The 68377-nt window shown below is 41.9% G+C and overlaps 1 protein-coding gene across 1 annotated transcript; it reads right to left on the bottom strand.

Moving 5' to 3' along the window:
- Window positions 1–12942: 12942 nt before the first annotated feature.
- LOC309973313 (cytochrome P450 3A28-like) lies at window positions 12943–54704 on the bottom strand. Its single transcript, XM_082857490.1, has 13 exons — window positions 54491–54704; window positions 51972–52065; window positions 49855–49907; window positions 47408–47507; window positions 41232–41345; window positions 40882–40970; window positions 39404–39552; window positions 33428–33555; window positions 29403–29469; window positions 26421–26581; window positions 23719–23945; window positions 16051–16213; window positions 12943–13485 (listed from the first exon to the last, which is right to left on the bottom strand). Exons 1-13 carry the CDS (start codon window positions 54559–54561, stop codon window positions 13390–13392), a joined length of 1512 nt encoding a protein of 503 aa, XP_082713616.1. The 5' UTR covers window positions 54562–54704; the 3' UTR covers window positions 12943–13389.
- Between the last annotated feature and the right edge of the window lie 13673 nt (window positions 54705–68377).

Here is a 68377-nt window from a genome sequence, read left to right as displayed (position 1 = left end):
TGACAATTCAATATCAACTCAATCAGTGTTATCAGTAAGCCCAACTATTACAGAAACTCACATAAAGCCACTGACCATATCTCCTCTAAACTATCCTTGTCCCCATAACTGCCCACACTTTAAAATACCTGAAATTCTTCCAACAAGCTAGGTCTACAGATCTTTACCCATGCAGTTTCCTCTGCCTAGAAATGTCCTTGTTTCCTCTCTAAGTCTCCTGTTCATCCTTCAAATCCCAGCTCAGACAGAACCCACTGTTTTAGAGACTTTCCTAACCAACTTCCTTGAACAGATATAACCTCTTCTTCATCTGGCGAACTTCTGTCCTCTGCACACAGTTCTAATATGTCCATCACCATTGTTGGATTCCTTACCTAGTTCCCCCACCAGATTGAGAGCTTGTGCACAGTCTGGGTATTCGTCACCATCATGTCCCTGGAACCAAGACAGTGCTTTTTGCCAAGTGGGAATGAGAAAGTTTGGTGGACTTGAGCTGGTGGAGGTAAGATCACTGGGCCACTCTATGTCCTTTTCAAGCGGCTCTTTGGTGACCACACCATCTTCCTGGATTATTAATACAACAAGAGAGCCTGGCTGTACCTCGGCCACCATCCCTGCACATTCAGGATGATCCATCAGGATTCTATTGGCAAGAGGGCTCCTGAGGGAGAGACAGGATATGGAGGGGATGGTGATGGCGCACTAAGGAGTATAGATTCAGGCTGATTCCTGTCCTGCCCTCAGATAGTCCTGCATTAGACAGCAAGTTAGACAGATTCTAGACCAAAGAATGGCCCCCTATCTCTGGAGAAGCTGCAAGTCCAAGATCAATGGGTGTAAAGAGGAGAAACAGCCTGATAGCCAAGCGGGCCCCACCTCTTTATCCACCAGTGTTGTGGCGCACACAGTACACAGGACTCCAAAAAGATGGTATGAGGTTTTTCTATGGGGCAAAGTGGGGTCAGAGCAGATGGCTTCCTGCTTTTTGACAAGTAGGGAATTTATAATGGGTATGAGGACCTGGCAAGGAGGAGGCTTACATTAGAGGTCAGTGTCATCTGTGAGCCCGCACCCCATTCCTTATGAGAGAAACCTGAGGATTGAGGGTCTGGAAATTACATGGCCTCCTTGTCATTATTCTGACCCAGGTCCTGGGATTGCTTGGCCTGGAAAACCATGAATTACGTAAAAAACAAAATCTCAAAGATTCTTAAACTCAACAGAAACACAAGACGTTTAAGCTGTGCTTGTGCACTTCCTTCTCTCTTTATCCTTTCTCACTTTAAGTCCTTCTGCAGAAAGTGATACCCACCTTTCACCAACTCTTTCCCTCCCTCTGACTTGAAAGTCCCCAGGGCTCCTGGACAACAGCCTGAGAGGGTGGATGTCTCATTGGTAAAATGCAGTAAGTCCCAACTATGTCACCTGCCTTCTTTTGTTTCCTTGGGGACTTGTCATGCAGCATGAAATTTCTACCATCATAGTTTGTCATCTTTGGGTTCAGACTTTCTCCAGGAGACACCTGTTAAAATCCATAGCTGCCACTGGTAAGTAAAATGCATGAATACATCTATTCATTCGTGCGTTGATTCAAGGTCAAGTGGGTGAATGTCAGGTGCAGGTATTGTGCTGGGGTGTGGGCTAGAAGCCATACAGTCTCCTTCCTTGAGAGCAGCTTCCAAGTGGAGGGAGTGAGACACACAACCATGCTTAGTATGTGGCATACCTCTGGAATCTCTGAAAAAAAAATGGAGCCCTACAGAGAGGTAGTGAAGGAGGGAAGTGGCTGCAAGCCTGAATACCGACAAAGGACAGGCCTGGGAAGCTGGAAGATGATCCCCAGGAAAAGTAGGATAGAAAGTCCCTGAAACTCTGATACATTTCTGCCCTCCTTCGGTACCTTCTCTGGGCGCTGTTAAGTAGGGTCGTGTTACAGCCCCCAGGTTACAGATGTAGAGACTGAGGCTTAGTGACTGCAGGTGGCTTCCCAACAGCTGTTGATCACAACCTGTCATATGTAAGCTAACAAGAAGATAGATTGGCAAGTCTTCTGCACTGAAATGCCAGTATTCAATGTTTGCTGTTTCGTGATAAGGGTCACTATGGGAAATAGTGAAACCCGAGGCTGCAGCAGCAACTTGGTTACAATCTGGCTCCTATCTCCATGGCTACCCCTGCCCAGGAGCTCCCCCATGGGTCTCCAGAACCAAGGACTCTATCTCACCTCACCAGGAATAAAGGTAGGTGCAGGTCATGAGGACACTAGGGTCTTGTGTGTAGGATCCACCTCTCTATGTTCCCAACTGAGAGGAACATAAAATACACCCCACATGGGATGATTGGGGTGTTGTCTGATAACTACTGACAACTTAATTCACTCAACTAAACTCACAGCCTTTCTTATTCTTCTTGAGAACAAAACCATTTATAGAAACTATATGATTTCATCTTCCTCCAAAACACACACTTGGCTATGATGATTTTCTCACTAAGCCTTATATGACCATCACCTGCCCTATTCACCGCAGGGCCGGTCCAGCTGGTTGGAATCTATCCCAATGGCGATAGGATAGTCATTTCCTGGGAATAAAATGTAGCCAGTACCACGTCCTAACCAATACAAATAGCCTTGCTCTGCAAGGGGAAATAATAGAAGGCATGATCTTTGTGCCCCTTCATTCACAGCCAGGAAGACCTAACAGGAAGCGACGTATATACTAAGATTGTGAAGGAAGACATGTGTGCCTGAAGATCACCCCACACCCCACGTCTCTCATCTAGTCGTTTGTGTACTAATGGGCTCGTCATGTACTTTCAAAGCTCTTTTCTCAATGCCTAGGGCACAGATATGACTAAAATCCAGACAGTATTCAGGTTGAAGACAGAGACAAATAGGTAGTTATAGTACAGCCAAGGTAAACTAATTATACAAGTTTCAGAAAGTGTCTTCATCAACTATAAATGGCTTATCTTCTCAGTCCTTAGCAATGAGCTGGAGTTGAAAATCAAATAACTCAGGGAGGCGTTAGGCTTACTAATAGGTGAACAGGGTGTCAGGGACTCAGTGATGCAAGAGGCACTGTCAGTCTGCTATTCCTGTCCTTTTATATTGTTTGCCTAGGTGGCTCCTCTTCTGGGAAGCCTGTCCTGATGTCCACTGGCTGAAAGAATTGCCCACATATGGGGAGGCAGTGTTGCTCTGGAGTGATTTGTGTGTTAGACTCAAATTTCAACAGGTCACAACCTGGAGTGTACAAACAATGAAAGCAAGATTTTGTGTTTGTATTATATCTCTGCTCCCATGCCCTCATTCTTCTCAGTAGGGCAATGGCATTGAGCATGCCATTTCAGGGTAACAGGTGATAGCTAAGTTTTGGTGGCTTGGGGAGGTGAGTAGACAACTTTTCAGGGTCTCCTAGTATCAAGGGTGGGGAGATAGTGACAGGACATTCTGTCCTGGCCTTAGAGGAGGTGGGCACCTCACCCCAGTGTCACTGTATGTTGGTTGGGATCCACGCCTGCTGTGTTCAGGCCACGTGCCAAGCCCTGATTATAAAAACGTCAAAATCTTTGCTCTCATGAAGCCTACACTTAAAGGGGAGAGAGACATAAACAAATAACTTCTCAAATAAGTAGTGAGTTACATATCAGGACATGTATTATGACGTAGAAGAACCCCTTACTTAAGCTCCCTTACCATTGATATAGTTGACTTTTCTTTCTTTCCTTAAACTCTGTTCTCCTTGAAAGATATGAAGGTAACAGAATAAGCAGGACTTGATGCATTGGGAGTGTGTGACCTTGGGCATCCCTGGGTCTGTTTCCTCATCTGTCCGTGATGGAAATTGACCAGAATTCATCTAAAAGGAACTTATTTCAACCATGTGGTCCCTTCACTGCCTGCCTCTCTCAGCCTCTGTGTCTGTGGAGGATTTTCTAAACATTCCCTCCATTATTCTTCTTCCCTTATAGGTCATTGAGGGTCTCCAAGTTCCCCAGCCCAGTCAGGAACCAAGGGTTCTTGAGGGCAAGATGGAGAGCCAAGATGGAATAGGATGGACCTGGGAGAAGACAACCAACCATTTAGGTCTTGAGCTCTAAATTCTAGAGTGGTTTCTCAACTGGGGCTGCAGGGAGGGGCATACACCACACACACACACACGCACACACACACACCACACCCACGCATAGTGCAAGACCTAATCTCAGGCAAGGAAAGCTAACGATTCTTTTTTTTTTTAATTTTTATTTTTTAACATCTTTATTGGGGTATAATTGCTTTACAATGGTGTGTTAGTTTCTGCTTTATAACAAGGTGAATCAGTTATACATATACATATGTTCCCATATCTCTTCCCTCTTGCGTGTTGTAAGTACTCAGCCTTCATTAAGTGATTCAGTTCCCGCCCCCCCACAAGTCCATGAGGTAGGTGTTGTTATGATCTCTCTTTTACAAATGAGCAAGCTGGGACGTGACCACTCAAGGATGCATCACTAATTACTCACAGAATTGGGATTCAAATTTAGATTATCTAGCTTTAGAGCCCAAGGTCTTAAATTAAACCAGGCTCAGCCTTGCCCAAGAATTTAATGGGAGCCTATCACTAAAACCCGGATCTTCCAAGAGGGTGGTGACCAGTGCTCTGCCCCAAACCAGAGACAAGGTGATGTCCCCTTGCAAGCCCATCAATGAGAGCTGGGGTGAGATAGGAGAATATTTTTTCAGACCCACACACACTGCACCATAGAGAAAGCCCCTCCCCCATGCCCCGAAGCAGAAGCACTTCCATAGACTTCACAGCAAAGGGAAGAAGAGGAGGACATCCTCAGGGCTGCTCACTTTCTACTCCATCCTGGAGGGTCTCTTTCCTGATAAACTAGCCACTAACATCTCTACCACCCTGTACACCGTATAAAGTTCTTTCATGTCTCTCTTAATTGATTGTCGTGAAGACTCTGTGAGATAAGCAGTATTGGGATTATTTAATTCCCCCTTGACAGATGTGGAAATAGAAGCTCAGGGTGGAGAAAAGTCCTGCCCAAGCAATTAAACCATGAATCCAGATCACAGAGCCAGATCTTGCGATTCTAAATTGTGCCTATGGCTTGTTCGCTTAGATTCAAGGGGTCTCCTGAAATAACTTTGCAGGTTATGTCATCTTCCCATGGGATAAATATTTCCTGCCACACATCCCATCGTGCTTCCACTCTTGTTCCAAATGCTGCACAGCTGGTTGTGACTACAAAAACGATATGCACATCCTTCTACCCGTTACTAAGTTGGGTATTCACTGCACTTTTGGTGTCAGCAGTTAGAGGATGTAGCAAATGGTTCAGACATGTCACAATCAGAATCATTTGGGTTTCCAGGAGAGCAGAAAGTAAAAAGTGATGAAAAGGAGTAAAAGAGGAATCAGAGAACAGAGGCAAATATCGGACAACCATATGGAAAGGAATGAACGAAACAGGAAGTGTAAGATGAAGGAAAAAAACGAGGGTCTTGAGGCATGTTGGAAAAGAAAGGAAAAGCATTGGTCTCTCCTCATCGCTGCAGTAACTTCCTAACAAGTTTTGCTTGACTCTGTGCTGGCCTCATCCAGGGAATTCCCTTCTTAAGCCATCCGACAGAGTCTGGTAAAACACAGATCTTGTAACATTCCTCTGTGGTTCAAATCCCTACAAACACTCCCATCATCCCCAAGATAAAATCTAAGTGCCTCAGGGTAGTATCTGAAGACTCTTCTTCATCTGGCCAAGAGTGGCTTCTTCAGACTTGTCTTGACCCCATCTCCTCATGCATTTGGCCAGAAGGAGAGAAGGGGAGAGGGCATTTCAGGATGTGAGAGTGGCCCACCTTACCATCATTATCATTGTTGAGTATGCTTCTCATTTCTTGGTTGAAAAAGACAGGGCCTAAATCAAGCCAACTTTCTTACTGCTAATAAAGGAGTGATCAGATCCCAGGCTAAGACAGGGATCCTCTGCTTCTAGGGTCAATGTCTCACCCTGGTCTGGTCAACAGGGGGCTGGAGAGCGTGCAAGGCCTCTGGAAAGAGCTATTGGGCTTTGCAGGCACCATAGTGACCTGTCTTGTACTTGATAGGGTACAGTCCTGGGATTTGAAAATTTTAACTGAGGTAAAACTCATGGCACAAAATTAACCATTTTAAAGTGAACAACTTAGTGTCATTTAGCACATGCACAATGTTGTGCTACCTACACCACTATCTAGTTCCAAAATATTTCCATTACACCAAAATAAAATTTGTGCCCATTAAGCACATACTCTCCACTCTCCTCTTCCCAGGCCCTGATAACCACCAATGTACATTCTAGATGTTTCATATAAATGGATTCATGTAATATGTGGCCTTTTGTGTCTGGATTCTTTCATTCACGTTTTCAAGGTTCATCCCTCTTGCACCATGCATCAGTACTTCACTCCTTTGATGGATGAATACTATTCTATTTATGAAAAAATTAATTAACAGTCAATCTAGGGCTTCCCTGGTGGTGCAGTGGTTAAGAATCCGCCTGCCGATGCAGGGGACATGGGTTTGAGCCCTGGTCTGGAAGATCCCACATGCCACAGAGCAACTAAGCCCATGCGCCACAACTACTGAGCCTGCGCTCTAGAGTCCGTGCTCCACAACAAGAGAAGCCACCGCAATGAGAAGCCTGCACACTGCAAGGAAGAGTAGCCCCTGCTCACTGCAACTAAAGAACACCAGTGCAGGAAGGAAGACCCAATGCAGCCAAAAATAAACAAATAAATAAATAAATAAAAATTAAAAGTTCCCTTAAAAAAAATAGTCAATCTAAGAAAGAAATAGAAAATTTTATTCGAGCCAATCTGAGGATTATAACCTGGGAGACAATCTTTCAGAAAGCTTTGAGGACCGTTCCAACCATTAGAGGTCAAAGCACAGTTATGTAAGTTTTTGAGTCAAAGGGTTATACATCAGGGCTTCCCTGGTGGCGCAGTGGTTGAGAGTCCGCCTGCCGATGCAGGGGACACAGGTTCGTGACCCGGTCTGGGAAGATCCCACATGCCGCGGAGTGGCTGGGCCCGTGAGCCGTGGCCGCTGAGCCTGCGCGTCCGGAGCCTGTGCTCCGCAACAGGAGAGGCCACAGCAGTGAGAGGCCCACGTACCGCAAAAAAAAAAAGGGGTTATACATCAAATGACATACTGACAATTTACACAAGCCAGATCTGCACGTTGCAACCCCTTACAAGACTAAAAGGATTGTTATCTCTAAGGAGTTATCTTGCTGGCACCAGAGAAAATTGCTCTTGACGATGAAGCAGGCATTCCTGTGTCTTCTAAGGAGGTCCGGTTAATGCACATGCACAATGCACTCTAAAGGGGGAGCGTGGCCCAAATGGCAGAGAGGGAATTTTTTCTTTTTTAAGATTTTTTTTTCTTTTGATGTGGACCGCCTTTGAAGTCTTTATTGAATTTGTTACAACGCTGCTTCTGTTTTCAGTTTTGGTTTTTTAGCCTCGAGGCATGTGGGATCTTAGCTCCCCAGCAGGGATCCAACCCACACCCCCTACATTGGAAGGCAAAGTCTTAACCACTGGACCACCAGGGAAATCCCGGCAGAAAGGGAATTTTTTTTTTTTTTTTTTTTGCGGTACGCGGGCCCCTCACTGTTGTGGCCTCTCCCGTTGCGGAGCACAGGCTCCGGACGCACAGGCTCAGCGGCCATGGCTCACGGGCCCAGCCGCTCCGCGGCATGTGGGATCCTCCCGTACCGGGGCACGAACCCGTGTCTCCTGCATCAGCAGGCGGACTCTCAACCACTGCACCACCAGGGAAGCCCCCAGACAGGGAATTTAAGGTATGAAAACTTTTTTTCTTGTCTTGCCTTAAAAATAAGTTTGTTTCATCATATTGTATACAACATATACAACCATTTATTTATCCATTCATCCATGGATTTTCCTTGTTTCCAACCTTTTGCTTTTGTGGATAGTGCGGCAACGAACATGAAGATACCTGTACTGGTTTTGAGAAACTTCCAATCCTGTCATCTCCCCAGGAGTGCAGCTGCTGGGTCATGTGGTAATTCTATGCTTTCCTTGCTAAGGAGTGGCCAAACATTTTCCATGATTGTCGCAACACTTTACAACCCCACCAGCAATGAATGAGCTGTCCAATTTCTACACATTCTCACCAACACTTGCTTTTTACATTATTTTTTATAGCCATCCTAGTGGCTGTGATGCAGTAACATTTCTGACATTTTGACTTTTTGGAACCACAAAATCAAAACGTCCAAATGGTTAAGAATCTGTACGAATTTGCCAGGGAATGAGGGGGAAAGCGGGGAGGAAAAGGTATGGATGGGAACGTGCCCCAGGAGGTCCCTTAGCTTCCTATGGACTCCAGGGACATCTGTGCTCCTGTTGTGTAGACAGCTGGCTAGCAGGGATCCACAAAATGTGGCTGATATCAGGCGCTGGGTGAGTTATTTAAACCCTCTCAACCTCAGTTGCCTAATCTATAAAATGAGCATTCATAATTATGTCTTTCCCTCCTCAAGGAGCCCAGATCAGACCAGACTCTGGTCCCTGACCTGAAGGTTTTGGGGCCTGATCTGCAAGTCGGCCTCCTGGTGGCTTTGAGTGAAGAGAACATGTGACCTTGTCCATCAGATACCTGACCCTCAGCAGACCCTCTAGAAATGTTCACTCTCATGAGCTCATAAACTGTTCAACTAGTGCTAAAAAGGACAAGAATTATAGCGTAATCACAAATTATGGAATGTATCTTCTGTCAGCAAGAGGAGGAGACATGAGCTGAAGCTATAGTGAAAAATCATTAAAATGTTGGGAGTTTGCTGAACGTGAACTCTTCATTTCTTTCCTCCTTGTTGTGTTTAAATGGCTCCTCTTACCACCTGCTGTGGGTGGCGACACTGAGTCATAAATGTTCAGGACATTATTTCCTGGATTCTAACTGGGGCTGGGGGTGTCTGTCCAGCTGTGTGAGCTCAGGGCCCAGAGCAGGACCTCCAGCCCCACTTCGCCCCACCTCTGTAGGACCTCAAAGTCCCCTGGGGTGATGTCCCTCCCACTCTCCTCCTCCTACCCTGGGGCAAAAATTGTTTCTGAAAAGTTTCCAAACTTGAGTCCATTGCTGGCCGAGCAAACACAGATCCCAAGGGAAAAAATAAACAAACAAGAAGAATCAAGAGAGTTCGTTCCCTCCTTACAGACACGGTGTATTCATGAAATTCAGCCAGGACCTCCAGGCAGTTACCAGATCCCTCACCCTGAGCTGCACGTTCCTCCCCCAGTTACTGGGAGTATCGGCTGCTACTGATGAAAGGCTGCCCTGCTCTCTAGAGAATCTCCCGGGGCCAAACTGAAGCCACTTCACCTGGGAGCCTGTGCCTCCTGGGGGATAAGAAGACCAGTCTATGATGGGGTACAAAAGGCTGGCCTGTGCCTCCAAGTGAGATCTACTCTGTATTACAAATCTCTTTCAGGCTTCCTGTGGAATCAAACTCCACAGAGAGCACATCTTCACCCAGCTTTTCCCCTTGCCCACCCAGATTCCCCTCATTCCCTTCCCCCGAGATCACTCTCTCAGTAAACTATTTGTGCCAGAGCCCTCAGGCCCTGCTTTTATGGAACCAGACCTAAGACAGTGGCTGAGCCCGAGCTAATGTGTGCACAGTGGCATTCAGCGGAGGGGCATAGAAGCACTGAAATTCAGCCCAAACTCTGTGGGCCAAGCAATGCAAGGAATGGACGGGCTTGTCTGATGTGCCCAAAACCACTGATTAGTCTAGACTCAGTCCTGGACGGACGGTCCTGGGATTTTAAACTCAGGGGCTCCAGCTTCAGAGCCACTCCTCGGTCATGGTCACGGTCACAGTGTAGTGCTACCTCCTTAGAAAAAAAACAAGACAAAGCACGATCAAGTCGTCCCATCCCTGATGCTGCTCTCTGATGAGGAAAGGGCTGTCTGCCAGCTTCCTCCACTCTGAAGTTACCCCTTCTGCTCTACAATTAATGGGTATTCTGAGCAGCACTACTTGGAAGCTATGTAAGTTTCCTCGTCAAATTGCAATTTATCCATTAATTTATTTACATATATCTGTATGTACTCACGTTTTCCTATTTTCTTGAATGGCTTAACAGCTCTTACTATCCTTATTTATTATAATGCTCAAATGGTCTCTGATTTGGGCAGTGGAAGCCCCTCAGGCTGGCTTCTGGGTCCTTTGGACACATCCCCCTCAATGTTTACAGTTCCTTGCTTTCTAGCCCAAGACGGTCCATCGTCGTCATGTACTTTCCCAGCCCTGGAATCAGCCATTTCTCTAAGGAGCCCAATTCCTTTCAGTGGAAAATGATATTTATAATCCAAGATCTGGGCACAAGGTATGCTCATTGCTATTAGGGTGTTATTGTTTCTACACTGTATCAGTGGAAAGCAGTAGGTGTTATGTGTTTTTGTAGCTACACAAACACACACACATACCTATCTATCTATATCTGTAACTCTCTGTCATCTGTCTATCTATCATCTGTCTATCTATCATCTATTTATCTATCTATCTATCTGTCTATATCATCCAGTCTGCTATCATCTACCTACATAGAAAAGCATGGATTTAATATGACCCTGCAATCCCATTTCTAGGCATATATCTGGAGAAAAACATGGCCCAAAAGGATACATACACCCCAGTGCTCACTGCATCACTATTTACAATAGCCAGGACATGGAAGCAACCTATTTCCATCGACAGAGGAATGGATAAAAAAGATGTGGTACATATATACAATGGAATATTACTCAGTCATTAAAAAGAATGAAATAATGCCATTTGCAGCAACATGGATGGACCTAGAGATTGTCATACTGAGTGAAGTAAGTCAGACAGAGAAAGAGAAATATCGTATGATAACCCTTATATGCAGACTCTAAAAAGAAATGATACAAATGAACCTATTTACAAAACAGAAACAGACTCACAGACTTAGAGGACAAGCTTATCATTACAGGGCGGGGGGATAGTCAGGGAGTTTGGGATTGACATGTATACACTGCTATGTTTAAAATGGATAACAAACAATGACCTACTGTATAGCACAGGGAACTCTGCTCACTGTCATGTGGCAGCCTGGATGGGAGGGCAGTTTGGGGGAGAATGGATACATTATATATATGGTTGAGTCCCTTTGCTGTGCACCTGAAACTATCACAACATTGTTTTGTTTTGCTTTGTTTTGTTTTTATATATTTATTGACTTAATTATTATTCTTTATTTTTGGCTGCGTTGGGTCTTCGTTGCTGTGTGGGCTTTCTCTAGTTGTGGTGAGCGGGGGCTACTCTTTGTTGCCGTGTGTGGGCTTCTCACTGTGGTGGCTTTTCTTGTTGCAGAGCACAGGGTCTAGGTGCGCGGGCTTCAGTAGTTGTGGCTTGCGGGCTCTAGAGCTCAGGCTCAGTAGTTGTGGTGCACAGGCTTAGTTGCCCCATGCATGTGGGATCTTCCCAGACCAGGGCTCGAACCCATGTCCCCTGCATTGGCAGGCGGATTCTTAACCACTGCATGACCAGGGAAGCCCTCACAACATTGTTGATCAGCTATACTCCAATATAAAATAAAAAGTTAAAAAAGAAAAGCATGGATTTACACTGATATATTCAGTTTCAATCGCTGACTCCACGGGGTTTATTCTGGTTTTCTCCCTCTCTGAATCAGTGACTCTCTTCTCCAACAGTGAGAATTCTGCCTTCCACCATCCTTTATATATTTACTTACTTGATCACCCCTCCTTTATGTACCCAAATCCATGATCCATCCCTTTCCACTCACGATGCCCCCTCCCCTTACCCTACTTGGGTTCTCCACACCCTAGTTAGTCTCTGGCTGCTGTTACAGGCCACCCCTGTGAGTGGGTATTTTGGGTTCCCACACCCATGCCGGGCTGCCATCCCTGTGGACACCCTCTATTCCCTACTTTGTCTCTGACTTGGAGTCACTGTGCCCCCTTCTCTGCTCCTGCCCTGCAGTGTGAGGCTGCCCACGTTCTGTGTCCCACTTACTGGTTTAGGGCTGGATTATCCAGGAGGGCAAGGCAGGGGAAGGAAAAGGGAGGGAAGGGGCAGAAAAGGGAAAGGAAGAGCCCTGTACCCTTCTGATACCAAATGAAACTGACCAGTGCTTGTAGCCTTTCTGCCCAATCAACTGACCAATCAGCCACCTTTATTCCATGTTCATTGCATTAAGACAGTTGGGAGTCGAGGATGGAATACAAAGAGGTATGAAAACATACGTGCTCCGGGACTTAACTGGTGGCGCAGTGGTTAAGAACCCGCCTGCCAATGCAGGGGACACGGGTTCAAGCCCTGGGTCCGGGAAGATCCCACATGACATGGAGCAACTAAGCCCGTGCGCCAAAACTACTGAGCCTGCGCTCTAGAGCCCACGAGCCACAACTACTGAGCCTGCATTCTGCAACTACTGAGCCCGCGTTCTGCAGCTACTGAAGCCCATTCACCTAGAACCCGTGCTCTGCAACAAGAGAAGCCAACGCAATGAGAAGCCTACGCACTGCAGTGAAGAGTAGCCCCCGCTCGCCACTACTAGAGAAAGCCCACGCACAGCAAAGAAGATCGAACGCAACCAAAACTAAATAAATAAATTAATTAATTAATTAATTTTAAAAAAGAAACAAAACATATGTGCTCCAAAAAAGGTAGATTTAAACTATAAAGGTAGATTTAAAAGGCAGATTTCTAAGCACTGGGAAAAGTCACAGTCAGTGAACTCTTACCTACTTAATATGTCAACCTGGAGTTTTTAAAAGGCCCCACCCACCAGGGATTGTGATGGTCAAAAGCATTTAGTCCCTGAGTCTCTCTGATTCTGCTGTATACATTCCCCCTAATGTGCACAAAGGCATCAGATTATACTTTTGTAAAGAGATGTTTATTGACTTGCTCAATGTAATATTTAATTTAGAATATTCAAAATAAAATCTGTGACATAAATGTCACTACTTCAGTCACCACAATCATTCTTATTTTCATTAGAGTTTGTTGAGAAATTTTCATTCTGATCAGTGCTCAGGAGGAGTAGATGGTACTAACTACCATCAGGAAGTGGATGGAGATGGTCCTAGGAGAGCCCATGAAGTTGAGTATCCGGCACTTACTTGTCACCTCCTTTAATGACGCAATATATAACACTCCACACAGACAACGAGAAAGCTAAATGATTGGGCAGAATACCTAATCGTCCATCAAGGGCAGTAGGTGAAGCCTATCTTCATTTAATAGTTTTATCACAAAGTAAGTAAAGTCTCAGGTGTTCCTGGATACAGCTTCCTTGAAGATCAAAGCCCATGTCCTTCGAGAAAGTCAGGCTCCACTTACGGTCGCATCTCTTGACACAACCTTTAGAACAACAGGTTTTTCCAACTGCGTAAGTCCTACAGTGAACAATTTCAGGGGGATCTGCAACATTTAAACAAACACATGAGAACCGATTAATGGAGTCCCACCAACAAAAAAAAGCAAAGTAGACGAGATACATTATGGACAATAATGCTTTACAAACATGTAAAAGCCACTTTTAGCATCATGTATATTTGATTTTTTTAAACTACCGATTCAGTATGTTTGATAGATAGAGGGACAGATATAGGGACAGCCAGGATGTCTATATTTTCTTGATTGAATGTTAATAGTTTGTGTCTTCAGAGAATTGGTCTATTTAACGTATATTATAAAACATATGGGAATACAGTTGTTCACGGTGTTCCCTTTTCATGTCCTATCAGAATTTAACTTCCATTTTTATTGCAATATAGTTGACTTACAGCAGTGCATAAATTTAAGGTGTACAGCAAAATGATTTGACGTACATATATCACAAAATTATTACCACAGTTTTGTTAACATTCATCATCCCATATAGATAGGAAAGGAAAAAAATAAATATTATTTTCCCTTTGTGAGAACTCTTAGGACCTACTCTCTTATACCATACAGAAATATTAACAATAGTCATCATGTTTTGCACTATAGCCCTAGTACTTATTTATAACTGGAAGTTTGTACCTTTTGCACACCTTCATTCAATTTTCCCTACCTATCTTTGATTCTTTATATTTATTCTATAAGCTGTGTTAAGAGGGATGGTGAAAGAATTCATCCATCATTCATTCAGCAAAATATCTATTGAGCACCTATTCTGTACCAGGCTTGATACAAAATCAGGTTGGCCTGTGTTCTTTATTGATTTAAATTTTAAGCAAAAATACTGAGTTTTAAAAACATAACAGATTCTTAGGCATTATGGCAAATTTCTCGGAAAAGGATATAGAGGTAATTTTGTGTATGTTGGAACTTACAAGGTAATCCTGAATAGGTATTACAATTTTAATTGTAAGCACATTCCTCAACTTCTAAAGCGTCCAATCACCTCTCCCAGTAGAATCCACCCAGTTTCATGATGGGAAGAGGTCGTTGTGAAGCATTATGTCTGTTTCTTAACACCTCCTGGCTCCAAGTGTAGTGCAAATGGTGAACTTCTGATGACCACAGTGTTTGTTCCAGTACTTTTAGCCCTTTTCTCACCTTTAGCCCCTTTCAGAGTTGGGGGAACCAACAGTGACCTTCTAATCTCAGTTGACTGAAGGGCAAGCAAATTGTCGTGGAGGGAGAAGCCCCAGCCTGTGGATGCCTGGGTGGAGCTTCAGGGAGCATCTGCCCTTCCCAGGTGTGCCAGAGGCCCCATTCCTCTCAGGGCTGAGTCCCCTGTCTGTACACACCTACAGTACGGACACACAGACTCCCACAAGTAAAATGGAAACCGTCTCTATCCTCCTCTTCCCTGAGAAAGCCTACCCAAGGGGAGGAGCTGCTGGTTAAATGTGTGACTCCTAGAAATAAGCCTTATTACAGGGCCGTGCTTGAGATGAATGAACAATGGCAACTGTTCTTTGTGCTCCTCAGAGGAGAGATTCCAGATCTTTCTATACATGTAACACTTTGTATTTTAAAATTTCATATGACATACATATATTTCCCCTGCAGACAAATAGACACACACACACTAAGCATGTACTTACATGTCATTTTTTTTACATTTTAAAAGTTCAAACTGAACATAATTTGTGTTCCAGAACTCTAACTCAACTGAAAGTCACTCTGCAAGCATTTACCGGATGACTTGGGAGCATTGGGAGTTTACTAAAGAAATAAAATGAGGAGCTAGAGTTAAGGGTATTCTTAGGGGCAAAGAAAACATAAGAACCAAACTGGATGGTTCCACGGCAAAGTGTTAAGTTAGGTGGTAGGATCCGTGATGCCAGCCTGTGGTAACTGATAACAGAGCAGAGGAGAGAGTGGGCTTTGGACTGGGTGGGGAAGGCTTCATGGAGGGGCTTGGGATTGAACTAGAACTTGAAGGGGGAAGAATAGAATGGGGGTGGGGAAGAGCACACATAGAGTTATTATTAGAATGTAAAGGGAGCCCATCTTGATGGCAGCAGGACCCCTGGAAGGTGAGGGGGCTGTGGGAGTCCTTCACATCTGGCAGAAATGCTTTCCATCAGGGGTTCTCACTGTGGCTGCACAGGAGGATCAGTGGGGCCGCTTTGAATGCCACACTCCAGATGAATTATTTTAGAAAGTCTGAGATGACTTAGGCATCAGGGCTTTTTTAAAGCTCCCCATCAATTTCATTATACAAGCAGAGGCTGAGAACCACTGCCAGGAGAGCTTCTGTAAGTTCCGGTGGAGAAGAGCATCACTGAAGAGCCATGACTTTTTAGTGTGTGCTCTCGTGACTGTGCACACACTTCCCTTCATTCCAGTGGACTTGAATGTGGGCCACAGACTTAGCCCTCCCTGGATATTGACAATTAAAGATTTCAGATGGCTCCAAACAGATTCTCTGGCTAACAGAATAAATTATTCTTTGAACTGATAACATGCTTAGATATATAGAGACCCATCAGTTAAAAAAAAGAACTCCCAATAAAATGTTATTCATGCAGAAAATTAACTACTGACCTGTGTTTCTTTACAAGGTTTGAAGGAGAAGTGCTGCAGGATTCTGACGAGAGCAAGTTTCATGTTCATGATAGCAAATCTCATGCCAATGCAGTTTCGGGGTCCAATTCCAAAAGGCATGTATGTATAAGGATTTATGCTCTCCTTGTTCTTCTTACTGAACCTGTAACCATAAAAGTAGATGAAACAAGTTAATGAAACAGAAAAACCACAAGAGCTCCAGACCTGAGGTTTAAACTTAACTCTTGGACCAGTAGCATAAGAGATACCTGTGTGGTCTAGTCATTGAATCCAGCTGTGGTTATTTTGTGTGACAATGGATCCTTCCCATTCCCCTGACTCTACAGGAGCTTTCAGTCCTGTTGAGGAGGTGAGATAAATGCTGTTTAAAGAAAATTTATCTTTAAACACTAAAATTACATTCAGGGTGGTGAGATGTTCACATTCTGAATCGCAGTTAGGAAATGAGACTGGCTGAAGGAAACATGGGTTCCCATCTCCACGCACACTTATGTTGGTCACATGCTCATGGGGGAAGGAAGCTGGAGAAACGTCTCTGAGTATTTAAATTGTTATTTTTCAATTGTTTTCCTCTCCTTTCCCTTCCAGTTCCCTTGTGTCATTCTCTGGCTCTCTGTCTTTCTCTCCCCCACACAGGGGATGCTTAGGTCAGAATATGTACATGGGCATATGACTACTCCAGAGTGATCACTGACATCCTTGTCTATCTGTTCCACTAGCCATGAATTCCTTGATGGTTAGACCTCTGTTCTATTCAAATTTGACTCCTCGATATTTGAATATGTCAAGGAAAAAATGTATATTTGGGGAAAGTGATAATGGCGTTGCAGTTATGTATATTTTAAAGAGGCCCTATTTTGCAAAACATTTTGTAAGATTTACAGACAATGTGACTTAAAATAAGATGGAGAAGGGCAGCAGTGGCATGTGGATGGGACAGAGACATGGGCTGACGGTTGTTAAGCAGGGAATGTGCACATACAGGTACACTGAAAGCATTTCAGGTGGCTCCACCCCCGTTTCTCGCGCTTCAGCTAGGCCCACGCTTTCAGTGCATCACCTCAGGGAGCACTCGCCTAGTGAAGAAGCTCAGGGTAAGGCAGGACTGAGAGCAAGTTGAAGCCGGGAAGGAGACCCCAAAGAGGCCATAGCTGCAGGAGGCCAGGGTCTGGGCCGCCGTTGGCCTTCCCCGAGGGCTTCGACCGGGCCCTTCAGGCCGCCCGCCTAACAGACCCCACCCTGCCTCACTGACCCAGTTGCCCTCTTGCCAGAATGAGCTGAAGTCTGAAAATTGCTCAGCAGGACCAGGCATAGCACGGGACTCTTCTCTTGTGGTTTCACTTGCCAGTGACCACTATCTTGATAATTCCGTGTGGCTAACAGGGTCTTGGTGCTCCGGCCAGGTGTCAGGCCTGTGCCTCTGAGGTGGGAGGGCCGAGTTCAGGACACTGGTCCACCAGAGACCTCCCGGTTCCACGTAATATCAAATGGTGAAAGCTCTCCCAGAGATCTCCATCTCAATGCTAAGACCCAGCTCCACTCAACGACCAGCAAGCTACAGCACTGGACACCCTATGCCAAACAACTAGCAAGACAGGAACACAACCCCACCCATTAGCAGAGAGGCTGCCTAAAATCATAATAAGGTCACAGACACCCCAAAACACACCACCAGATGCAGTCCTGCTCACCAGAAAGACAAGATCCAGCCTCATCCACCAGAACACAGGCACTAGTCCCCTCCACCAGGAAGCCTACACAACCCACAGAACCAACCTTAGCCACTGGGGGTAGACACCAAAAACAATGGGAACTATGAACCTGCAGCCTGCAAAAGGGGACTCCAAACACAGTAAGATAAGCAAAATGAGAAGACAGAGAAACACACAGTAGATGAAGGAGCAAGGCAAAAACCCACCAGACCAAACAAATGAAGAGGAAATAGGCAGTCTACCTGAAAAATAATTCGAGTAATGACAGTAAAGACGATACAAAATCTTGGAAATAGAATGGAGAAAATACAAGAAATGTTTAACAAGGACCTGGAAGACCTAAAGAGCAAACAAACAATGATGAACAACACAATAAATGAAATTAAAAATTCTCTAGAAGGAATCAATAGCAGAATAACTGAGGCAGAAGAACGGATAAGTGACCTGGAAGATAAAATAGTGGAAATAACTACTGCAGAGCAGAATAAAGAAAAAAGAATGAAAAGAATTGAGGACAGTCTCAGAGACCTCTGGGACAACATTAAACACACCAACATTCGAATTATAGGGGTCCCAGAAGAAGAAGAGAAAAAGAAAGGGACTGAGAAAATATTTGAAGAGATTATAGTTGAAAACTTCCCTAATATGGGAAAGGAAATACTTAATCAAGTCCAGGAAGCGCAGAGAGTCCCATATAGGATAAATCCAAGGAGAAACACGCCAAGACATAAATTAATCAAACTATCAAATATTAAATACAAAGAAAAAATATTAAAAGCAGGAAGGGAAACACAACAAATAACATACAAGGGAATCCCCATAAGGTTAACAGTTGATCTTTCAGCAGAAACTCTACAAACCAGAAGGGAGTGGCAGACATATTTAAAGTGATGAAAGGGAAAAACCTACAACCAAGATTACTCTACCCAGCAAGGATCTCATTCACATTCGATGGAGAAATTAAAAGCTTTACAGACAAGCAAAAGCTAAGAGAATTCAGCACCACAAAACCAGCTTTACAACAAATGCTAAAGGAACTTCTCCAGGCAGGAAACACAAGAGAAGGAAAAGACCTACAATAACAAACCCAAAACAATTAAGAAAATGGTAATAGGAACATACATATTGATAATTACCTTAAATGTAAATGGATTAAATGCTCCCACCAAAAGACACAGACTGGCTGAATGGATACAAAAACAAGAACCATATATATGCTGTCTACAAGGGACCCATTTCAGACCTAGGGACACATACAGACTGAAAGTGAGGGGATGGAAAAAGATATTCCATGGAAATGGAAATCAAAAGAAAGCTGGAGTAGCAATTCTCACATTAGACAAAATAGACTTTAAAATAAAGACTATAATAAGAGACAAAGAAGGACACTACACAATGATCAAGGGATCAATCCAAGAGGAAGATATAACAATTGTAAATATTTATGCACCCAACATAGGAGCACCTCAATACATAAGGCAAATGCTAACAGCCATAAAAGGGATAATCGACAGTAACACAATCAGAGTAGGGGACTCTAACACCCACTTTTACCAATGGACAGATCATCCAAAATGAAAATAAACAAGCTTTAAATGATACATTAAACAAGACGGACTGAATTGATATTTATAGGACATTCCATCCAAAAACAACAGAATACACATTCTTCTCAAGTGCTCATGGAACATTCTCCAGGATAGATCATATCTTGGGTCACAAATCAAGCCTTGGTAAATTTAAGAAAATTGAAATTGTATCAAGTATCTTTTCTGACCACAACACTATGAGACTATATATCAACTACAGGAAAAAAATCTGTAAAAAATACAAACACATGGAGGCTAAACAATACACTACTTAATAACCAAGAGATCACAGAAGAAATCAAAGAGGAAATCAAAAAATACCTAGAAACAAATGAAAATGAAAACATGACGACCCAAAACCTATGGGATGCAGCAAAAGCAGTTCTAAGAGGGAAGTTTACAGCTATACAAGCCTACCTCAAGAAACAAGAAAAATCTCAAATAAACAACCTAATCTTACACCTAAAGCAATTAGAGAAAGAAGAACAAAAAAACCCCAAAGTTAGCAGAAGGAAAGAAATCATAAAGATCAGATCAGAAATAAATGAAAAAGAGCTGAAGGAAACAATAGCAAAGAGCAATAAAACTAAAAGCTGGGGCTTCCCTGGTGGCGCAGTGGTTGAGAATCTGCCTGCTAATACAGGGGACACGGGTTCGAGCCCTGGTCTGGGAGGATATCATATGCCGCGGAGCAGCTAGGCCCGTGAGCCACAACTACTGAGCCTGCGCGTCTGGAGCCTACGCTCCGCAACAAGAGAGGCCGCAATAGTGAGAGGCCCATGCACCGCGATGAAGAGTGGTCCACGCTTGCCACAACTAGAGAAAGCCCTCGCACAGAAACGAAGACCCAACACAGCAAAAATAAACAAATAAATTACTAAAAAAAACCCTCCTACCCCCAACATCTTCTTTAAAAAAAAAAACAACAAACTAAAAGCTGGTTCTTTGAGAAGATAAACAAAATTGATAAACCATTAGCCAGACTCATCAAGAAAAAAAGGGAGAAGACTCAAATCAATAGAATTAGAAATGAAAAAGGAGAAGTAACAACTGACAGTGCAGAAATACAAAGGATCATGAGAGATTACTACAAGCAACTCTATGCCAATAAAATGGACAACCTGGAAGAAATGGACAAATTCTTAGAAAAGCACAACTTTCCGAGACTGAACCAGGAAGAAATAGAAAATATAAACATACCAATCACAAGCACTGACTGTGATTAAAAATCTTCCAACAAACAAAAGCCCAGGACCAGATGGCTTCACAGGTGAATTCTATCAAACATTTAGAGAAGAGCTAACACCTATCCTTCTCAAACTCTTCCAAAATATAGCGGGGGGGGGGGGTTCACTCCCAAACTCATTCTACAAGGCCACCATCACCCTGATACCAAAACCAGACAAAGAGGTCACAAAGAAAGAAAACTATAGGCCAATATCACTGATGCACATAGATGCAAAAATGCTCAACAAAATACTAGCAAACAGAATCCAACAGCACATTAAAAAGATCATACATCATGATCAAGTGGGGTTTATCTCAGGGATGCAAGGATTCTTCAGTATATGCAAATCAATCAATGTGATACACCATATTAACAAATTGAAGGATAAAAACCATATGATCATCTCAATAGATGCAGAAAAAGCTTTTGACAAAATTCAACATCCATTTATGATAAAAACCCTCCAGAAGGTAGGCATAGAGGGAACTTACCTCAACATAATCAAGGCCATACATGACAAACCCACAGCCAACATCATTCTCAATGGTGAAAAACTGAAACCATTTCCACTAAGATCAGGAACAAGACAAGGTTGCCACTCTCACCACTATTATTCAACATAGTTTTCAAAGTTTTAGCCACAGCAATCAGAGAAGAAAAAGAAATAAAAAGAGTCCAAATCGGAAAAGAAGAAGTAAAGCTGTCACCATTTGCAGATGACATGATACTATACATAGACAATCCTAAAGACTTTATCAGAAAACTACTAGAGCTAATCAATGAATCTGGTAAAGTAGCAGGATACAAAATTAATGAACAGAAATCTCTTGCATTCCTATACACTGATGATGAAAAATCTGAAAGAGAAATTAAGGAAACACTCTGTTTACCATTGCAACAAAAAGAATAAAATACCTAGGAATAAACCTACCTAAGGAGACAAAAGACCTGTATGCAGAAAACTATAAGACACTGATGAAAGAAATTAAAGATGATACAAACAGATGGAGAGGTATACCATGTTCTTGGATTAGTAGAATCAACATTGTGAAAATGACTATACTACCCAAAGCAATCTACAGATTCAATGCAATCCCTATCAAACTACCAATGGCATTCTTCACAGAACTAGAACAAAAATTTTCACAATTTGTATGGAAATACAAAAGACCCCAAATAGCCAAAGCAATCTTGAGAATGAAAAACGGAGCTGGAAGAATCAGGCTGCCTGACTTCAGACTATACTACAAAGCTACAGTAATCAAGTCAGTATGGTACTGGCACAAAAACAGAAATATAGATCAATGGAACAGGATAGAAAGCCCAGAGATAAACCCACGCACCTATGGTCAACTAATCTATGACAAAGGAGGCAAGGATATACAATGGAGAAAAGACAGCCTCTTCAATAGGTGGTGCTGGGAAAACTGGACAGCTACATGTAAAAGAATGAAATTAGAACACTCCCGAACACCATACACAAAAATAAATCAACCTAGGGCAGGACAGGAATAAAGACGCATATGTAGAGAATGGGCCTGAGGACACGGGGACGGGGAAGGGTAAGCTGGGACAAAGTGAGAGAGTGGCATGGACTTATACATACTACCAAATGTAAAATAGATAGCTAGTGGGAAGCAGCCGCATAGCACAGGGAGATCAGCTCGGTGCCTTGTGACCACCTAGAGGGGTGGGATAGGGAGGGTGGGAGGGAGATGCAAGAGGGAGGAGATATGGGGATATGTGTGTACGTAGAGCTGATTCACTTTGTTATAAAACAGAAACTAACATACGATTATAAAGCAATTATACTCCAATAAAGATGTTAAAATTTTTTTTAAATAAAGTATTTAATAGGCTTGTGCCTATAGAATATTCCTGTGTACGTGTCAAATCACACATACTTGTGAATATTTTTAAAATTCTCCATAATGGGCTTTTTTCCTAACCTTTGGATTTCTCACTGGCTGGCCCAGTCCCTCACCCACAGGTGAGCATTTATTCTCTGCTTGATGACTGAACGAATCAAAGGGAAGTACAGTGAGTGGTCCAGGTTCGTGAAGCTGCAGGACAGGGAGCTACTGAGCTTGGAGGAACTGCAGAGGTTCCCTGGCCCAGAAAACAGAGGACTTGGTCCACTCTGACTCTTCTGTCAATAAGTGCTATGTGTCACCATTGTGCTAGCACTCGGGACTCCATGGCAAACAAAACAACTCTTGGCCATCAGGGAGCTGATAAGGTGTAATAAAGGTCTAGATCTCAGCTACTGGCCTAAAAAGTTCATTCCAAATTTTGCTTACCATACACTAAATGGGAGAGCATTAACTCTTTCCAGGGTCCAATCTGTGCCCAAACCAGCTCTTGGCTGTGAATTCCCAGAAGAGGATGCTCAAGACCCATCCAAGGAGGAAATCTCAGACATGTAGAGAACAGATGACTTCACTTTGGAAAGTCATCAAATACTGAGGTAGAAGGGACCTGACCCAGGTGTGCAGCCACAGACAGAACCAGGGCACCTGTGTGCACCTCGGTCCTCAGTGAGGCTGCCTGAACCACCAGGGATGAGACCTCTAGGTCCCAGCCTGCACTCTCACAATAATGCTAGAGGAAATGTAGCCAATGTTTAAAAATATGGAATGTGGGAACATGGGGTGAACTCAGAGAGCTAAGAGAGAACAGAGAGAAAGGCTTAAAGGGAATAAAAAGACAATGGTTAGGTAAATTATGGCATATGCATACAAACATACACATAGAATGTTGTTCATACTTTACTGTTAAATAAAGAAGTTCAAAACCAAATAAAGTATAATACCATCCTGTTTTTAAAATCTATATATGCATAGAAAAATGTCCATCAGGACATACATGACATTATCAATGAGGCCTATCTTAAGGTATTAGGAATGTAGACAGCTATAATTTTCTTTTTCTAGTCTATACTTTGTATAATTTTGACTCACATAATGAACACCCTTAAACAGAAAAATCTTCCAACAATAAAAAGATATACAAATAAATTATTGCATGATCACCCACTTGCCAACTATAACAAGAGTTGTCAAAATATGCAAGCACCAAAAAGGATCAGGGTGGGTGTCCTTTCCTCAGGGTCTTGTACCTTTCAGGACGGAACTCCTCAGGCTCTGGCCAGAGCTCTGGGTCATTGTGAAGAACGAAGAGTGGCACCACCACTGTTGTCCCTTTGGCAATGAGCACTCCATTGACTTCCACATCCTTCTTACAGATCCTCTCAATTCTACCAGCAATTGGGAATATTCTGAGAGTTTCATTCAACACCATGTCAAGATACTCCATCTGTACCAGAGCCTCATAGGTGGGAGGCGCCTGGGAAGAGAAAACGAGATTTTGATAAATTAAGATTTCGGATCAAACTTCAACTCCATCTGTGTAGTCCTACTGAAATGTTAGGAGCTCCGGGGAATAATTTAAATTGGTAGAGGACCTTAGCATTTATTTTAATATCTATTTTAATATTTAATATTTAATAACATTTTAATATCTATCGTGTGCTTTGACCTGCCCAGTGGCCACAGAGGTGTGTAGAGTAGTTATGACTATGGGCAATGTTAGGACAATGCCCTAAACAGGGCCTGAAATCCCGCACATTATCATCTAGTGTATTTTCTTTCTCATGAGAACAAACGTGACCAATAGACTATGACCCTTAGTCTCAAGTGAAATAGGCCAAAGTCACTGTTTCCTTTTGAAAGTGAGGCCACACATCTGTACCAAGGAAAGAAATGTATAAAAGAGCAAATCCCCTGTTCAACATAAAGGTTTTTAGTTGAAAACTCCTGACTGCTAATGCTTTTCATTATACATATAAAGTTTGGAATCACTATATTATATGAAAACTCTATAAATAATTTGGGGAGAAACGAGTTCCTTTCTAAACCAAATACAAAAACAAAGAGCAAGATTGGGTGCTACAAGGAACACAATTTCAGATCCAGGGAAAGTTACAAGAGGATGAGAACCCTACTCTCAGCCACAGCCTCTGTTGCTGGAACAGTCTCCTATTGTCCCTTCAGGGGTGACTGTTAAGCTCTGAAGGTCTAAACAAACCACTCCAGCCCCAGAGGCCAGCTCTCCTCACACCACAAAGAATTCCACTTTTGGTAGAGATCTGAGACCAGTGGGGGTGACACGTGGCTGTCACGTGGGGTTATATTTAAGGGGCAACATTGTAGAGGGTAAGAGTTGGCTCAGGAGACAGACACCCTGGCACATAGGTTGGCGTTTTCACCACTAGGTACACGACTAGTATGTGAAAGTACTTCATCTCTCTGTCGCTCAGGTTTCTGAAACGTCACATGGAGATAATTAGAGTTGACACTTCATAGGCTTGTGTGGCAGACACACTCACTGCTCACCCAGTATCCACGTAGTCCCTGTATTTCCCAGCCCACTTGAAGTTACAGGAAACCAGCTTTGCCAATGGGCTGTGAACTGAGGCGATTATGTCAGTTTGGGGACAAATCATTTGAAAAGCCAGTGAGCAACGCTGGAGTCCCTTATTCCCCAGACAACAGGAAGTCCTCATGTTCCAGATAAGGCAGCTACAGGAAGGTGGAGCCTCTTCGCCTGTATCCCCGAGTAACGCTGTGGAGCAGAGCTGCCCTCTCCCATCCTCCACTAACAATCCATGTTGGTCATGTAGATGTGGGTTAGAAGTAAACCTCTGCTCTGTAAAGCCACTGAGATTTGAGGGCTAACCTGTTACTGAGGCATAACCTAGCTTCTCCTGACTTATACAGAATCTTATGAAGGTTAGATTCATTTATAACTAGAAAGTACTTAGATAGACATATATCGTAAGAAGCAAATGTTAGCCAATAGTGTTGTTATTATAAGTATTATTATAAAAAGGGGAGGACACAATGCTTTAGCTAGCCTGTCTCTTAGTGACCTTTTCACCTTATTGCATCAAAAGAATCCCAATATGAGATTTACCAGAGAAGACAGATCATCTCTAACTTAGGTAGGCACTACAGTCTATCCTTATCTTGTATTTGAAGGACTCAGGATTCTGAACGGTGATAAAACTTGTCTAAAAGCACAGCCAGGACTCAAACTCACGTCCTCTGTTTCCTACTTTAAGCCCTTTGCTGTTATAAGGCTCCTCCTAGTCTGCAGTGTACCCAGGGCGGTAGACTGAATTAATGGTCCCAGTTCTCCAGTCCTTCCTGGGTCCATGCCCTTTGTCACCTAACCCAGTGGTGCCTCCCATTCTGACTCAGGTTGGCCAGGTGACTCATTCTGAACCAGTGGAAAGTTGGCTAAGTGTGGTGCTTGCACAAATTTGAAAGTCACCCACATGATTGGGCTTCCTGCTCGTGCCATCTGCCATTGCCCTGAGAAGCAGACATGTGGAATATGAGACACATGTGGAGCACGTGTGGAGCTGAGTCACCCTAACTGCATAGCCAAGGCCAGCCTACATCAGCCAACACCCAGAACCAAGGAAGTCCAGCCATATCAACAGATAACTAACTATGCAGACACTGGAGCAATAAATGCTTACTGTTAGATGCCACTGAGGTACTGTGATTTTTACATGGCATACTGTAATGTATGATATGCCAGTGCCAGCATTTTTTCCACAGTACCTATATTCCTGTGTGTACCACACATAACCTATGTTTTCCCCTCTGTTTTGTACTCTTTAGATCCTTCCTAAATAGCACAGGTTAAAGATTTGAGGCTCATGCTTTCTGCAAATATATTCTAAGAAGTGATGAGGAGGCATTCTTGCTAAGGCTTCACCTTCCCCCTCTCTCTCCAGGTATCATCACTCACCTTATCGGGGAAAGTTGCATCAACCTCCTCCTGCAGCTTTTGTTGGACGTCAGGGTGAGTGGCCAATTCATATATAACGAAGGAAAGACAACTGCTAGTGGTCTCGTAGCCAGCAAAAATAAAGATGATACTTTGGGCCATGAGTTCTACGTCAGACAGAGCTAAAAGGAGAGGAGAGACATTTTAGATAAACCACATCAGTATAAAACATCACAGCTTAGATGATGAGAAATCCAAATGAGACTGCCAAATCCCTAGCGGGAAAATGTAAAAGCAATTGAAAATTAAGCTGGTAGTGCTTTGTGTTCTCATGTCTTCCTTAAAGAGCCAGAAAAAAGCAAGAATTGTCTGAATCCAGCTTTCCCCAGTGCCTATACTCTCCTCAGCCCCTGCTGCTGACTACGCCACCTCCCTCACGGCACAGCTGGGTAATTTCAAGAGATGGCAATTTTGTCTAACTTACACAGTACTATTAGTATGTCCCTTGGAGAATCCTACAAGTGCTTTAGCTGTAATTAATATGGGGTAACATTCTCTTCCAGAATAATTTAAATTATTCTAGCTAAAGTAAAACTTGATTCTTTGGCAGATTTTACAAGACTAAGGCTATATTGTAGGGAAAATGAAGTTATCTTTTATCTAAACATGTTTGTGGGAACTTAAGAGAACAATATAAGGCTGTTTCTACTCAAAGTGTGTTGATGGACCTCGAGCATCACGAACATCTGGGAACTTATGAGAAATTCAGAGTCTTCAATCCTAAACTAGAACTACAGAATCAGAACTTTCACGATATGTGATGACTTGCGAGCAAAACCTGGCCTGAGAAGCATGGATTATACATTTGACAGGCATCAGGCAATGGAAGACCTGGGGCATAAGTCTTCTCTGGGGGATCTCAGATATGTACAGAAACTACAGAGATTGACTAAAAGCTAAAAGAGCTGTGATTGACCCTAGTCTAATCAATGGCATTAAAGTAGAAGGAAGAATGTGTCCCTAGAAGGGTACTAGTCAGCACGCAACATAGAAAAATAGGGTCCAGGGAGTGGAATTAGCAATGCTTATTCAATCATGGCCTGAATGTCATCTTCTCAGTACACGCCCCCTCTCTTTGCTCTCCTTTAGCCTCACTAAACAGCCCATGTAATTATAAATAGGTCTCTCTTTTTCTTTTCTCCCAAGAGACCAAGCGTGATCAGGCTCTTATCTATTTGATGGGACTGAAGTAGGACCTTTAGTTACTCAGAGCACTCAGATCAATGTTGTACCTGCCCCAACCAAGCAATTCACACACACACACACACACACACATACACACAAACAATACAAAATAAGTGTGAAAAAGATCTACACATAGTTTTAGATATATTTATAGTGGTGTGCTGGCGTCAGCTCGTCCCTGCTCAAGAACAATTTTTTTAAAATTCAAGAATTTTGTGAGATGGTTGTCAAACCATTCATAGCTTGAAATTAACCACATGGGAGTATTCATGTCATGGAATAAACTAAAGATCAGGGCCTTCTTGTTTGAAAGAACAAGACTGTTTATATCACTGTTTATGGGTGATACAGAAATCCTTATGTTCATCAGTCTTGTAGAAATATATTTGATGTTCTTAACTTTGTCCATTGAGAGGATCTAGAAGCAAAGAAACCCTAGTAGCAATGAGCATTCCTAAGATCCCAGATTTTGATTTCTAAATACCATTTCTCACTAAAGGGAACCAGAGTTCCTTGGGAAAAAATGGCTGATTCCAGGGCTACTCAGGGGAAATAAAAGAGAAACCTGGACTGTCTTACATCAGAAAGTGAGGAAGTTCCCAAAAAATGATAGATTAAAGAATACTGGATAATCTGTGTGCTGTGCTGGTGGATATAGCTCATTATAAATTTGTTAAAAACCCATGGAATGTACAAAACCAAGAATGAACCCTAAGGTCAACTATAGACATTGGGTGATAATAATGTATTAATGTACGTTCATTGATTGTAACAAGTGCACAACTCTGGTATCATCTTTTGATAGTGGGGAAGCTGTGTGTAGTTGCGGTAGGATGTATATACTGGAAATCTCTGTACTTTCCACTCAATTTCGCTGTGAACCTAGCTGCTCTAAAAAATAGTCCATTAAAAAAAAAAGATTTAAAAAGAAGAAAGAAGAAAAGAAAAGAGAACACAAGATCGCACTTGAAAAAGCTCCAGTGGACAAAACTGAAAGAACCTGAAAATCAAAATGAAGAATGATGTAAGAGAGTAACTTAGTTATACATGAGATCATGCTGATATAAATAAACAAATAAATGATTGGGGGAGAATGGAGAGCTCTCCCTACAAAAGAACATCAATTCATAAATACAGAAGAATGATGGAATTAGAAAGTCATCATATTGCAACCACCACAGTAACAATGGTTTCAGTCAAAAACCATCCGTGGATGGTAAAACTAGTGGGTGACAATTTGAAGAGGAACACTATATTTCCAGTCTCAAAGGTTTCTCCCACCAGCTGCTTGTTAATGACAAAGGAAAAAATTGAACTTTACAGTAGACTAAGCTAGTGAACACAACTTTAACCAAGTGTTCCAAGTTAAGGTCATCAACACTGGGGCAATGTTCCTCCTGATGGGATGAAGTCTTGATGCAAATTTCCAGGCAGAGGTTCTGACTCATTGGGTCCAGAGGAGCCTGAGAATTGACATTGGAAACAAGCTCCCCAGAGGTTCGGCTGTAGGTGATCCACAGACCATGACTGACTGATGGGCATGACATCCTTGTTGTACTTGCCCTTCAAGCTCTGAACAAAGTTGTGCCTGCATACACCTACGAAGTATCTCTTGCTACCATTTCTATCTGACCATGTGTCTTCCTTCAACTTGGCAGAAATCCCCAGCTGCCTGGAAAACTTCCTGCACATTTTCAGAACCACCCCCTAGCTCTGTGCCCCACCGACAGTGGCCCCTCTGAAGCTCTCCTTGGTTACCTTTATGGGTGCCAATTTCTTTGGAATTCTGAGAGTTAATCATCAGCTGAAGAAGATCCACTCGGTGCTAGAAGCAGAAAGAGAAATGTCAATGGCAGAAAGTTACTTGTGAAGACAGAAATAAATCAGGAGTGCATATTTCACACCTCTTCCCTGAGAATATGACCCCTTAAAGAGCAGAAGGCTGACGAGTACTGACTAAGTCCTCAGTGACCAAAACATCCACCTACAAATCTTAGAGAGCATGATGTTTCCCTGAGAGAAACCCAGCCATCATGTCCATCTGCTTTTTGGTCCTCACTCTCTCTGATCTTTGGTTTCTCTGGCTTTTGAAACAGCTTCTTAACTAAAGAGTTATCTGCTCTCTCTCCTGTCATACCTGTTTGCTTAGGAAAAGATCCATGACATCAGTCCCTGTTTTCCCTCCAACTTTAATTCTTTTTATTTATTTATTTATTTATAGAGCAGGTTCTTATTAGTTATCAGTTATCCATTTTATAGATATTAGTGTATATATGTCAATCCCAATCTCCCAATTCATCACACCACACCTGTGAAGCCATCTGGGCCTGGGCTTTTGTTTGTTGGAAGATTTTTAATCACAGTCTCAATTTCAGTGCTTGTGATTGGTATGTTTATATTTTCTATTTCTTCCTGGTTCAGTCTCGGAAAGTTGTGCTTTTCTAAGAATTTGTCCATTTCTTCCAGGTTGTCCATTTTATTGGCATAGAGTTGCTTGTAGTAATCTCTCATGATCCTTTGTATTTCTGCACTGTCAGTTGTTACTTCTCCTTTTTCATTTCTAATTCTATTGATTTGAGTCTTCTCCTTTTTTTTTTTTTTTTTTTTTTTTTTTTGCGGTACGCGGGCCACTCACCGTTGCGGCCTCTCCCGTTGCGGAGCACAGGCTCCAGACGCGCAGGCTCAGCAGCCATGGCTCACGGGCCCAGCCGCTCCGCGGCATGTGGGATCTTCCCGGACCGGGGCAGGAACCCATGTCTCCTGCATCGGCAGGCAGACTCTCAACCACTGCGCCACCAGGGAAGCCCGAGTCTTCTCCCTTTTTTTCTTGATGAGTCTGGCTAATGGTTTATCAATTTTGTTTATCTTCTCAAAGAACCAGCTTTTAGTTTTATTGATCTTTGCTATTGTTTCCTTCAGCTCTTTTTCATTTATTTCTGATCTGATCTTTATGATTTCTTTCCTTCTGCTAACTTTGGGTTTTTGTTGTTCTTCTTTCTCTAATTGCTTTAGGTATAAGGTTAGGTTGTTTATTTGAGACATTTCTTGTTTCTTGAGGTAGGCTTGTATAGCTATAAACTTCCCTCTTAGAACTGCTTTTGCTGCATCCCATAGGTTTTGGATCGTCGTGTTTTCGTAGTCATTTGTCTCTAGGTATTTTTTGATTTCCTCTTTGATTTCTTCAGTGATCTCTTGGTTATTAAGTAGTGTATTGTTTAGCCTCCATGTGTTTATGTTTTTTACGTTATTTTCCCTATAATTGATTTCTAATCTCATAGCATTGTGGTCAGAAAAGATGCTTGATATGATTTCAATTTTCTTAAATTTACTGAGGCTTGATTTCTGACCCAAGATGTAATCTATCCTGGAGAATGTTCCATGTGCACTTGAGAAGAAAGTGTAATCTGCTGGTTTTGGATGGAATGTCCTACAAATATCAATTAAATCTATCGGGTCTATTGTGTCATTTAAATCTTGTGTTTCCTTATTAATTTTCTGTTTGGATGATCTGTCCATTGGTGTAAGTGAGGTGTTAAAGTCCCCCACTATTATTGTGTTACTGTCTATTTCCTCTTTTATAACTGTTAGCAGTTGCCGTATGTGTTGAGGTGCTCCTATGTTGGGTGCATATATATTTATAATTGTTATATCTTCTTCTTGGATTGATCCCTTGATCATTATGTAGTGTCTTTCCTTGTCTCTTGTAACATTCTTTATTTTAAAGTCTATTTTATCTGATATGAGTATTGCTACTCCAGCTTTCTTTTGATTTCCATTTGCATGGAATATCTTTTTCCATCCCCTCACTTTCAGTCTGTATGTGTCCCTAGGTCTGAAGTGGGTCTCTTGTAGACAGCAGTGTATATGGGTCTTGTTTTTGTATCCATTCACTGAGCCTGTGTCTTTTGGTTGGAGCATTTAATCCATTCACGTTTAAGGTAAATTATCAATATGTATGTTCCTATTATCATTTTCTTAATTGTTATGGGTTTGTTTTTGTAGGTCCTTTTCTTCTCTTGTGTTTCCCACTTAGAGAAGTTCCTGTAGCATTTGTTGTAGAGCTGGTTTGGTGGTGCTGAATTTTCTTAGCTTTTGCTTGTCTGTAAAGCTTTTGATTTCTCCATCGAATCTGAATGAGATCTTTGCTGGGTAGAGTAATCTTGGTTGTAGGTTCTTCCCCTTCATCACTTTAAATATATCATGACACTCCCTTCTGGCTTATAGAGTTTTTGCTGAGAAATCAGCTGTTAACCTTATGCAATTAACCTTATGCAGTATGTTATTTGTCATTTTTCCCTTGTTGCTTTCAATAATTTTTCTTTGTCTTTAATTTTTGTCAACTTGATTACTATGTGTCTCAGTATGTTTCTCCTTGGGTTATCCTGTATGGGACTCTCTGCACTTCCTGGACTTGGGGGCTAATTCCTTTCCCATGTTAGGGAAGTTTTTCAACTTATAATCTCTTCAAATATTTTCTCAGGTCATTTCTCTCTCTCTTCTCCTTCTGGGACCCCTATAATGTGAATGTTGTCCCAGAGGTGTCTTAGGTTGTCTTCATTTCTTTTCATTCTTTTTTCTTTATTCTGTTCCATGGCAGTGAATTCCACCATTCTGTCTTCCAGACCACTTATCTGTTCTTCTGCCTCAACTATTCTGCTATTGATTCCTTCTAGTGTAGTTTTCATTTCAGTTATTGTATTGTTCATCTCTGTTTGTTTGTTCTTTAATTCTTCTAGGTGTTTGTTCTTTAATTCTTCTAGGTTTTTTTTTAAACATTTCTTGCATCTTCTTGATCTTTGCCTCCATTCTTTTTCTGAGGTCCTGGATCATCTTCACTATCATTATTCTGAATTCTTTTTCTGGAAGGTTGCCTATCTCCACTTCATTTAGTTGTTTTTCTGGGGTTTTATCTTGTTCCTTCATCTGGTACACAGCCCTCTGCCTTTTCATCTTGTCTATCTCTTTGTGAATGTAGTTTTTGTTCCACAGGCTGCAGGATTGTAGTTCTTCTTGCTTCTGCTGTCTGCCCTCTGGTGGATGAGGCTGTCTAAGAGGCTTGTCTCCAACTTTAATTCTTAATGAATGACCACATAAATCAATCCCCTGATATTTGCAGAGTTCATCGGCAGCTTTTGTAGAAGCATCTTCAAGCCCTTCACCCTTCCAGAATGCTACACATTCTTCAGTGACATCCTGAGTACCCAGCCCTGTCCCCTGACCTGCAGACATACTTGTGCTGGCCTCCAGCCCTCATGAAGGCAGAGCTGGGTTAACCCACTTGTGGCTTCACTGGCCAGAGAAGACTCCTGCCCACTCCAGCTATGAGTGAGCTCAACTTTTAAAATGACTACACTGCATCAGGTGGCTGACAGGGCCTTCCATTGGACAACCTGTGAAATAGGAAGCTTGGAACTGAAGTGATTCTTTGCCAAGCTAATATTTGGTGAAATACCAGTGAAATCATTTTTAATCAGTAACTTTTATCCCTTAACCATTTATTGAAGAAAAGTGGTAAACTCCTTATCTCAATAATATTTATGCAGTGACATACTAATTGGCATGCCTATTATTGTATTTAAATATTGCTCTCTGGCTCATACTCTTATTTCCTTCCCCAACTTCCTCCTTATTCATTCCCCCCAAATTTTAGAGCCCTCCTATTCTAAACTCTATAGTTTTCTATCTACCTTTAAAAAATGTAGAGATATGCATAAGAAATATGTGTACAGCTCAATAAATTATCAAAAAGTGAGCCCCCTCATGTAACCACCACCAGACTTTACCGTTTGTTTATCTTTGAGGCGACTCTCTTTCATCCTTTTTACAGACTTCGCTAAAAAATTCACAGAACTTTTTGGAAACAGAGTAATATTTAATACTTCAAAGACTGGGGTGAGGAATGGAAATAATACTGTAGAGAAAAAGATAAAAGGAAGCACAGTGAAAATGCAAAGTTTACTTGGCGCAATCATAATTTGCTCTACCAATCAAAAAAGTAAAACCACCAGGATACTCAATCATGACCCATTGCCTCTATGACCTTTGCTCAGACTTCGAAGCCAATGACTGAGCAAGGCCAAGTCCACATACAGGGGCTATCACTGCAGCAGTGAGATCAGTGGCCTCTTCTGCATCTTTGGATTGACTAAAGGAACTAGATTACATTCTGGGACTTCATGGCCTTTAATTCTTGGACTAGCATCTCTTTGGATAAACCAGACTGTAATCTGTTGCTTCAATTAATTGTGCAGTTTAAAAAATAATAATCATGATAGAAATAATATGGTGCGTGTCTTTCCACCACAATGGAATGTAATTAGAAATCAATAACAGAAAGAAAACTGGGAAACACACAAATATGTGGAAATTAAATAACACACACTTAAATACCCAATAGGTTGTAGAAGATATCAAAAGGCAATCAGAAATTACTTTTAGATGAATAAAAATGAAGATACAATATACCAAAACTGATGGGATGGAACAAAAGTGGTGTTCAGAGAGATATTTATGGCTATATGTTTAGATATTAAAAGAACAGAGATCTCAAATCAAGAAGCTAAATTTCCACCTTAATACACTGAAAAGAGAAGAGCAAACAAAACATAAAGTGAGCAGAAGGTAGAAAATAGTAAAGATAAGTGAAGAAACTATAATGAACAGGAGAATAAAAAACAATGGAGAAAATCAATGAAAACAAAAGCTGATGTTTTGAAAAGGTTTTTTAGATAGATTGGCCAAGAAAATAAGAGAAAACACTCAAATTTTTAGCATCAGAAATTGCTACTGACATTTTAAAAATGAAAATGACTATAAAGAAATCTATATATACTCAATAACTTGTAATAACCTATAGGAAAAGAATCTGAAAAAGAATACATATACAGGGACTTCCCTGGTGGCACAGTGGTTAAGAAACTGCCTACCAATGCAGGGGACACGGGTTTGATCCCTGGTCTGGGAAGATCCCACATGCCTCAGAGCAACTAAGCCCCTGTGCCACAACTACTGAGCCTGTGCTCTAGAGCCCGCGAGCCACAACTACTGAAGCCTGTGCGCCTAGAGCCCGTGCTCCGCAACAAAAGAAACCACCACAGTGAGAAGCCCGCGCACCACAGTGAAGAGTAGCCCCCACTCGCCGCAGCTAGAGAAAGCCCACGCGTGGCAATGAAGACCCATCGCAGCCAAAAATTAATTAATTAATTTTTAAAAACGAATACATATACGTGTGTGTGTCTGCATAGCTGAATCACTTTGCTGTACACTTGAAACTAACACAACATTGTAAATTAACTTTATTTCAATACAAAAAAGTAATCTATGAACAACAGTATGGCAATAAATTAGAAAATTTAGATAAAATGGATGGATTCTTAGAAAGACACAAACTATAGAAACTGACTTAAAAAGAAATAGACAATCTGATATACCTATAAGAAGTACAAAGTTTTAGTTAGTAATCAAGAAACCACCCACAGTTTGGCAAAGAAAAGCTCATGTCTAGATGGTTTCAATGGTGAATACTACCAAATATTTAAAGAATTAACACCATTTTTTTTAACAAACTCTTCCAAAAATTGGAAGATGTTGGAACACTTCCAAATTGTATGAATCTGTACTAAAACCAGGCAAATCGGATAAGATGGTTCTTTGGGACACCAGTCCACCATCTTCCTGGTCTACTGGCTTTCCTAATAAAGTCACCATACCTTGCTTCAATCAGTCAATCAATCAATCAATCAATCAAACCAGCACAAGTAAAGAAAGCTACAGACCAACATACCTTATACCATGGGTGCACAAATCCTCAACAGAATACTAGCAAACTGAATCTAGCAACATATAAAAAGTGATACACACCATAACCAAGTGGGGTTTATCCCAGGAATACAAAGTGTTATAATAAACCATGTCAAAGGAATAAAAAACAATGACCACATGATCATCTAATAGATGCATAAAAAGCATGTGACAAAACCCAACACTCTCTTGTGATAAAAATACTCAACAAACAGGAACAGAAGGGAATTTCCTCAACTTTAGAAAAGGCATCTATGAAAAACTAAGCTAACACTATACTTAATAATGAAAGACTGCATGCTTCCCCTAAGCTTAAACTTTCCCTAAGTTTAAGAACAAGACTAGGAAAATCATAAAGACAGAAAGTAGGCTGGTGTTTACCAGGGGCTGGGGGCAAGGAATAACAGGGAGTTATTGTTTAATGGGTATAGAGCTTCAGTTTCACAAGATGAAAACAGTTATGGGGATGGACAGAGGTGATTTTTATACGATGTGAACGTATTTGATACCGCTGAATTGCACACTTAAAAAATGGTTAAGATGGAAAATAAATGTTTATCATGAAATATATCAAATACAAAGTGTAAATAAAATACATATGTATAATTTAAAGAAGAAAAAAAAAGAACAAGACTAGGAAGCCTCTCTCATCACTTCCACTCCACACTGTACTAGAGGTTCTAGCCAGGGTAATTAGGCAACAAAAGGAAATAAAATGCATCCGTATAGAAAATGAAGTAAAACTCCTCCACCATCAGATAACATGACCTTGTATATAAAAAATCCTAAATAATCCACTAACATCCTATTAGAACTAATACACAATTTCAACAGGGTTTCAGGAAACAAGGTCAATATACAAAATCAATTCTATTTCTATACACTGTAATAAATAACCCAAAAGTGAAATTAAGAAAATAACTCTATTTATAATAACATAAAAAAAGAATATTTAGGGCTTCCCTGGTGGCCCAGTGGTTGAGAGTCCGCCTGCCGATGCAGGGGACACGGGTTCGTGCCCCGGTCCGGGAAGATCCCACATGCCGCGGAGCGGCTGGGCCCGTGAGCCATGGCCGCTGAGCCTGCGCGTCCGGAGCCTGTGCTCCGCAACGGGAGAGGCCACAACAGTGAGAAGCCCGCGTACCGCAAAAAAAATAAATAATAATAGTATTTAGGAATAAGTCAACAAAAGAAGTGCAAAACATCTACCCTGAAAACTGCAATACTGTTGAAATAAAGAAAATCTAAGTAAATGAAAAACATCCCATGTACATGTATAAGAATACTAAACATTGTCAAGACAGCAACTCTACAGATTTAACTCATTCCCTATCAGAATTCTGGCTGGCTTCTTTGTAGAAACTGAAAAGCTGAATTTAAAATTCATATGCAATTGCCAGGGGCACAGAAGAGCCAAAACAATCTCGAAAAAAATAAATAAATAAAGTTGTAGGACTCGTACTGCTGATTTCAAAACTTATCATAAATCTATAATAATCAAGGCAATGTCATACTGGCATAAGAATGGACATATAGATAAATAGAATAAAATTTAGACTCTGGAAATAAATCCACTTGTCTATGGTAAACTGCATGTTGAGAAGGGTTACAAGACCATTCAATGGAGACAAAATAGTCTTTAATAAAAGGTTCTGGGGTAAGTGGATAGCTACATGCAAAAGAATGAAATAGACCCTTACCTTACACCATATACAAAAATAAACTCAAAATAAATCAAAGACCTAAACATATGAGCTAAAACCGTACAACTCTTAGAAGAAAACCAATGAATGGGTAGATCTTCATGACCTCAGATTTGGCAATGGATTCTTAGACATGACACCAAAAGCACAGGGAAAAAAAGGAAAATAAAGAATTTGTGCATGATGAAAATAAAAAATTTTTCACTTTAAAGCAAACTAGCAAGAAAGTGAAGAGACACCTACAGAAAGGAAAAAAAACTTTCCAAATCATGTCTGATAAGGGACTCTTACCTAGAATATATAAAGAACACTTACAACTCAACAACAGAAGTATTGAATATAATCCAACTATAAATGGGCAAAATATTTGAATAGACATTTATCTAAAAAAGATTGTGGGGTAACAGTTTGGCAGTTACTTATAAGTTAAACACAGTTACTATATAACTCAGCAATTTCACCTCTGACTACATACCCAAAGAATTGAAAACAGGTATTTAAACGAAAACTTGTACATGAATGGGCATAGCAGCACTGTTCGTAATAGCGGAAAGCTGGAAATGACCCAAGTGTCTGTCAACTGATGAATGGATAAACAAAATGCAGAATGTCCATATAATGGGATATTATTTGGCCATACAAAGAAATGAAGTACTGATATATGCTACAATTTAGATTACCCTTGAAAACATCATGATAAGTGAAAGAAGCCAGCCACAAAAGCCCACATATATGATTCCATCTATACGAAGTGTCCAGAATAAGCAAATCTATAGAGGTAGGAAGTACATTAGTGGTTGCTTAGGGCTAAGAGGAGTGAGAGGTTATAGTTAGGTACAGGGCTTGTGAGTTGACAAAAATGTACAACAATTGACTGTAGTGATGGTTGCACATATCTTTGTACTAAAACCCTTTTTTTTCCAACCTTACTGAGTTATAGTTGAGATACAGTACTGTATTAGTTTGGGTACAGCATAATGACTTAACATACGTATATTGTGAAATTAACCCCATAAGTTTAGTTAACATTCCTCACCTCATATAGTTACAAAAAAATATCTTCCCTTGTGATGAGAACTTTTACGATCTACTTTCTTAGTAATGTACAAATATATCATACAGCAGTGTTAACTATACTCACATTGTACATTACACTTTCAGTACTTTTTATGTTACAACTGAATATTTACACCTTTTGATCACTTTTATCCAATTCTCTCACCACTCAACCCACACCTCTGGTAACCAAAAATCTGATCTTTTTTTTCTATGAGTTTGGTTTTCTTCTTCTTCTTCTTTTTTTCTTTAGTTTAGTTTTTTTTTTATTCTACATATAAGTATTTGCCTTTCTCTGTTTGACTTATTTCACTTAACGTAATACCCTCTAGGTCCTTCCATTTTGTTGCAAATGGCAGGATTTTCTTCCTCTTCTGGGTGAATAATATTCAATTGTGTGTGTGTGTGTGTGTATATGTATATGTGTGTGTGTGTATATATATATATATATATATATATATATATATATATATATATATATGGAGACTCAAGTCCTAGAAGAACCTGGCTTTCTCATATATATATATATATGTATATATACATATATATACACACATATATATGTGTGTGTATATGTATACACACGCACATACAATATCCAGTTGTGTATACTGAATGTTGTATACATTTTGCCTGTCCATTTCATCTGTTGATGGATAGGTAGGATGTAAAAACCAATGAATTATACATTTTACAGTGGTGCATTTTATGGCATGTGAATTGTATCTCAATAAAGCTATTATTTAAAAAAGAAAGATAGAGCTTCCCTGGTGGCACAGTGGTTAAGAATGCACCTGCCAATGCAGGGGACATGAGTTCGAGCCCCGGTCCAGGAAGATCCCACATGCTGCAGAGCAACTAAGCCCGTGTGCCACAACTACTGAGTCCACGAGCCACAACTACTGAGCCCATGTGCTACAACTACTGAAGCCCACACGCCTAGAGCCCGTGCTCCACAACAAGAGAAGCCACCACAATGAGAAGCCAGCACACCACAACAAAGAGTAGCCCCCGCTTGCCACAACTAGAGAAAGCCTGTGTGCAGCAATGAAGACCCAATTCAGCCAAAAATAAATAAATAAATAAATAGTTAAAAAAAAAAAGAAAGATAAAGGAAGAAAGGTGGAGAGGGAGGAAAGGAGGGAGAGAAGGAGGGATGGAAGAAGGAATAAAGAAAAAGGAATAAAGTAGTCCACATACTTATTAAGAGAATTAATGGAGAGAGGAGATTAAATTTTAAGATATTCTTGCTATATTCCACAAAGGGATCTTGTGGGTTGTTGAGGGAATCAATTTTCACTCCAAATGCTGTGCCAGTAATCACATCCATGCTGTAGGCCCCAAAGAAGCTGCGTAGAGAAAGATATGAACAACTAAAATCAACACCTCTTTACTCTCCTTACCCAACACATATAACAAGAAGTACATGTAAAATCAGATGCCCAGACAAGGCAGGTAGAGAGCCACACTCTTTCAGAACCACCTGTTGGTCTATGGAAGAGTCGATGCTACTATCACTCACACATGAGGTGTGTCTGAGGTGCCAGTGATGCAGCTGGCCCTGTGCCAGGAGGGCTGGGGACACTAAGGCAAGTTAGACGTCCCCCCACAAACTCAAGGAGCTCAGTCATAGAGGGATAGATACCCATAATCAGACAAAGTACAGTAGTGTGTTTTGACTACAGGCAATAATAGGTGTATAAGGACTGTGTCTGAGCATAACCAAGTGTATAAATTTAACACATCCTGGGGGAGTCAAGAAAGGGGACGCTGATCTGAGTCTTGCCTCACCATAGAGTGTGCACTCAGAGCTGATTCCTCTTCAGTGAATTACAGAACAGCAGCACCCTGTTCTGAGTTTCCAGGAACATCATCCCTCACTGTCTTACACCCCTGCTAAGGATCCTGAAAGACCCACACTTCCTCAACTCCAGTGGTCTGTGGTTGACCTGAGGGCAGACTCATTTCTGTGAAATGTAAGAACTAAAAATATTTCTAGTTAAAAAAATAATAAATTACTCCAAATTTGACTTAGGGAATCCCATAGCTAAGTGATCTTATGTCCTCAGTTTTCCCGGGACATTCTCAGTTTATACCTGTTGTTACAGCAGAATTAAAAACAAAAAATCTCAGTTTAGACAACAAATGCTATGATCACTCTACCCATAGCCTATACAGGGCCTTCTCTCTTTTGAGGCTGAAGGAAGAACAAATGGTGGTTAAGAATTAATATTTAGCATTTTCCTCAGGAAAACTGTGAAGAGATTTAATTTGTTTCAAGTTCCATACCGTAACATTCCTGCCCAGTGCACTGCCTGCCTATATGTACGAAGAGCCTTCCCCACCTCCGCTCCACACCCTCTACACTCAATACTGTGCACAACAATGTTTCTCCTTTCTAAACTATGTGTTTTTGTCTTCCAGAATATCCAAAGTGACAGTTAAGCAGATAAGTTCATCCTGGCTCATGTACACAGGAGAAGACCCTTTCTCTCCCAGCTGCCCTGCTTTCTTTGGCGAGCCACCACTCATTCTGGGGTGGCCCACTGGAGTGGTACCACCACACACTTACTTCTGTCTGGTCACTACAGTAACTCAGCAGTGGGAATCTGGCTCCATGGCAGGCATCTGGAGGGTCTCAATGGAGCTCAGGTACCAGCAGCTTCACCCCTACTTACTTTTTCATGCTGATTGGCTTGCCTTTCTCTGCTTCCTTCTTCAGGTTCCTCACCAACATGTCTCCAATCTGGCTAATGATGGGGAACATCTAGATACAAAGTACAACATCGCCTGAAGTTAAATGCAGACTCAAGTCCTAGAAGTACCTGGCTTTCCCAAGCATGGAGCAGTAAGTGGCATTTTATAAGGAATCTTAAAATGTCTCTTCTAGGATGTAAAGATAAAAGACCATCATTAGAAAACTCAAAATCTGCAGACTTCTCTTTGGAAAGGGACTATGATCTTATTTTCTACCTGTCCCTAGAGTCATTCCTTAAGTTTCTAGTTGAAAGTCGTCTTCTTTTCTTACCTCCTTGAGCTTTCCGCTGGTGAAGGCTGGAGACATCAACGATCGTAATCTCTTCCATTGTTCATCCTCAGACAGAGAGATGGCATTTTTCATAATTCCCGTTGGACCAAAAGACTAGAGTCAAAAGCAAAACACAGAGTCTAATTGGCACTGTCCCAAGGTGATTGACCAGATCTGGGAGCCTATTCTTGAAGCTCCAAAGAAATAGCTATCTGGAGAGGGCAGAAAGCAGAAGCAAGAAGAACTACAATCCTGCAGCCTGTGGAACAAAAACTACATTCACAGAAAGACAGACAAGATGAAAAGGCAGAGGGCTGTGTATCAGATGAAGGAACAAGATAAAACCCCAGAAAAACAACTAAAAGAAGTGGAGATAGGCAATCTTCCAGAAAAAGAAATCAGAATAATGATAGTGAAGATGATCCAACCTCGGGAAAAAAATGGAGGTAAAGATCGAGAAGATGCAAGAAATGTTTAACAAAGACCTAGAAGAATTAAAGAACAAACAAACAGAGATGAACAATAAAATAACTGAAATGAAAACTACACTAGAAGGAATCAATAGCAGAATAATTGAGGCAGAAGAACAGATAAGTGGTCTGGAAGGCAGAATGGTGGAATTCACTGCTGCAGAACAGAATAAAGAAAAAAGAATGAAAAGAAATGAAGACAACCTAAGAGACCTCTGGGACAACATTAAACGCAACAACATTCACATTATAGGGGTCCCAGAAGGAGAAGAGAGAGAGAAAGGACCTAAGAAACTATTTAAAGAGATTATAAGTCGAAAAATTCCCTAATATGGGAAAGGAAACAGCCACCCAAGTCCAGGAAATGCAGAGAGTCCCATACAGGATAACCCAAGGAGAAACATGCTGAGACACATAGTAATCAAATTGGCAAATATTAAAGACAAAGAAAAATTATTGAAAGCAACAAGGGAAAAACGACAAATAACATACAAGGGAACTCCCATAAGGTTAACAGCTGATTTCTCAGCAGAAACTCTATAAGCCAGAAGGGAGTGGCATGATATACTTAGTGATGAAAGGGAAGAACCTACAACCAAGATTACTCTACCCAGCAAAGATCTCATTCAGATTCAATGGAGAAATCAAAAGCTTTACAGACAAACAAAAGCTAAGAAAATTCAGCACCACCAAACCAGCTCTACAACAGATGCTATAGGAACTTCTCTAAGTGGGAAACACAAGAGAAGAAAAGGACCTACAAAAACAAACCCATAACAATTAAGAAAATGGTCATAGGAACATACATATCAATAATTACCTTAAACATGAATGGATTAAATGCTCCAACCAAAAGACACAGACTTGCTGAATGGATACACAAACAAGACCCATATATATGCTGTCTACAAGAGACCCACTTCAGACCTAGGGACACATACAGACTGAAAGTGAGGGGTGGAAAAAGATATTCCATGCAAATGGAAATCAAAAGAAAGCTGGAGTAGCAATACTCATATCAGATAAAATAGACTTTAAAATAAAGAATGTTACAAGAGACAAGGAAAGACACTACATAATGATCAAGGGATCAATCCAAGAAGAAGATATAACAATTATAAATATATATGCACCCAACATAGGAGCACCTCAATACATAAGGTAACTGCTAAGAGCTATAAAAGAGGAAATCGACAGTAACACAATAACAGTGGGGGACTTTGACACCTCACTTACACCAATGGACAAATCATCCAAACAGAAAATTAATAAGGAAACACAAGCCTTAAATAACACAACAGACCCGATAGATTTAATTGATATTTACAGGACATTCCATCCAAAAACAGCAGATTACACTTTCTTCACAAGTGTGCATGGAACATTCTCTAGGATAGATCACATCTTGGGTCAGAAATCAAGCCTCAGTAAATTTAAGAAAATTGAAATCATATCAAGTACCTTTTCTGACCACAACGCTATGAGATTAGAAATCAATCACAGGGAAAAAAACCGTAAAAATCCCAAACACATGGAGGCTAAACAATACATTACTAAATAACCAAGAGATCACTGAAGAAATCAAAGAGGAAATCAGAAAATACCAGAGATAAATGATAACGAAAATACGATGATCCAAAACCTATGGGATGCAGCAAAAGCAGCTCTAAGAGGGAAGTTTATAGCTATACAAGCCTACCTCAAGAAACAAGAAAAATCTCAAATAAACAATCTAACCTTACACCTAAAGGAACTAGAGAAAGAAGAACAAATAAAACCCAAAGTTAGCAAAAGGAAAGAAATCATAAAGATCAGAGCAGAAATAAATGAAATAGAAACAAAGAAAACAATAGCAAAGATCAATAAAACTAAAAGCTGGTTCTTTGAGAAGATAAACAAAATTGATAAAGCATTAGCCAGACTCATCAAGAAAAAGAGGGAGAGGACTCAAATCAATAAAATTAGAAAAGAAAAAGGAGAAGTTACAACAGACACCACAGAAATACAAAGCATCCTAAGAGATTACTACAAGCAACTCTATGCCAATAAAATGGACAACCTGGCAGAAATGGACAAATTCTTAGAAAGGTATAACCTTCCAAGACTGAACCAGGAAGAAATAGAAAATATGAACAGACCAATCACAAGTAATGAAATTGAAACTGTGATTAAAAATCTTCCAACAGGGCTTCCCTGGTGGTGCAGTGGTTGAGAGTTTGCCTGCCGATGCAGGGGACACGGGTTCGTGGCCCGGTCTGGGAGGATCCCACATGCCGCGGAGCGGCTGGGCCCGTGAGCCATGGCCTCTGAGCTGCGTGTCTGGAGCCTGTGCTCCGCAACAGGAGAGGCCACAACAGTGAGAGGCCCACGTACCACAAACAAACAAACAAACAAACAAAACAACCTTCCAACAAACAAAAGTCCAGGACCAGATGGCTTCTTAGGTGAATTCTATCAAACATTTAGAGAAGAGCTAACATCCATCCTTCTCAAACTCTTCCAAAAAATTGCAGAGGAAGGAATGCTCCCAAACTCATTCTATGAGGCCACCATCACCCTCATACCAAAACCAAACAAAGATACTACAAAAAAAGAAAATTACAGACCAATATCACTGATGAATATAGATGCAAAAATCCTCCACAAAATACTAGCAAACAGAATCCAACAACATAGTAAAAGGATCACATACCATGATCAAGTGGGGTTTATTCCAGGGATGCAAGGATTCTTCAGTATATGCAAATCAATCAATGTGATACACCATATTAACAAATTGAAGGATAAAAACCGTATGATCATCTCAATAGATGCAGAAAAAGCTTTTGACAAAATTCAACACCGATTTATGATAAAAACTCTCCAGAAAGTTGGCATAGAGGGAACCTACCTCAACATAACAAAGGCCATATACGACAAACCCACAGCAAACATCATTCTCAATGGTGAAAAACTGAAAGCATTTCCTCTAAGATCAGGAACAAGACAAGGATGTCCACTCTCACCACTATTATTCAACATAGTTTTGGAAGTCCTAGCCATGGCAATCAGAGAAGAAAAAGATATAAGAGGAATACAAATTGGAAAAGAAGAAGTAAAACTGTCACTATTTGCAGATGACATGATACTATACATAGATGACATGATACTATACTAAAGATGCCACCAGAAAACTACTAGAGCTAATCAATGAATTTGGTAAAGTTGCAGGATACAAAATTAATGCACAGAAATCTCTTGCATTCCTATACAGTAATGATGAAAAATCTGAAAGAGAAAATTAAGGAAACACTCCCATTTACCATTGCTACAAAAAGAATAAAATACCAAGGAATAAACCCACCTAGGGAGACAAAAGACCTGTATGTAGAAAACTGTAAGACACTGATGAAAGATATTAAAGATGATATCAACAGATGGAGAGATATACCATGTTCTTGGATTGGAAGACTCAATATTGTGAAAATGACTATACTACCCAAAGCAATCTATTCAATGCAATCCCTATCAAATTATCAATGGCATTTTTAATGGAACTAGAACAAAATAATCTTAATTTGTATGGAGACACAAAAGACCCCAAATAGCCAAAAGAGTCTTGAGGGGAAAAAAACGGAGCTGGAGGAATCAGACTCCCTGACTTCAGACTATACTACAAAAGCTACAGTAATCAAGACAATATGGTACTGGCACAAAAACAGAAACATAGACCAATGGAACAAGATAGAAAGCCCAAGAGATAAACCCATGCACCTATGGTCAACTAACCTATGACAAAGGAGGCAAGGATATACAATGGAGAAAAGACAGTCTCTTCAATAAGTGGTGCTGGGAAAACTGGACAGCTACATGCAAAAGAATGAAATTAGAACACTCCCGAACACCATACACAAAAATAAACTCAAAATGGATTAAAGATCTAAATGTAAGGCCAGACACCATCAAACTCTTAGAGGAAAACATGGGCAGAACACTCTATGACATCAATCACAGCAAGATCCTTTTTGACCCACCTCCTAGAGAAATGGAAATAAAAACAAAAATAAACAAATGGGACCTAATGAAACTTCAAAGCTTTTGCACAGCAAAGGAAACCATAAACAAGATGAAAAGACAACCCTCAGAATGGGAGAAAATATTTGCCAATGAAGCAACTGACAAAGGATTAATCTCCAAAATTTACAAGCAGCTCATGCAGCTCAACATTAAAAAAACAAACAACCCAATCCAAAAATGGGCAGAAGACCTAAACAGACATTTCTCCAAAGAAGATATACAGATTGTCAACAAACACATGAAAGAATGCTCAACATCGTTAATCATTAGAGAAATGCAAATCAAAACTACAATGAGATATCATCTCACACCAGTCAGAATGGCCATCATCAAAAAATCTACAAACAATAAATGCTGGAGAGGGTATGGAAAAAAGGGAACCTTCTTGCAGTGTTGGTGGGAATGTAAATTGATACAGCCACTATGGAGAACAGTATGGAGGTTCCTTAAAAAACTAAAAATAGAACTCCCATACAACCCAGCAATCCCACTAATGGGCATATACCCTGAGAAAACCATAATTCAAAAAGAGTCATGTACCAAAATGTTCATTGCAGCTCTTTTTACAATAGCCAGGACATGGAAGCAACCGAACCATCCATCAACAGATGAATGGATAAAGAAGATGTGGCACATATATACAATGGAATATTACTCAGCCATAAAAAGGAACAAAACTGAGTTATTTGTAGTGAGGTGGATGGACTTAGAGACTGTCATACAGAGTGAAGTAAGTCAGAAAGAGAAAAACAAATACTGTATGCTAACACATATATATGGAATCTAAAAAAAAAAAAAAGGTCATGAAGAACCTAGGGGCAAGATGGGAATAAAGATGCAGACTTACTACAGAATGGACTTGAGGATATAGGGAGGGGGAAGGGTAAGCTGGGACAAAGTGAGAGAGTGGCATGGACATATATACACTACCAACGTAAAATAGATAGCTAGTGGGAAGCAGCCGCATAGCATAGGGAGATCAGCTCGGTGCTTTGTGAGCACCTAGAGGGGTGGGATAGGAAGGGTGGGAGGCAGGGAGATGTAAGAGGGAAGAGATATGGGGACATATGTATATGTATAACTGATTCACTTTGTTATAAAGCAGAAACTAACACACCATTGTAAAGCAATTATACTCCAATAAAGATGTTAAAAAGAAACAGTAAGTGATTTCATGAAGTGTTTTAGTATGGATAAAATAATAAACTATAAAAATACAAAAAGAATTGCTCTACTAAGACCCTGATAAGAGGAAAAGACAAGCTACTCACTGTGACTATAAAAGAATGGTTAGAGGGAGATTGATGGGGAAGTAACATTTCTATACATTGATTGTGGTGGTAGTTACACAAATCTACATCTATGATAAATTTTCATAGAGTAACACACACACACTCACAGCAAATGAATGCACATAAAACTGATAAAATCTGAATAAGCTATGTGGATAGTATCAATGTCAATTTCCTACTTTGATACTGTACTATAATTATGCAAGATATTAACCTTTTGGGGAAACAGGATGAAGGGTTTCCTTCACAGCACCTTCCTGTATTTTTCTCTTTTGACAATATCCTGTGAATTTATAATTATTACAGAATAAATATTTAATAAATAAATAATATTTAAACTTTAAAAATGGATGCTTACCCTCCGGTTTGTGAAGACAGAATAACATTCTTTCACTAGCACTGTTTTGATTATGTCTGGATCTGTGACAACCAACAGAGGCTGTTGACCTTCATAACACCTGTGTAGGGAAAAGAGATGTGATTAAATTTAATGATCTGGTTTCTGCAGCTGGACTCACAGCTTAAGTCCTGACTCTCATCCTGACATTACATAATCCTTACTCCTAGAGATCATGGTTAGAAATAACATTAGAACATTTGTTAAGTCTAGGTGTTGTTTACATGGGTTATTTCCTATGCCATTCTCCATAACTTTTATAGGTTTAAAATATTTCATTATCAAAAAGGAAGTTAGCTTAGTAAATAATTGAAGGCAAGTAAATTGTCTAAGAATGAAAAAACTAATTAATTAAGGAGAGTCCACCCACTCATTTTTGAAGATATATCAAAAGCATGAAAAATGCAATGATGTAATAGCTGAAACTTGTAGACACACTGATCATAAATATGTACAATGTGTCTGCAAATGGAAGAAGATTAAGAATGCTCAAAAGTGAAAGTAGGATTATGAAAGGTTTCTTTGCTCTATTTTCAAAAATACGCTTACTTTATACTTTTTTAAAAGGAAATCATATTTTAAATAACAAGGAGATATCCTTGGTAGCATCAAGGATTTGAAACAAAAGGACTGAGAGAATAAAGTAATTCAGAGGAACATGTATAAATTCATTTTTTAAATATTTTCTTTTCACTATTTATATTTATTTTTCGACATGGGTTCCAAGAGGGCCTAGGGCTCCATGTAGGTGACATCCATCAGCAGCTAGGCAGGCCCACTTTTGACACATGTACCACACAAAGCTGACTCCTCAGATGTGACACATCCCAATTTGGCCTGATCTCCTGACTGTCAGGATGCCCGTTCATGGGAATGGGCCACTGGCATGAGGTTGACTCTAAGTTAATCACACTGTCTTCCGGCATTTTGTTTCCTCTATCAATCGTTTGCGATGGCTAGAACACAATGGAAGGTTTTCTGCATGTTACCTATTATTCCTCTGACTTCACACAGGAATTTCAGATGGTTTTGTGATCACATATAAAAATGGATGAGAACCAGTGCATTATTCCCCCCCCCAAAAAAATTCTAAAACTCAGAGGGTTTAAGTGGGTGTCATGTGCATTTAGTGTTGAAGCAGTGACGGAAGGGATTGAGGAGGCACTTAATCTGCTCTTCCATCTGACTGACCATATTACTTGGATGATTCCCTTCTTCCCATTATGTTTTTTCAAAAACACCTGGGTGGAGAAGAGATCGTGGTTTGGGGTGACACTTTATATTCAGATGTCACTCCAGCCTTAGTATTTCTTATATTACCAGTTAAAATTCAGATTTTTGGCCCTATCCCAGATCATATTGATTTGGGGGTGGGGTCAAAGTTCTGTATTTATAACAAGTTCTCCCAGGTGGTTCTCATTTACACCCAAGCATGAGAACCATTTTCTAATGAGAGAACTGGGATCCACCATGAAAAAGTGACTCTATCCAGAGCTCACAAGTATTAAATGTTGGAGGGGCAGTTGGAGCTGGTCCAGTAGTGATCCACGGCTATGTGCTCTGTCCACTCAATCACATTGACTTTTGGGGCCATGGCAACTCAGCAGGGCCCTATGGTTTCCGAGGACTTGATCAGAGAAGATGAAGAGGTACAGAGAGGCAGAGCCTTCTCCTATTTCCTTTTGGCAAACAGTCACTACATTATACCTCTCCTGCTGCTCTCATCAAACCTACAAAACTCCTAAAGTCTGTGAGCCCACATGACACACTCTGGGTTAGATGTATCCCACATCTCTTCAAAGTCAGAGAAAAATAGTAGATAAAACAATAACGGAATACAATTACATTGGAAAGTCTTGGCTGAAAATTAAAAACAATAACAAAAAAACCTCCATACTTGTAGAGAATGTAAAAAGCTGAGCAGAAATTGTTTCCTATTTTCTTTACCTGTAACCCCCAGCTCTTTTTCCAAAAGGACATATTAAACGCAAAACTTAAATAAAGGATTCTTGGCTTTTAATTAAGTGAATCATGTGGAAAAGGGTCAAAAAATGCATTTATGGCACATATTAGAATGTTCTGGAATAATGCATTTTATGCAATTAAATGCAACCTAAGGAAAGAAAAATGGAGAAGGGGGGAAGAGTGACACTGGACAGAAAGCGATGTTAGGAGTCCCTGGGCCTCAAAGTCTGGAGAAAATTGATGACCTGCAAATCTCCAGGCCTAATTCAGACTGTAGACATGGACACCTGGCTGACACCTGGGATCCCTGATAGAAAGAACAAGACTCCAAAGCTTTACAATAGACTTCATCCCAAGAAGCTCTGGACTGAGATTGTCTTCCATACCACAGGGGGCGCCACATCATAACAAGTCTATCCGATGGAACTTTCCAGAATACTCACCCCCACATTTTTCCATACTTTTTAAAACATCCATTGTCAAACTCCCAAAGACCCTGCAAGAGAAACAAAATTAGATTATTAAACTAAATGTATTGAACCCTACCTCTTTTGGGGACAAAAGTACCTTGAAACCCATGAAATCAGGCTTACTATTTTCCACTAGCAGGTGGAAGGAAGTTCATATTCAGAGACTTCTTAGGGGAAATGAAGGGGAAAAAGGAGATATTGGAACAGAGAATTTTAAATCACTCTTGCATTTTCTCTATAACAGATACTAAATGTTTACCTTTGCCTGTGAATACTAAGTACCTCCTTGTCTTTCGTGAGAAAACTGAAGCGAAGGGTAAGTTAGATCGGCCTGTACACACTTTCATCTCCTTGTTAAGCAGCCTTTTCATTTATCTCATGAGCCCTCTCTAGATTTCTAGAAGAATTAGGAAGTTAAAGACACCAGCGACCTTTTTAGTCCAGCAGATTTAAGTAAGTCTAAGGGGTGTGTGTTGAGTGAGAAAATAAATGAGTGAATGAATGACAAAGTAGATCACCTTCTAGTTTTCCAGCTCAACACAGAAAAGATGGGGAGTTACCACAACTACAAACACCACCACCAATTAAAACACTTGCCCTGAATTTTCCCTCTGTTGCTTAAAGGAAAACAAACTTCCTGTTACTAAGCTTCTGCTGTGATATTTGATGATTTACCTATGAAAATGAAGGTCTCAGAAACATGGGTCTTGGAGTGCATCTACTAAGGAGTTCATCTGGGAAAGGTGGAAAATAAATTATTGCTTTTTCAGAGAGAAAACAGTTCATGAAGTTCACAGGCAGTAATGAGACAATGAAGACCTCAGTTGGGAGAATCAGGATCTGAGAAACAAGGCTTATGTCTGCAGGAAAGGAAATCTGAGCCAGAGAGCAGCCTACACACAAGGCTCTGCCCCCTGGACACATGGACGTAGCTCATGACCTTCATTTCAGGGGCCAGGCCCTGGGCAAGGCATCAGAGCTGGATTAATATCAAGGCTCAGCCAGAATTCATAGTCCATATGCCACCTAGTACATTCTACTGAGTTCAGTTCAATTTTTAATAATTTTGTCAAATCATATCCTTTCTAGTGATTTTGTATATGTGATTCTGCCTTTTTTTTTTTTTTTTTTTTTTTGCGGTATGTGGGCCTCTCACTGTTGTGGCCTCTCCCGTCGCGGAGCACAGGCTCCGGATGCGCAGGCTCAGCGGCCATGGCTCACGGGCCTAACCGCTCCGCAGCATGTGGGATCTTCCTGGACTGGGGCACGAACCCGTGTCCCCTGCATCGGCAGGCGGACTCTCAACCACTGCGCCACCAGGGAAGCCCGATTCTGCCTTTTTTTTTTTTTTAAACCCCACAACTTATTTAGTGGTTAAATACCTGAAGTAACTAGACAACCACCATCTTGTCTCCGTTACACCTACTCACTGCTCAGATGCATCCATAAGGTGCTTTCTCTGGAGGCACAGAAGTAAAGCAAAAAGCTCTTGCTCCACCCCTCGAAACACAGAAGATGTCAGGGTTATAGCAAAAATGGAGTAGAGCCACAGAAATAACTGCAGGCATTAGCAGTTCTTGAGATAATTCAAGTAGGTGCAAATTACCCGACATTGAATACTCAGGCTGCGTTAGAAACTGAAGTTACCAAGCAATCCAGGAGGAAGAAAGAAATGCTACCCAGAGCTTATGCTACCAACAGGAAAGCCTGACTGTAGTGTAGGCAGCTTAATAAGCCATGACCAGGCACCCTCTTCATGCTTTTCTCCTCATACTAAGGGGATGGTGCCTTCCTGGGAATCTGCACCTGGCAGAAAGAAAATCCTCTTCACAATACTCACCAGATGGAAAATCAAGTTCTGTGATGAATCAGCTAGAGAGCTGGGCTGTCTGAGGCTGCAAAACCTGAGGCTCCTAACAGCGAAAAATAGAGGTGTGTTGTAAAATTGGCCATGTGCTGGGTGGGGTCCATGATATTTCTGGGAAGTGTGAAACCTCAGAACTTCCTCCTGAGGAGGGGCAGTTTTACTATATTATTCAGCTGAGATTTGCCACCATAAGAAACAAAGCTGGAGCTCAAACAACACACACCTTTCGGTAGGACAGAATATTTCCAAAATAAGGCAGAGGTCTCGGCCCAGGAATCCCCAGCTTCTTAAAACGTCCATGTGAATAAGTCCCATATCTGTAAAGTGAAAGAGGAAACCAGGTCACAGGAATTGTGGAATAGTGGTGCTGGAGCTGGCCAGTCACTGACTCAGAACTGGAACAGTCAACCTAAGGAGATAGCAGGTAGGCAAAAAAAATACCAGCAGCTCCAAAAGCAATCATTACATTCACTCATCATCTCCTTGCCCACCACCAATACGAGACCCATTAAAGGTAATGACGATTAGCTAAAGGCAGCTGAAGTCTTCACAGTTCCAATCTTAGAGTGAATACTTTATAAATGTTTCTAATTGGAGTGGTCCTGAGAGGTTCAGGCTGGAATTCTTCCAGGGAATTCACTCATATTTATTTGGTAACTTGACTCTTAGATGATTTGGAGATTCTTATTCTAGGTAGAAAGGGAAAATTTCTTTTTCTGTTCCAATAATGAGATTTTGCTTAACTTCGTCTGCAAAACAACAGTTATTGAGAGCCTACTGTGACATTGTTCTTACAATTTGCATGGAGATTTTTATGCTTTTCTTTCCCTCTGTATCCTGACCCCATTTTAGGATTTAATTCTTCTTAAGTCCAACTTCATAATCAAGCCTTAGAGAATAACAGTGTCCTAATTTCTATAAAATACAAACTGTGTTCAAGGCTTCCATTGGCATCATAGAAATGTGAGCACCTTTCAGCTACACTCAAGTCTCTGTTGTCAGGCAACTTGCTTGATTTGCCCTACAGAGAAGGGTGACTGACCATATGTTCCCTCAGTATAACTGTATAAGTGAACCAATGACTAGAGGATCCATTTCCAGACCGTTCTTTCTCAAATGGTATCTGGTCCTCCAACCTGTGATACTCACCTGCTAAACACAGTACCAGGCACACTCATTTTTTTCAAGATCCTCAATCACAGATTAGTTTGTTTACTGCCTCTGTGCACCAACTACCTCAAAAAGCCATTAAGGCTGGTGCTTCCTACAGCTGGTGTACGTGAAACTCATCTTAATGTGCTCTGTGTGGAATCCCACAAATGGGGGGTTTGAAATCTTGCAGGTCTTCTCAGTCTGGTGTTTCTGAGAATTGACAGAGTGGAGGAAAAGAGAGGTTGAGGGGAAGAGGTTGCTGGCAATGGTTTTAGTGATGAAGTTGCTAGGCCGCCAAAACTAACTCTGTAGGGGCAAATTAGAAAGGTATGGCTGAAAAGTGTGCTATGTAGAAATGCTTCAACATGCTCTGCAAGCCCTTTTAGCTAAAAGTGGGCCTTGCAAACTTCAGGTACCTCCCTGAAGACAGCAAAAGAGGCATTGTGCAACACAGAATGAATAACCATAAAAAGTTGCAGAATGTTTGATTAAGACTTTTTTCTTCTTTGAAGCTTAGTTTTTAAGGTCTTACAGGTTCCAAATATTCTGTACAAATCCATCAAACCTTATGTGATAAAATAAACCCAAAAATTGCCTGAAAGAAACTGTGCTTGAAGAGGCAGCAGAGGCACTTTGGCCAAGCCCAGCTGGGTGTTTAGATCCTTCCTCCAGAAAAGTTGGTGGAGGTGTGAGCACCAACTTCCAAAATGGGAGTGACTTGGGCTATTCCAACCCCAGTTCCTTCCTTCGCCTTCACAACCAGGGCAAATCAATTTCCCTTTCTGAACTTTCAACGTGTTACATGAACTCTCAGATTTCTATGCTGATGCTAAGGCTCTCAGAGACGAGAGGAAAAGCTGAAAGAAATGAATATAATTTCAAGATTTCTGCCAAGTGTCCTCTCCTCTAAAGATTTCTCATTTGGGGGTAGATAGCTCTGCATAGTACAGGGTGGGGGAATTGAGCCTTGGAAGAGGATGCCATAGGAGGGACACAGGAAAGGGGGAAGAGCTGATATGAAGTGAAGGGCGATCAATTTCCAGCCCCTGGGTGACAAGGTGCCCTGTGTAAATGGCATCTGGGGAGGGAGGGAAGGAAGCAGGAACCCCCCTGAGTGACACAGGGGCCAATCCTTCTACACGGCTCTTGCAGCAGATACTGAACCCAGAAGGTGAAGATCATGAGACAAATCCCAAGTTACTTCATGCCTCCAGGATCCCCAGAGCTTGGGAAGGGGACAGCACCCCACTGCGCAGGGACCAGTTGTTTTAAATCTTCCCCTGGTGGATTCTGGTTGATTAGTCTGGGTCCATGGTAGTCAATCATCCCCAGGAGCAAATAACATCACTAAACCCTCCTAGCTACAGAAGATAAAAACTTGACGGGGTGGTGGTAGGGAGGGTGTTTGTTGGTTACTCGTTCAACAGAACTGGGTTAAGATCGATAATAACCCCTTTGGTGTTTGTAGCACCCACAGCTTAAGCAACTTTCCCTCCACTAACTGATCCTCAAAACAGTAAAGGGAAAGTGGGACCTGATGAGCACCCCAAGTCCAAGGTTACAGAGGAAATCAGAATCACAGATACTCACAGATAGAGGAGTACCAGGCTGGTAGCCAGGAGAACCCAGGTTTCCACGGAAAAGCTCAGGATCAGGTCCATGGCCACTCTCCTCGATGATTCTCTCCTCTGAGTTTCTTCTCAGCTGCGTGTGTCACTCTTTGCCTGCCTGCTTCCTTTCACATCCAGGGATGATTCACTGAGGCTGAAATGTTTATGTCCTGGGAAGGTGGTGGAGCTGGAGCTGCAGCCAATAGAAGGGCTACCTGTGCTCCACCTGCATGAGCCCTCCCTGCCTTGATAGTTGGCATCACGGACAGTCCAGTTTGACCTCCCTTGACTTCATACTCTGTGGCCATTCAGTAACAACTCAATCAGTGTTATCAGTAATTTCAAAGGTTATAGAAACTCAAATAAAACCACTAGCCACAAATATCCTCTAAACTGCCCTTTTCTCTGTAACTGCCTGAACTCCAAAACTTGAAATCCTTCAGACATGCTAGGTCTCCTAATCTTTACCATGCAGTTTCCTCTGCCTAGATATCCTGGTTTCCCCATAAGGCACCTACTCATCCTTCAAATCCCAGCTCAGAAAGCACATTGTTTTAGAGACTTCCCTAAACAATAGGAATAACCACTTCCTCTTCTGGATGACTTCTGTCGTGCCCCCCCAACACACACACACACACACACACACACACACGCACACGCACACACACACACACAATTCTATTATTGTCCTTCTATCCTCCAGAACCATTGTTGGTTTCCACACCTATTTCCCTTAAGAGATTGAGAGTTTGGGCTACAGTCTGAGTATTAGTCACCCTTATGCCCCTGGTACCTTGCAGAATGCTTTCTGCAGCATGGACATCGGAAAGGTTGGTGGTAGTGAGAACTCTGGGCCCCTGTGTGTCTGTTTCCTGTGGCTATTTGGTGACCGCATCATCTTCCTGTATCGTTAATACAACAAGAGGGCCTGGCTGTGCCTTGGCCACCATCACTGCACGTTCAGGATGATCCATCAGGGTTCTGTTGACAAGAGGGCCCCCAAAGGAGAAACAAGACATGAACCATGTGGTGATGGCTGCACCAAGGGTATCCATTCAGTCTTCCTGTCCCGCCCCTCAGAGGGTCCTTCAGTGGACAGCAGTTACACAGATTCTTAACGAAAGAATGACCCCCTCTCTCTGGAAAGGCCACAAGTGCAAAATCAATGAGGGTGAAGGGAGTGAAGCGGAGAAAGCAGCCCAGTGACCAAGAGGACCTCCAACCTCCTTATCCACCAGTGATGTGGCACATACAGCAAACAAGACTCCATAAAGAAAACACGAGGTTTTTCTATGGGGCAAAGTGGGGGGAGGGGGGGTCAGAGCAGATGCTTCCTTATCATTGACTAGATGGAAAATATTTAAGGGGTAGCAAGGTGTTACTAAGGAGGAGGTCTGTAGTAGAAGTCAGTGGCATCTGTGAGCCCCCACCCCATTCCTCATGGGAGAAATTAGAGGACTGAGGGTCTGAAATTTACACTGGTTCATTGTCTTCCCTCTGACCAAAATGCTGTATCTCCTTGGCCTGAGAAACTGTGAATTATATGAAAAACAAAACCTCAAAAGTTCTTAAACTCAATAGGAACACAGGACGTTTAAGCTGTGTTTGTGCACTTCCTTCTCCCTTTATCCTTCTCATTTTCAGTCCTTCTGGAGCAAGCGATACTCACCTCTTGCCAGTACATTCCATCCCTCTGGCCTGAAAGTCCCCAGGGTTGCCCAACACTGGCCTGAGTGGGCGGAGGTCTCATTGGTAAATTATAGTAAGTCCCAACTATGTCACCTGCCTTTTTTATTTCCTTGGGACCTTGTCATGCAACATGAAATTTCTACCATCATAGCCTGTCAACTTTGGGTTCAGACTTTCTCCAGGAGGCACCTGTTAAAATCCATAGCTGCCACTGGAAATACAATGCCTGAATATATCTGTTCATCCACGCATTGATTCAAGGCCAAGTGGGCGAATGTCAGGTGCAGGTATTGCGCTGGGCTGGGGGCTAGAAGCCCATACAGTCCCCTACCTTGAGAGCAGCTTCCCAGAGGAGGGAGTGAGACACACAACCAAGGTTAGTATGTAGCATACCTCTGGAACCTCTAGGATAATGGAGCCCTACAGAGAGGAGAGAAGTGGATACAAGCTTGAGTACCAACAAAGGACAGGCCTGGGAAGCTGGAAGATGATCCTGAGGAAAAGTAGCATAGAAAGTCCCACAAATTCTTATGCATTTCTGCCCTCTTTCGGTACCTTCTCTGGGCGCTCTTAAGTAGGGTCATGATACAATCCCCAGTTTATAGATACAGAAACTGAGGCTCAGGGACTGCAGGTGGCTTCTCAACAGCTATTGATCACAACATGTCACATGTAAGCTAACATGAAGATAGATTGGCAAGTCTTCTGCACTGAAATGCCAGTATTCAACATTTGCTGTTTCACGATGAGGGTCACTATGTGAAATAGTGAGACCCAAGACTACAACAGCAAATTGGTTACAATTCTGGCTCCTACCTCCATAGCTACCCCTGCCCAGGAGCTCCCCCACGGGTCTCCAGAACCAAGGACTCTATCTCACCTCACCGAGAATAAAGACAGGTGCAGGTTATGAGGACACTAGGGTCTTGTGTGTAGGATCCACCTCTCTATGTTCCCAACTGAGAGGAACACAAAATACATCCCACATGGGATGACTGGGGTGTCATCTGATAACTTCTGACAACTTAGTTCACTCAACTAAACCCACAGCCTTTCTTATTCTTCTTGGAAACAAAACCATTGTGGAAACTATATGCCTTCATCTTCCTCCAAAACATATACTGGGCTACAATGATTTTTCTCACTAAACCCACAGGACCATCTGCTGCCCTATTCGCCTCAGGGCCTGGTCCAGCTGGTTAGAATCTATCCCAGATGCGATAGGCTAGTCATTGTTTAGGACTGAAATTTTGCAAGTACCCAGTTCTAATCAATGCAAATGGCCTTGCTCTGCGAGGGGAAATAATAGAAGGCATGATCTTTGTGCCCCTTCATTCCACAGCAGGGCACACCTAACTTAAAAGTCTGACAGACTAAGATTGTGAAGGAAGACGTGTGCCTGAATATCACCCCCCACCCCACATCCCTCATCTACTCATTTGTGCGCTAATGGGCTTGGCATGTACTTTCAAAGCTCTGTTCTCAGCGCTTAGGGTACAGATACAACTAAGACCCAGACAATAATCAGGTTGAAGATAGAGACAAATAAACAGGTAATTATAGTACAGTATAACCCAGTTAAAGTAATTATATAGATATAAGAAACACAGTGTCCTCATCAACTGTAAATGGCTTATCTGCTTTTTCAGTCCTGAGTAATCAAAGTTGAGTTAACAATTTTGTATTATAGTCTTGAAGGTTACTAAGAGAGTAGATCTTAAATGTCCTGACCACACACAAAAAAACTGTAATTATGTGAGGTGATGAATATGTTAACTGACCTTATTTTGGTAATCATTTTGCAATATATACACGTACCAAATCAGCATGTTGTACACCTTAAACTTACAAAATATGTGTCCCTTTTTTACAAATAAGCAAACTGCAGCACAGAAAGGTTAAGTGACCAGCCAAGGACGCATAACTAACTACTAGCATAGCTGGGATTCAAACCTAGATCTTCTAGTTTTATAACCCAAGGTCTTAACTTTACCAGGCCCTTCCTTGCCCAAGAATTAGTGGAATGACTGGGTCTAGAGCCCAGGTCCTCTGAGAGGGTAGTGACCCAGAGCTCTGACCCAACCTAGAGACAAGGCAAGGCCCCCTAGCAAGCCTGTCAGTGGGGAGTGGGGTAAGGCAGGGCTGTGCTCTTTCTGACCCACACATACCTCACCATGCAGAAAGCCCCGCTACACACCCCCTCCCCTATGCCCAGAAGCAGAAGCACTTTCATAGACTTTACAGCAAAGGGAAGAAGAAGAGGAAGACTTCCTCTGGCTGCTCACTTTCTCCACAATCCCAGAATTTTTATCATTATAACCTAACCACTAACATCTCTACTGCAAAGTACAGTTTATAAAGTTCTTTCGTGTCTCTCTTAATTGATCCTCATGAAATCTCTGTGACATAAGCAGTGCTGGGATTATTTAATTCCCACTTTACAGATGTGGAAACAGAAGCTCAGGGTGGGGAAAGGTCTTGCCCAAGCAAGTAAATCATGAATCCAGGAAATAGAGCCGCATCTTGTGATTCAAAATTGTGCCAGTGGCATATATGGTTGGGCTCCAAAGGGCCTCCTGAAATAAGTTGGCAGGTTATAGCTTATCACATGGGATAAATATTTCCTTCCACTCCTCCCACCATGCTTCCACTGTTGTGCAAATGCTACAGAGGTGATTTTGGCCACAAAAATGACAGCACACCCTTCTGCCTACTAAATTTTATGTATTCACTGAACTCATGGTGTCAGCAGATAGGGGATGTTGCAAACAGTTCTGACATGTAGCAATCAGAATCATTTGGGTTTCCAAGAAGCAGGAAGTAAAAAAATGATGAAATGAATGAGTGGGGCTTCCCTGGTGGCACAGTGGTTAAGAATCCGCCTGCCAGTGCAGGGGATGTGGGTTCAAGCCCTGGTCTGGGAAGATCCCACATGCCACGGAGCAACTAAGCCTGTGCGCCACAACTAGTGAGCCTGCCCTCTTGAGCCTGCGAGCCACAACTACTGAGCCTGCGTGCCACAACTACTGAAGCCCGCACACCTAGAGCCCCTGCTCCACAACGAGAGAAGCCACCACAATGAGAAGCCCGCGCACCACAATGAAGAGGAGCCCCTGCTGGACACAACTAGAGAAAGCCTGCGTGCAGCAACGAAGACCCAACGCAGCCAAAAATAAAATAAATAAATTTATAAAAGAAAGAAATCAATGAGTGAAAGGGGACTCACAGGCCAGGAGGCAAATTTCAGAAGACCACGAGGAAGGTAATTAATGAAACAGCAAGTGTAAGATGAAGGGAAAGATGAACATCGCAGGTTATTTTGCAAAAGAGGGGGTGAAGGGCTGGCAGTCTCTCCTAATTTTTGCAGTAACCACCTAATGAGTTTTGCTTGACCCTACGCTGGCCTCATCCTGAGAACCCCCTACTCTGCCACCAGACAGAACCTGTTAAAACCCATTAAAATGTTACACTTATAACATTCTTCTGTTGTTCAAATCTCTCCAACCACTCCCATCATCCACAGGATAAAATCCAAATGCCTGTGGTGGCAACTCAAGAACCTTGTTGGACACTTAGGTTGCTTCCACAGCTTGGCTACTGTAAACAGTGCTGCAGTGTGCAAATTTATGTTTTCATATTCTTGGGATAAATGTCCAGAAGTGGAATTGCTGGGTTATATGGTAGTGCTACTCTTAGTTGTTTGAGGAACCTCCATCCTAGTTTGCATAGTGGCTGGACCAACTTATATTCCCACCAACTGCAGGAGAGTCCCCTTTCTCCACTTCACTGCCAACACTTGTTTCTTGTCTTTTTTTTTGCGGTACGCGGGCCTCTCACTGTTGTGGCCCCTCCCGTTGCGGAGCACAGGCTCCGGACGCGCAGGCTTAGCGGCCATGGCTCACGGGCCCAGCCGCTCCGCGGCATGTGGGATCTTCCAGGACAGGGACACGAACCCGGACACGAACCCGTGTCCCCTTCATCGGCAGGCGGACTCCCAACCCTGCGCCACCAGGGAAGCCCTTTCCTTCTTATTGATCGTGTTTAAATGCCTCCTCTTACCACCTGCTGTGTGTGGAGACACTGAGTCATAAATGTTCAGGACATTATTTCCTGGATTCTAATTGGGGCTGGGGGTGTCTGTCCAGCTGTGTGAGCTCAGGGCCCTGAGCAGGCCCTCCAGCCTCAGGTCTCCCCACCCCTGTAGGATGTCAAAGACCCTGGGTTGGAATCCCTCGCACTCTCCTCCTCCTACCCTGGAGCAGAAATTATCTCTAAAAATTCCCAAAGTGAGTGCATTGTTGACACAGAAAAAACAAATCCCAAAGGAAGAAAAAACAGGAGTAAGGAGAGCTCATTCCCTCCTTACAGACACAGTGTATTTATAAAATTCAGTCAGGACTTCCAGGCAGGGCAGGGAATAGGGCGAGGAAAGTAAGGCATTCCACTTGAGCAGAAATTTGCCAAAAATCTGTGATCAAGACAAATTATATTCTAACCTACTATTTAAAAAAATCAATATTAATGCAAAAAAATCTAGGAAGAACAAAATATCAAAATTTTAAAGAAAGATAGTATCAGTAGATCAGTTTTATTTAGTCATCATGGTTCATCTAGTTAATGGCACTCATGCTGCAGTGTTCACAGGTAAAGTATTCTCATTCTGCACGTACATTGAATTGAGTCAGAAAGTGAAATGGGCTGATGGATGGATAGAGAGATGGGAAAATGGGTGACGAAACAGAGAAAGCAAAATGTGAATTATTCAGTCCAGAAGGTGGTAGATAGGTGTTTACTATAAGATTTTTTCCATCTTTCTGTTCAAATTTTCTGTATTTGAATTTTTTAAATAAAATTTTAGGAAGGAATAACTAACAATATTTTTAAGAGTTTCAATATCTTTCAAAAATTTCCTCTCTTCTCACTTCCCTCCCCCATGTAGACCTTCACCATTTCTGACCTAGACAATGACCACAGCCTCCTGTCTGATCACCTATCACAGGGCAGCCTTTGCACACCTAATCAGGGCGTCCCCGATTGACCCCTCCCACAGTCCCACACGGCCTGTGCCTCATCTAGGTGATAGGTGACACCCCAGCTGTGTCCCTGACCCCCCGCCTCAGACCTTATGCTGCATTGGACTGGAGTTTTTGCAGGTCCCTGCACAGCCCATGCGACCTCACACCTCCCCACCTTTGCTCAGGCTGCTCCACCTGCTTATTCCCTCCTGAATGCCTCTTCAACATTCCTCTCAGAAGCTTAAACATGGTGGGTTTAACACAAGCATTTACTTCTGAAGCTGCCTGAAGCCCCCATAAAATGCACTAAAGAGCTTTCTTTTTTTAGTAATTTTTAAAATATTTATTTATTTTTATTGGGTTGCACCAGGTCTTAGTTGCAGCTCGCAGGCTCCTTAGTTGTGGTTCGCTGGCTCCTTAGTTGTGGCACACAAACTCTTAGTTGCAGCATGCATGTGGGATCTAGTTCCCTGACCAGTGATCGAACCCAGGCCCCCTCCATTGGGAGCATGGAGTCTTCACCACTGGGCCACCAGGGAAGTCCCTAAAGAGCTTTCTTAAAAGGCATAAATCCACAGGGACAAAGACAACCAGATAGGAGACCACAGCCACCAACTGTTTGAACCTACAAGTAGATGTAGCCAAGCGTCATCAAGAGCTCTTCGTGCAAGACACCTTCCCAAGTTCTCCCCTTAGTCCTCAGAATAACAGTACATAGAAGGTTCTCTCATTATCACCCCCTTTTTACAGGCACAGGGGAGTTAGGTCACTTGGACGAGGTCACACAGCCACAGAGCCAAGCTTTAAACCCAGGTGGTCTGGCCCCAGAGTCTATGCCCATGACCACTGTGTATCTGCCATGAAAGCACTCACTTGGCAGAGCAAACTGAAGCTGATCCCACAGCACTTGGGAGACAGGAGTAAACAGAACCACGCCGCTGGAGGCCAGAAAGACTCAGGAACTGCATGCACCAGGTACCTCTGTAACTGGAAGTGTTAAGTGAGGGTGAAAACAGAGGACTGTTTAAAGTCTATGTAATAAAGTATTAGACTTCCCTCTTGTACTTGGTTGAATAATGTTCCCCCAAAATTCATGTCCAACAGCAATTTCAGAATATGACCCTATTTGGAAATAGGACTTTCAGATGTAATTAGGTAAGTAAGATGAGGTTATACTGGAGTAGAGTGGGCCCTAATTCAATGATTGAACAGACACACAGACACACACACAGAGAAGGAAGCAATATGAAGATGGAGGCAGAGACTGAAGTGATGCTGCCACGAGCCAAGGACACCAAGGATTTCCAGCAATCACCAGAAGCTAGGAAGAGGCATCGAGCAGATCCTCCCTCAGAGCCTCCAGGAAGAACCAACCCTGCTGACACCCTGACCCCGAGCTTCTGGCCTGCAGAACGGTGAGACAATACATTCCTATTGTTTTAAGCCACCCAGGTTCTGTTACTTTATTACGGCCACCTCCCCTAGCCTGTAGAAGACTGGGGGATATTCTCTGCACATGTTGAACTGGACGTACTCTGGACTTGGAGACACCTGGCAGAGAGGATGTCAGGATGCATTACTGAAAGCAGAAGGAGGCATGAGATTTCCACCACCCTTCATCTCCTGGGCAGAAGACTAGGGAATTCCTTCTTGGGAAGCAGAACAGCCCAAAGGATCTACAGACCCTGATATTCAGGGATTCTCCAGCCAGACAGCTCTACACCGAAGCCCACCATTGACAACTCCCACACATCCTCAAACACAAGCAGACAGGCAAGGATTAGCCAGCATTAAAGGGAAAGATCCAAACGAACAGAAAAAGGAGCTCAGAGGAACAGAAGCAGTGTGGGAGGAGGAAGGGAGCTTTGGAAAACAGTCACAGTGGCCTGAGTCCTGTGCTGATGTGAAATCAGAACAGAGAGCAAAAAGGCGCTCATAGAAATAAAAATAACACAAGATGTAGCATCCCATTGAAAGGTATGAAAGTGAAGTTAAATGATTCACTCCAAAAGAAAAATAGAGACAAAGATGGAAAATGGGAGAGAAAAAAATAAGAAAAATAAAGAACCGTTGCGGGAGTTTCATCATCTGACCAATAGGGGTTTCAGAACAGATAATTTTTAAAACTTAAAGAAATAATTCAAGAAAACTTCCCAGAACCAAAGGGCAAGAGTCTCCATACTGAAAGGTCATTGAAGTGCAATGACCAATCCAACATGGTAGCCCCTAGGCACATATGGCTAATTAAACTTAAATATAAATTACTTAAAATTAGATAAAACCAGACAAGCAGTTCCTTGGTCACATCAGCCAGATTTCAAGTGCTCAGTAGCCTCAAGCAGCTGGAGGCCACAGTATTGAACAACACAGGTAGAGAGCGTTTTTATCAGCGCAGAAAGGTGGATGGACAGCTCTGGCCTAGAACAGTGGATGAGAGCAGATCCACCAGGACACAGAGTCATGACATTTCAGAAGACCAGGGACAAAAAGAAAATCCCAAAAGCTTCCAAAAGCGAGTGGGGACAAGAAACAGGTCACACACAAAGGAAGAGAAATCAGAAGGGCATTAAACTTCTCAACAGCAATACCAGAAGCAAGACTCTGCGTCTTCAAATTCAGACAGAAAATTCTGCCCCACCTAGAATTCTACGCCCAAACAAGCATGAATGCAAAACAGAACATTATTCAGACACGCAAGTTCTTAAAAAGAAAAATTTACTCCTAGGCATCATTCCTCAGAATGTGACGAGATGATGCCCTCTACCAAAACAAGGGACAAAACCAAGAAAGAGACAGATCCAGGTAACTCAGTGCAGCAGAGAGGCAAGGGGAATGCCCAGCATGACGGCCATGTAGAAGCAGGAACAAGCAGTCTAGACCTAAGCAAGGAGAGAGCCTGGGGAGGGCTTGGACGTCCTGAGAGGGGAGTTACACTTCTGGCGGAAAACAGGTGATAGACTGGGACACAGAAAACTCATCATTACTAGAGGAATTATTGGTTCCAAGGAAAATGAAAAGATGTCAAGAACAGAAACAGAAGCATAGACGTGTGCATGGCTTCAGTGTGAGTAATGAGAACTTAGGTCATAATGAGGCAAACAGCAAATAAGCATTCCATTCCTTTCCCTGTTTTGGGAAGGCGGGAAGTGGGTGTGAGGCAAGAAGGAGACCGGAAACCTGAACTCTCATCTCCCAGAGTAAGCAAGAAACAGTAGGATAAGCATGTCATTTAATGACATGGCAACAAACGCCAGAAGAAACTTCTAAGTGGGGTGAAAATGGACACTGGAGGGAAAAACCAGAGTGGGGATCAGGTAGAGCAAGGCAGCTCTAATTTTGTTGTAAACTGGGTAGGACTGTTCCACTTTTTAAAGCATGTATGTCTATGAATTTGGTTTTTCACAATAAATTTTAAAAGCGCCAGCTCAGCGGTCACTTCCTCCCAAACCCCTTTGGGACGAAGTGCTCTGTCTCTTGCTCCCAAAGCCCCAGGACCAACCTCTCACCATATTGAATTGGTCTGTTCATGGGTCTGACATTTCCCCACCAAACTGGAAGCATTTCATGCCTGACCCAGAGAGGTACCCAGGAAATCTCTGTAAATCCAAACAGAAGCCCGGACAAGAACCCCCTGCTGACCTCCCAGGCATGTTTGAAGTTCAGATGAAACTCCTGATAGCGGGTGCTTGGAAATCCCTAAATGGCATAAGGATGAGCGGTGCCCCTGGGCGTCCACAGGGTGTTTCACAAACAACCAGGAGATGTTTTCGCAAAGGGCCTGCAATGTGCTTAGCAGCGGGCTGGGCCCTAAAAGGACACCCATGGGGCCAACATTAGCCTCAAAGCCCCCGTGCCCTTTGGGTGGTTCATCCCAGCAGAGGGACTGATGAGGTTGTTTGGAACGAGCACAGCTTAATGATTAAGGTCACAGGTCTGGTTCTAGCTGGCTTGTGTGAAAAGTATATAAGAAAATGGATGTAAAACCCCAGGTACGGGCTTCCCTGGTGGCGCAGTGGTTGAGAGTCCGCCTGCCGACGCAGGGGACACGGGTTCGTGCCCTGGTCCGGGAAGATCCCACATGCTGTGGAGCGGCTAGGCCCGTGAGCCATGGCCGCTGAGCCTGTGCGTCCGGAGCCTGTGCTCTGCAACAGGAGAGGCCACAATAGTGAGAGGCCCGGGTACCGCAAAAAAAAAAAAAAAAAAAAAAAAAAAAAAACCCAGGTACATTATAGGGCTCTTAGTTTTAATTTCCCCCAAACAGACCCTGAGATAAATACTTGGATATAAATAGTTAATTTAGAGGGTGATCCCAAGAAGTATTTTGAGAGGATAAAGAATTGACTCAAGGAAGGTAGGAATGCAAGTACAGTGTAGTCATACCTTGGAGATATTGCAGGTTCGGTGCCTGACCACTGCCGTAAAGTGAATATCGCAGTAAAGCAAGTCACACAAATTTTTTGTTTTCCCGGTGCATATAAGTTATGTTTACAATCTGTTGTAGTCTACTAAGTGTGCAATAGATTATGTCTTTAAAAAAACAAACAACAATGTACATACCTTACTTTCAAAATACTTCACTGCTGAAAATTGCTAAACACCATCTGAGCCTTCTGCAGGTCATAATCTTTTGCTGGTGGAAGGTTTGAAATGTTGTGAGAATTACCAAAACATGACAGAGACACGAAGTTGAGCACATGCTGTTGGAAAAAAATGGTGCTCATAGACTTGCTCCATGCAGGGAAGTAAGTTTGCTTTTATTTCTCCACCATCAAGCACCATGCCTGGCAAGAGAGCTTAGGAAAACATGCTTATCTAACTGGATGACAGTGAGGGCCTTTTGAGGCCCAGCCTTTCCCTCCTGCCCTGCCAACTGCTGACGCTGGCCCTACCTCCTGTTCCAGAGCCTTCTACAAGCCACTCTCAAGTGCCTACAGCTCTCCCCATGGAGCCCGGCACAGCCCTGGAAGGCAAAGTCTCTGCAGGGAGACAACACACAGAATTGCTGGGTTGGAACAAAGGACATGTCTAAGAGATGAAAGATGGAGCAGAAAGGAACAGGGCAGCAGCTTAAGTGAGCACTGCAAGATCAGCCAAAGGGTCAAGTCTGACCCTCTGGATCAGCTCTTTTCAAGCAAGGACCACCCCTAAAGGTGGGAAACAGATGTCAGAAGATGATGATGCCAAGTGGACAAGGCCCAGGCCTCCCATCAGCTTCACCCAGAACAGCTTTGTAAACTGAGGCTAAGCATTCCTTCTAAGAATGTAGTCAAGGGCCACAGAGGGTCTCTGAGGCACAGAGTGACCTATGGAAGGGAGCATTGGAGAAGGCAGGGAGTGGAAAGCAGGAACCAGCTGGATCTGACCAGACATGAGATTACAGAAGAAATGAAGGAATAACCGGAACAGTGTTGTTGGGAGGACATCATCGTGAGAGTCCAGACCCCAAGGTCCCACTCCAATCTGTCGTTCACTCACTTGATGGACAAGACCCTTGCACTCTCAGCTCCCTATCTGTCACGTATGGAGGTTGTACAGCATGTTCTCAGTGCCAGGTACTAGGACTCCATGAGCTAAGTTCAAAACTTCCAAGGTTACAGACCTAGAAGACAGAGATATAAGGCAAGGGTGGTGACTGAGATCATTAACCAGGTGGAATATGTTGTAACACAAATCAAGTCACAGCAGTGCCAACACTTACCTGATGTTTTCCTGCAGCACTACTTTGCTGGCATAATCCTTGTTGAATATTAAACAACGACCTCAATGTGGCACATGAACTTTATGAAGTTCAGATTATAATCAGACTAGTTTACGAAAGTTGAGAATATGCATTCAGCTCACCCCAGGAACACACTATTATGGGACAACTCCGGTGCTCACCCCAGGAACACACTATTATGGGACAACTCTGGTGCCAGCCACTAAAAGTCAAGATTTCTTTGACAGTTTCAATTCTCTAAGAATATGTACATTGAAAGGCAACCTAAAAGTTTGTTACCTGCATGCCCAGAAATTATATTCACCCCCAAAAAAGGCCTTATGTATACTGCCTGAAATATTATAGGCTCATATATTATATGCTCAATATTATATGCTCAATATTATATGCTCAATATTATAGGCTCAAATATTATAGGCTCATTAAATTATTAATTAAATTATTAACTTATTTAATTAATAAGTCAATGCTTATGAAGTTACTTTAGAAGTAACAGAAGCCAGAAATTTTCAAATACCTCTCAAGAAGGAGGCCCTTAGTCTCTGATAGGCTGGTAGAAATGGAGTCACCTTTTTTTTTTCTACACAGTAACTCAAAACCATACAAAAATATATAGATCTACAGTAAAGGTAAATATATGGACAAATATAAATACCTGTGTTATTGTAACTTTGATTTCTAACTCCACTTTTTATTCTACTATAGGATTTAGAAGACAAGTGCATAAAAAATAATTATACCTCTATATTAATGGGTACACAACATATAAAGATATAATTTATGACATCATTAACATAAAGTGGGAAGGTGCAGAGCTGTAAAGAGGTAGAGTTTTATGTAAGTAAATTTGAAAATAGGTTGTTATGGGACTTCCCTGGTGGCACAGTGGTTAAGAATCCACCTGCCCTCAATATCAAAAAAACAAACAACCCAATGCAAAATGGGCAGAAGATCTAAATAGACATTTCTCCAAAGAAGATATACAGATTGCCAACAAACACCTGAAAGGATGTTCAACATCACTAATAATTAGAGAAATGCAAGTCAAAACTACAATGAGGTATCACCTCACACCGGTCAGAATGGCATCATCAGAAAATCTACAAAAATAAATGTGGAGAGGGTGTGGAGAAAAGGGAACACTCTTGCACTGCTGGTGGGAATGTAAATTGATACAACCACTATGGAGAACAGTATGGAGGTTCCTTAAAAAACTAAAAATAGAACTACCATATGACTCAGTAATCCCACTACTGGGCATATACACTGAGAAAACCATAATTCAAAAAGAGTCATGTACCATAATGTTCATTGCAGCACTATTTACAATAACCAGGACATGGAATCAACCTAAGTGTCCATCGACAGATGAATGAATAAAGAAGATGTGGCACATATATACAACGGAGTATTACTCAGCCATAAAAAGAAATGAAATTGAGTT

Source organism: Leucopleurus acutus, assembly GCF_964270905.1.
Source record: "Leucopleurus acutus genome assembly, chromosome: 16".
Taxonomy (NCBI): domain Eukaryota; kingdom Metazoa; phylum Chordata; class Mammalia; order Artiodactyla; family Delphinidae; genus Leucopleurus; species Leucopleurus acutus.
This window is presented reverse-complemented; position numbering and strand designations above follow the sequence as displayed.

Coding starts and splice junctions, on each gene's coding strand:
- LOC309973313 (XM_082857490.1), bottom strand. CDS start 54,561: ATGGACCTGATCCTGAGCTTTTCCGTGGAAACCTGGGTTCTCCTGGCT. Junction 16,214..23,718: donor GAGGAGTTCCGTCCTGAAAG/GTACAAGACCCT, acceptor TTATGGTTACAG/GTTCAGTAAGAAGAACAAGG. Junction 13,486..16,050: donor AACCTTGTAAAGAAACACAG/GTCAGTAGTTAA, acceptor TAAATGTTGCAG/ATCCCCCTGAAATTGTTCAC.